This window comes from Danio aesculapii, chromosome 16, assembly GCF_903798145.1.
Source record: "Danio aesculapii chromosome 16, fDanAes4.1, whole genome shotgun sequence".
Classification (NCBI taxonomy): Eukaryota; Metazoa; Chordata; class Actinopteri; order Cypriniformes; family Danionidae; genus Danio; species Danio aesculapii.
Window position 1 is genome coordinate 38129749 of NC_079450.1, and position 72089 is coordinate 38201837.

The 72089-nt window shown below is 36.1% G+C and overlaps 6 protein-coding genes across 9 annotated transcripts in view; 1 reads left to right on the forward strand and 5 right to left on the reverse strand.

Annotated features, from left to right (window-relative positions):
- Positions 1-4119: 4119 nt before the first annotated feature.
- On the reverse strand, positions 4120-12785 carry si:ch211-149k23.9 (germ cell-specific gene 1-like protein). The gene is made up of 6 exons (XM_056475823.1): positions 12513-12785; positions 9964-10152; positions 7302-7349; positions 7003-7155; positions 6185-6296; positions 4120-4562 (listed from the first exon to the last, which is right to left on the reverse strand). The coding sequence occupies exons 1-6, from the start codon at positions 12706-12708 to the stop codon at positions 4190-4192; spliced, it is 1071 nt and encodes a 356-aa protein (XP_056331798.1). The 5' UTR covers positions 12709-12785; the 3' UTR covers positions 4120-4189.
- A 5666-nt stretch (positions 12786-18451) lies between these two features.
- On the reverse strand, positions 18452-23743 carry atg12 (ATG12 autophagy related 12 homolog (S. cerevisiae)). Its single transcript, XM_056475491.1, has 4 exons — positions 23628-23743; positions 22482-22618; positions 20375-20437; positions 18452-18671 (listed from the first exon to the last, which is right to left on the reverse strand). Exons 1-4 carry the CDS (start codon positions 23728-23730, stop codon positions 18612-18614), a joined length of 363 nt encoding a protein of 120 aa, XP_056331466.1. The 5' UTR covers positions 23731-23743; the 3' UTR covers positions 18452-18611.
- A 3736-nt stretch (positions 23744-27479) lies between these two features.
- cdc42ep5 (CDC42 effector protein (Rho GTPase binding) 5) lies at positions 27480-33877 on the forward strand. 3 transcript variants are annotated; one of them, XM_056474789.1, is made up of 3 exons: positions 27480-27628; positions 27785-27852; positions 30887-33877. In XM_056474789.1, exon 3 carries the CDS (start codon positions 30895-30897, stop codon positions 31789-31791), a length of 897 nt encoding a protein of 298 aa, XP_056330764.1. In that variant the 5' UTR covers positions 27480-27628; positions 27785-27852; positions 30887-30894; the 3' UTR covers positions 31792-33877. The 3 variants fall into 3 exon arrangements, with proteins under 3 accessions (XP_056330764.1, XP_056330767.1, XP_056330766.1); XM_056474791.1 differs by having other exon boundaries at positions 27483-27594; XM_056474792.1 differs by lacking the exon at positions 27785-27852 and having other exon boundaries at positions 27482-27594.
- A 1834-nt stretch (positions 33878-35711) lies between these two features.
- On the reverse strand, positions 35712-47040 carry grwd1 (glutamate-rich WD repeat containing 1). Its single transcript, XM_056474788.1, has 7 exons — positions 46785-47040; positions 44066-44183; positions 43799-43961; positions 41778-41988; positions 39999-40141; positions 39720-39911; positions 35712-36338 (listed from the first exon to the last, which is right to left on the reverse strand). The coding sequence occupies exons 1-7, from the start codon at positions 46999-47001 to the stop codon at positions 36030-36032; spliced, it is 1353 nt and encodes a 450-aa protein (XP_056330763.1). The 5' UTR covers positions 47002-47040; the 3' UTR covers positions 35712-36029.
- Positions 47041-48081: 1041 nt separating this feature from the next.
- On the reverse strand, positions 48082-53027 carry zgc:174888 (uncharacterized protein LOC558116 homolog). The gene is made up of 5 exons (XM_056476004.1): positions 52393-53027; positions 52105-52217; positions 51870-51938; positions 49325-49456; positions 48082-49179 (listed from the first exon to the last, which is right to left on the reverse strand). Exons 1-5 carry the CDS (start codon positions 52403-52405, stop codon positions 48826-48828), a joined length of 681 nt encoding a protein of 226 aa, XP_056331979.1. The 5' UTR covers positions 52406-53027; the 3' UTR covers positions 48082-48825.
- A 6642-nt stretch (positions 53028-59669) lies between these two features.
- Positions 59670-72089, reverse strand: part of flcn (folliculin) — a 27279-nt gene continuing 14859 nt past the window's right edge. For both annotated transcript variants that reach the window (XM_056475893.1, XM_056475894.1), the window contains exons 7-12: positions 71312-71475; positions 71102-71215; positions 69358-69481; positions 68733-68858; positions 63427-63529; positions 59670-60371 (exon numbers count right to left, since the gene is read on the reverse strand). In XM_056475893.1, the coding sequence (XP_056331868.1) occupies positions 60164-60371; positions 63427-63529; positions 68733-68858; positions 69358-69481; positions 71102-71215; positions 71312-71475 (839 nt within the window). In that variant the 3' untranslated portion in view covers positions 59670-60163. The remainder of the gene's footprint in view (positions 60372-63426; positions 63530-68732; positions 68859-69357; positions 69482-71101; positions 71216-71311; positions 71476-72089) is intronic.

A 72089-nucleotide genomic window follows, 5' to 3' on the forward strand; every position in this document is an offset into this window, starting at 1 on the left:
TCCAGGTGATTACAGACCATAAGAACCTCCAGTACCTCAAAGAAGCCAAAAGACTCTGTCCTCGTCAGGCCCGATGGTCCCTGTTCTTCTCCCGATTCCAATTCTCAATATCTTACCGACCTGGGTCAAAGAACATCCGAGCGGACGCACTGTCCCGTATTTATGATCAGCCGGAACTCATGGAGACCCCAGCCAGAATCCTCCCAGAACAGATCACAGTCTGTCCCATCACCTGGTCCGCTCCTACAGTCGTCGCCACTCCCGAATCCAGGACTCCGCCGGGCTGTCCCCCCAATCGTCGCTTCATTCCTGAAAACCAACGGGTAGATCTGATCCATTCCACCCATACATCTTTGGGCACAGGACATCCCGGGACCAACAACACCCTCTCGCTGCTATCCCAACGCTTTTGGTGGCCGCACATGGCGAGGGATGTGAGGAGATACGTTCAAGGCTGTAGAGAGTGCGCTATGTCGAAGAGTCCTCGCCATCTACCTGCAGGTAAACTCCATCCCTTGCCCATCCCAAACCGCCCCTGGTCACACCTAGGAGTTGACTTTATGACAGATCTCCCATCATCTGAAGGTAATACCTGCATTTTAGTCATTGTCGATCGATTTTCCAAATTCTGCCGTCTGATTCCCTTGAAGGGTCTGCCCACAGCCCTGGAAACCGCAGAAACCTTATTCAACCATGTCTTCCGATGCTTTGGATTGCCTGAGGACATAGTCTCGGACAGAGGACCCCAGTTCATCTCCAGACTATGGAAAGCCTTCTTCAGACTCCTAGGTGTGACCGTCAGCCTCTCGTCTGGCTATCATCCACAGACCAACGGCCAGACAGAGAGGAAAATCCAAGAAGTGGGGCGGTTCCTCAGAACATTCTGTCACGGTCATCAAAACTCCTGGAGCCAGTTTCTGGGCTGGGCGGAATACGCCCAGAATTCCCTGCGGCAACCTACCACCGGACTTACGCCATTCCAGTGTATTCTGGGCTTCCAACCTCCACTCTTTCCCTGGGATGGCGAACCTTCTGATGTCCCCGCAGTGGATTACTGGTTCCGGGAGAGCGAGAGGGTCTGGGACGATGCTCATCACCATCTCCAGAGGGCAGTTCGCAGAGCCAAGGAGGTCTCCGACAAGAGGAGGATCCCAGGTCCAAGCTATGCGCCGGGGCAGAAAGTTTGGCTCTCCACCAGAGACATCCGCTTGCGACTGCCCTCCCGAAAACTTAGTCCCAGATTTGTTGGTCCCTTCACCATCCTGGAGCAGGTCAACCCCGTCACGTTTAAGTTACAGTTACCACCACAATATAGGATCCACCCCACATTCCACGTGTCACTCCTCAAACCCTTTCACGACCCTCTGATTCCCTCCACAGAGCCTGGCCATGAAGAGGAACCTCCTCCCCCACTGATGTCGGAAGTCGGATCCATCTACAAGATCAAGGACCTTCTACGGTCCCGACGTCGTGGTGGTCAGCTGGAATATCTTGTCGACTGGGAGGGATACGGTCCGGAGGAGAGATCTTGGGTCCCCAGATCAGATATATTAGATCCTGCACTTATGGAAGAGTTCCACTCCAATCACCCCGAGTTTCCAGCACCTCGTGGACGTGGTAGACCACCACGGCGTCGGAGGTATAGGCCCTCAGGAGCGGGCCCTGGGGAGGGGGGTAATGTCACGGATTGGCCAGGCTCTTCCACCAGCATCACGCAAAGATCACCATCACCTGAGTATTAACCACACACAGCTGCACCCAATCACTCATAGTCACTACATAAGCACACACCTCACTTCACTCAGGGTCCGGTCTCGTTCCTACGAAGCGGACTCTGAGTGAAACACCTCCTGGTAATCACTAGCATTTCAACCTCAATACATTGTACTTATCTGCTCTTTGTCTCTCCTAGTTTGTCCAGTGTTCCCGGTGTCCTGTCTGCCTTGTGTTTGTCATCAGTCTGTCTTCCCCGCAAGCCCTCTGGTGTGTGCATTCGGTCTCCCTCTGTATCAGTCATCCAGCCTGCCACCAAGGATCACCCGAACAACCAGAATCCACTCACTTCTCCTCCGTTCTCCTTGTGTGCTCAGTTGTTGTTTAATAAACATCGTTGATAATTCACTCACCTCCTTTGTCCGTCTGCTTCCCATAACAATTACTGTATTAACATCATATATTAACGAAATACTGTCATTTATGTACATTTTCTAAATTTATTTTAAGGTTTCTACAATATTTGGACTGTAAAATACTGATAACTACAGCTGCTGTTTTTTATTACCATGATTTTTAGTTGTAAAGGAACTATGCCAAAAAGAAAATGAATAAATGAATGAATGCATTTTTAGTTGTTGGTTTATTTGTGCAGCATTTTTGATACTTTTTAGATAAGTACCAATTCTCACTACTCATTATAGTGGATTTTTACCTGCCTGTTACTAAGAGGTTGGCTGTTCAATTTTACAAAGTATGCATTCTGCATGATCGTATTCTGTCTCCCTAATTACTACCAAGTAACTTTTAAGCTTAAATTGTTAATAAGCAGTAAATTATGAGTCTATTGAGCTAAAAATATTAGCTAATGGTTTATTAATAGGAAAAATGGTCCTTTAAAGTCTGACAATTCTTTTCTCTATTTAGGATGTGGGTTTCTTAAAACCACACAGTGTCATGAAAATATGTGGCTGTAGAGGTTACAATATATAATTGCTTGACATCTAGCATGTTGGGTTTTTTTGAAAAGGAAATGTCTGGTTCAAATTAATTGATTAATCTGTTATAAGTAAATGTGGCAATATTTCCTTACTTTGTTTGTTGGATGTATCAAATGAGTTCAGAAGTTTAATGTCTGGTAACTGGCCCTAAAATAAAGATATATATATATATATATATATATATATATATATATATATATATATATATATATATATATATATATATATATATATATATATATATATATATATATATATATATATATATATATATATATATATACATATAGTGTGTGCTTTGCCTAAAGAGATGTTAAATTATTTGCATTACAGTCATTCTTTACTCTTTATTGTAAATGTTTTGTATGCTCCGCCAAATGATATGTTAATCAAAACTCTTCTTGGAGTGAGATGTGTTTTGCATACTAATGTAGCACTTTTCAGAAGGAGCTATCTTGGACAAGAAAGATGCAGCAGAAACAATAAAAATAGCATGTGTCTCTCGCTTCTGATTTTCTGTATAACCAAAAATATAGACATGCTTGCAGAGAGAGGAACGCTTATATGAGTTACCCTTTATGAAACATAATGGGGCCTACGGAGCCCTCAAAGCATGTGCATTTAACTGTTCAGTTCTTCTGTGCAGAAAAGGGAAACTACAGACGGTGCAAAAAAAAAGCTGACAGGGAGACAACCCACCTACTTCTCCTGTGATTATAAAAAGGGTCTTTAGTTCTGGGGGACATACAGAGTGCCTGACGTGTCCTCTTGGATAGCATTGTACAACTAATAGGACATATTTGTGCGACCCAGGACCCTAATCAAATTATCCATTTGTACTTAATAAATTACTAATACTTTTGATATTGATCTCCACCTCCTGAGTTTGTGTTGAACTCGCATGGAATTTTAGAGCTATATTAGCTAACTTCAACTTATTATAATTATTTACTATCCCTCATTTTCCCTCTTCAAAATATTATTTGATTTACTATTTTTGGCCCAAACTTGATTCCAACTTTAAAAACATCATAGTATTGGCTGGATTTTTATCAGTGCGGTCAACTTTTTGAACGTTCACTGGATTTTAAAATAACCCTTCATTTGAAATATATTATCGCAGACTTAATAAAAGTCTAATGGGTCAGCTAGCCCTCTGTGTTCTGTTGGTTGACCACATAATACACTTTTTTTTTAAAACGACAGGCCCGGGAGCGGGGTTTAGATAAAGTTGTAGGATTTGTGATGTCACAAATCCAGTGAGAAGTTTTTGGAGTCCCTACCAAGCCTTAAAAGAAAATACCTCCCTGAACTTTAAACTTTGAGTGCTCTAACTTTAAGGATGCTGTTTAGCAAACAGCAACATAACACACTAACTAAAGATAAAAAAGTCAAACCATATTCAAGCACCCCTTGTAGAATGACAGAATTCTCATTTTTGGATGAACTAACACTTCAACTCACATTATCTTCTTTTAGCAAGGAGAGTCAATTCCATTCATGGTCAGCTTCATCTCATCCATTTCCCTCTCGCAGTCTTCACATGAATCTGATCCGCATCCTCCAACCAGTACCAGAGTGGGCACATCCCCCTGCTGCACCAGTCCCATGCTCCCATCTGATGCCCACACAGAGTCGATCATCCCATTGGGACACTGTAAAAGGCCGCTGACGGAGTACAGGCCGCCCCCTGGCACCACCTCATCATAGGATGGAGCGTGGGTTGTGGCGCGGGCCTCCTCTAAACGAAGCCTCTGGCGGTGACGCATCTCAATGATTGTTTTAGTGTAAGAGTTGAGGGTCATGACTGCAGCACCCATGCAGCAACTGAAAGACACCCATGCCAACCTGGAAGAGGAGAGGTGAGTGAAACAACCAGGAAAAAGAAAGGGGATATTAAAAAAGTTAACAGGAGTTTGTTTCCTGAGTCTTATTAATGCAATGGGATAAATGGGATTCTTCTCACAGTTCTGACTGTTTTTGGAAATAAGCTCATTTACAACTCCCATGAAGTTAAACAGTTGAGTTTTACCATGTATAAAACAATTCAGCCGATTTCTGGGTCGAGAACTTTTAGCTTAGCTTAGCATAGATCATTGAATTAGATTAGACCATTAGCATTGTTTTAAAAAAAATTTAATTTTTCCTATTCAGAGTTTGACTCTTCTGTAGGTAACGTTGTGTACTAAGACTGAAGGAAAATGAAAAGTTGCTATTTTCCAGGCTGATATGTCAGGGAACTATACTCTCATTCCAGAGTAAATGCTAATTTTTGGGTGAACTGACCCTTTAAGCACAAACCTCACTAATCATGTTAGTAGCTTAATATGGTACCTATTGAGATATTGATTATTTAATTGTACTTTAGTATGATCTTATTCAACATAATACTACCTAATTCTACATATTCTACCATAAAAGTCTAAAAAGCATTTTAAAACTAAATACCAAAACTAATAATATGCATCAGATTAAGAGTTTGTTTTGGCAAAGTCATGGTTTATTAATATTGAGACTTGTAGTTTAAATTAAAGGGTGATCATAATATTTGATCATTTATGCCTCATTATTTGTAGTAAGAACCCACAATAGCTCAGAGATTGCATATGATTACAACACTGGATTGGTGCTAAAACTTTAAGTAAAGCAAATGTTATTCTCCTAAATCAGAGATGCCCAAACTAGGGCCCGCGGGCCAAAGTTGGCCCTTTGTATCCTTTGATTTGGCACGCCAGAGGTAAAATGATTGGAAAGGGTTGGGTAATGCCTTCAACAGAGATTGCCATTTCTTTTTTAATGCAAACTTTGTTTGTTTTATTGTTGAGCTACAAAAAAAAGCTAACTGAAATTTAATGTTTCTATTAAATGTTGTAAGTGAATCAGATTTTTAAAAAACGTACTTACTGTCACGTAACGAATAGGGCACAGAGCAGAAGACATCAGTGTGCAAATCAAGGCAAAGGCAGTTCAGCATGACTAGTGTATTTAGCATTAAACTTGACTGTTTTATAAATGCATTTTTTTATTGGTTTTATTGTAATAAGTTTGTTAAAATAATACACATTTTCAAAAAAAGTTATTTTGATTTATAAAGATTATGAAATAAATTAGGAAACTACCCATGGCAACTTTAATGTAATACAGGTTGCTATATTTAATTTCAGCCCACAGCTCCAAAACAAGTTTGGATATTGGCCCTTCATGAGAAAAAGTTTGGGCACCCCTGTCCTAAATGATCAAATTTTGTAGCTGTGCTAAGCTAAAAGTGCCTATAATCTAATCTGTAGTTAAATTTGTAGGCTCTGGAGCGGTTCACTGGACCCAAAAGTAATAAAAAAGAAAAAGATTCTACAAAATTAAGAACGATCTAGTTTCATTTCATAATTTTAAGTACAAATGAAGTATTCCTTAATTCAGATCACATTCAAGTCACATTTTATCATACATATATTGTGTAAGCATATACTCACGCAAATGACCAGCCATAGTCCCACGTCTGAGGCCTCCAGTCTTTGGGCCCCACAATCACAGTCAGCTGAAATACGGTGGTGTACATCATATGAGCCACCATCCCTAACAATCCTGAAACATGGAAGCAGATCGTGACGCAAACAGTCTTTAAAAAGTAATTAATTACTAATTGCATCATTTAAATAGTCTAATTACTGTTTCTGAAAAGTAATTTAATTACTCAAAAAGGAATTTAATTACTTGACTGAGTATTAAGTCAAACATCTTTTAGTTAAACATTATCTGTATCATAACAGGAAACATTGACACCATATTTCATGTAATACATTGTATTTGACTAATGTCTTACTCGGTTTACTATTTTAGGCAATCATCTAAATAAATGTAACTTTATTTAGTTAAAAAGATAATTATTCTGCAAAATATATTTGGATAATAATATACAGATATGTTCAATTTATTTACAGTATTTCAGGCAAGTAACTGTAACTGTAATCAAATTACTTAAAAATTAGCAGCAATCCATTACTTTTTTCAGTGGATGAGTAACTGAATTACTGTAACTAGTTACTTGGTAAATAATTACTGTACATATAACACTGATATAATGTAACTGTAATTAATCCTTTACTTTTCAGAGTGGATAGGTAAAATAATTGTACAGTAATATAAACAGTACAGTACACTAGCTAGTTACCTTTATAACTAATTACACCCTACATAGAATGTGATTCCTCTAAATATCAGTAGGACAATTATCCCCAGACTGCATTACCCAAATGTACCACAAGAGAGCACTGTTGCGCCGGTCTCTTACCTGAGAGCACAGTGCACATTGCAGCGAATGCGTTGATTTTGAGCGCATGCATTTCTTTATGGGCACACAACACCTCCACCCACATGAGCAGGAAGCCTATGCCCAACAAACTGATGTACATGAACTCAGCGACCATTGACAACCACAGCACACCTGCAGCAGGAAGAGAGGAGCACAAACATGTACTGTTTACTTATTTGAGTGCATGTAGAGTCAGACTTAAAGGCTCACATACACCTACAAAATATTATATATCATTACTATGATATCGTTATGTAATTTTGCATGGATCATCTTACCATGAGTCTCTCCAGGAGTGAGATCCATGAACCGACGACATCGTTCTCCTGAAATGTAGCAAAATTAAAAAGAGTGAACAATGGAATTAAAATGTCTAAAACAACACAATTACTTTGACAGGGGAATGGTATCCACCTTTTTATAAACTTGCCCATTACATTTAAAATTATGGGTTACATTTTTGGTTCAGGAACTTCCATTCAAAACAGAAACTAATAGTTGAAGACAATATTATTAGCCCACCTATGAAATTTGTATTATTTAAAAAATATTTCCCATGTGATGCTTATCAGAGCAAGGACATTTCACAGCATTTCCCATTGAGTTTTTCTAGAGAAATTTTTATTTCTTTTGATTTTGGATGGATGGATTAAAAACTGCTACGGTCAATATAATTAGAGTTACTAATGGCCCGTTTCCACTGAGTGGTGTGGTATGGTTTGGTATGCTGTTATGGCTGTCAAAAGGTACCAAAAAGCGTACTGTACCGTAGCACTTTTTGGGTATTCATTTGCGCAGCCGAACGCTATCGGTTTACAGAGAAATGTCACTAGAGCGTAGTCAGGAGAATGAAAACAAAGGCACCGCCATTTCTAAATACACAGCTGAGACATTACACCATAATAATATATACATATAGTCACGAGCCATGGTCTACCCGAGCTCAAACAAACTTTACTTTGACATGACAGACATTGACTGAAACTTTCTGTCGTACACCACACCCACCAAAAGGGTACCATTGATACCCTTTTGGCAGTGGAAACACAAGCCTGATAAAGGTGACCCGTACCCACCCGTACCATACGTACTGTACCACTCAGTGGAAACAGGCCAAATTAGACCTGACAGAGGCACAAGAGGAAAACAACACTAAAAAGACAAGGTATAATCAGGTAAATGAGGTGGGAATCAGGTGAAACAAGTAAGTTAACATGGGGAGAAACTGGGTCACGGACACAACAAAAACACAAAGAAGACCACAACAATCCTGACATTATGCCTCCCATTGAAAAGGTGCTTCTTTGTTACTACCAGCAATATTCAGAGGGGGGGACAGCCGAAGAAGAAAGGCAATGGCAAAAAAGTAAAGAGCCCAGGAGAAGACAGAAGAGAGCAGACCAGACAGTGGGAGCAGCCAAAAAGAAAATTGAAGGGACTTGGAGGAACTGGGTGGAAACTGCAGAGTTTCAAGCAGTAGGAGTCAGATGAGACCACATCCTTTCTTAATCCACGGTGGAGCCAACAGAGGAAGGAGGAGACATGACTACAGGGGGCCGAATTACATGGTATTGTAACAGCCCATGGTACATACAAAAGCTGATAATCCATGATGATGAGGTGATGTAGGAGAAACTGGAGACCTGAGGTGGAGCCAATGGCATTGTTAATCTATGTAGAGGGCCCTGAAGAGTGACCAAGGACTGAGGTGGAGCTGGAGGGATAGCAGAGTCTGTTGGAAGGATGAGGTGAAGCCAAAGGAGGGGAATCCCAAGGTGCAGGATTGTCAACACCAGACCATAGGGATGAGAGAGCACAGTGGAGCCAGTGAACTGATGGGTCATGGTTGAGAAGTAGGAGCCAGGAGCCATGGTGTAGCCACTGGGACAACAGGACAAGCTACAGTCCAGTATTCTGAGGCTGTAGGTAGAGATAAGGGATCCTCAAACTGAAACACCAATGTAGACTGGCAGACTAGCGGCAAGCACACAACATGAAGAACCAGGGTTGAGTGGACGAGCTGCCAGACAACATTGGGAAGGAGCAAGGAGAAGGTATGATTTGGGCATTTGAGACTCTCGGGAGGACTTTACTCAGGCATGATAATTTCAGACAGTTTAAATGACAGTGGGAGAAAAGGGAGTAAATATCTCCACAATTTCTTTTAAATCCATTTCACACTGCTCCAGATCTTCAACCAGCTCACCCTCAGCCATCTTGAAATGGGCAGAGGTCACTTGCTTCAGCTTTCTCTCTAGGTATCCCTAGGGTAGGCACTGTGTGATTTCCATGCTATTATAGCAAGGTACCAATTCACAATGTACGGGAAGATTGTGTGCAATGTAAACCCAAATCTCATGATTACAAAATTTAAGGTTCAGTTGTTCAGCAGCAACTTGACTGTTCATACTATGCATATAAAATCTTGAATAATTTGTCCTATACAAATAAAACATTGACTGAACACTAAATATTATGGCAACCTGCTGCTCAGATTTTTTCAATAGTATCTGGATGCAGCCTTTATGATGCAAGCTGAGATAGCATTACTCAGCGATGCAATGTCAGACACAATGCACTCAATGGAGTGAGTGACGTGACTGTGACGGGTAGGGTTAGGGGTGGGGTTAGATAAACACATTAAAAAGCATTGGATGCAGCTCAGATTGCACTGCACCAGGTCTGCATCCAGACCTCTCTCGATTTTTTGGGCGGTTGGCATTGAGGAGGATATGCTAGCACTTTGCTAATTCATATCAGCTAGCAGTTTTTATAGTAGCTAGTGGTCAATCTTAAATTTGATTGTACAGGAAAGAGCAGCATGAACATCCGGCCTATTTCTTTTTGCAGTCAATGGATGAAAAGATGAGAGGTTATGAAAGAAAATGACAAAGGGACAGACTCTTTTATTTTAATTCTCTTGATGAGACATTTTCTTACCATCAGCATGTTTTTCACAAGACTGCCAGAATCCTGTGTGGAAATATCTGAAGGTGTACTTGTCTTCTCCCGTCTCCCAGATGTACTGCACTGCATTGGCTAATTGCCTTTGGCGAATCCTGGCAAGTTCCTCTCTCCGCTTTGGTGATAATGTTGGTAATGGGCCCCGTGGGTCCGGGGTGGGGCTTTCTGAGAAAAAAAAGATAACCAATTAGCACAATAGCCACCTGAATGAGTGGACTGTAGCTTGGGGAGGTTTCATTATTTGTTTGAATTGCTTTGCTTCTCTACGTACACATATTCTAGAATCCTCAAAGATGAGTGCATTAGTGCATTAGTCACGTTTATTTCTGACAATTTCCTTTTCATTGTCTTGTTTTATGAACAAACATTGTTTTATGAATAAATATGAAATATGCACTTAATCACATCATTCAAAATATTAGCTCTTTTTTACTGTTTCTGCAGGCAACCATTTTATAAATCACCACTTATTGAGTCTTTCACTCAATCAATGTGTTCAAAAATTGTTGTAACATTTTAGTTTGGGTAACCAACTTTCACTTTTAACCATTTGGTTATTAGCAGAACATTATCAACATGTTCTCTACTTGGTAGTACTGATTATTGCCTCTGTATTACCATATTTCAGATTCCGTTAGAAAATGAGAGATATGAGTTAAGCTGCGGTCACACTAGAGTTTGACCATGCAAAATTCTGTCGTACAGCACTGCGAAAAGTGGCGGAATTTAACAAGATGATTAGACATTTTGATCCTCGATTGGTCTCACGCAGCCAAGTGATGCAATTTCGCAGGTTAGATTTCACCGAAACTTGACGCACGACCTTGCGTTTCCGGTTTACCGCATTCGCGTGCGTATGAATGGAAGTCTATGGGGAGAAAAGTTTGAAAAGCCCACTCAGGTTGGTCTGTCTGATGTGATTGTTCTATGCACGATTTGATTTGACAGGAATAACAATAATAATAATTCATTACATTTATATAGCGATTTTCTAAACACTCAAAGTGCTTTACATATTTTGGGAGGAATCTCCTCAACCACCCCAGTGTGCAGCATCCACCCTAATGACGCAACAGCAGCCATATTGTGCCAGACACACCACACACCAGCTGATTGGAGGGGAGACAGAATGATGAAGCCAAATATGATATGGGGATGGTTAGGAGGCTATGATGGACAGGCTATGATGAACAGAGGTCATTGAGCAAATTTGGCCAGGATGAAACCCCTACTCTTTTTCGAATTCTGGGATTTTTAACGACCACAGAAAGTCAGGACCTCAGTTTAACGTCTCATCTGAAAGACGCCACTCACTGAGCAGTATAGAGTACCCATCATTAAACTAGGGCGTTAGGACCCACACAGATTGCAGGATGAGTGCCCCCTGCTGGCCTCACTAACACCACTTCCGGCAGCAACCTATCTTTCCCTTGTGGTCTCCCATCCAGCTACTGACCAAGCACAGCCCTGCTTAGCTTCTGTGAGCCACCATGTGAGAGTTGCAGAGAGCTAGCTGCCGGAATAACACAGGACTAATTATTGTACTTAGCCAATAACCTTAAACAAGAGAAATAAACATCTAAAATAGTCATTGCAGGTTGAAGGAAAATAGTGGAGTAAAAAAATGATACAGAACTAAAAATATACTCGAGTAAAGGTATAAAAAATTATTTAACTACTTAGTCAAGTACAATTTCTGCGAACAATTCTAAAATAAAAAAATTATAATTAAAAAATAAAAATAAAAAATTACACAATTACAGTAATTCGAGTATTTGTAAATCATTTACAGCCCTGATTGTTTTTAAGAAATGCTGTAGTGTAAACAAATACATAGAGAGTGTATTTGTTGGACAATTATATGATCCTTAAGTAAGATTAGGCAGTCATTCTACCAGGATGAAACATTAAAGGTGAATGTCTTTGTGATTGACTTTGTGCACAAAGCAATGTTCGGAAGCAGAGTGCAGGCTCCTGCAAGGCACATACAGTACGCCTGAAGTACTGGGTTCAAGTAAATAAATGCAGAGCCAGCCATTGTTTTCTAGTGTCATAGCTTGTGTGTTTCGCTGCTGACTGTAATGTCTGTATGTAATATGCTGTAATGCCTGTCGCTTTTGTTATTAAAGTTGAAAGACTGATGTCACATTGAATTTTTTATTTTTTATTTATTTTTTGTTCCTTTACTGGACTTCCGTCTTGGGACCATTGCTGTTTATAGAGACGATCAGAGTGCTCTTAATTGAAAATATCTTTTCAATCGTAAGGTCTCAGGGGATTGAAATGACCCAAGGGTGAGTGGCAGAATTTTCATCTTTGGGTGAACCAACCCTTTCAATATTCATCCAACTGATATAACTGTTTTAGCAGGCTATACTAGTAAACTGTAGTTTTTTTATCAAGGAGTCATTTGCTCAACCAGTTGGTTCACAAAACTTCTTATTGTTAAGTTAATATTTCGTGGAATGTCACACTTTTGTTGCCAGACTGCTATTTTACACACGTAATATGACATGGGGTCATACCTGTAGTGTAAGGCTCGCTGTCGTTTTGTCCGCAGTTCTTCATCTTGACAGGTGAAAGGCAGAGAGGTTTGACCACCTTGTGCGTTCCCTCACACCAGTAGGACGTACAGAAGGCCAGCACAGATAAAGCGAGGGCGAGGGAGGTCAGGATAAGAGAGAGCAGGGAACGAGAGCGTCTGGACATGTGCTCCAACATGCTAACCAATTAGAAGGCAGAGCTGGCTGTATAAAGGGCAATCCGGGATGATTGAGCAAAATATGTCTTTTGGGATGACAAAGGAATTGAGAAAATGCTATAATGCAGAAATGAGTAAGAGATCACTATGGCAGATGGTAGGATAAATGAAGATGTGGATTTATTAAAGGAGAGGGTCAGATAAGGGAAGAACCTTGATAAGAGAGGGAAGAACAATATAGGTTACATGCTTATACATTTAAACACTGTACTTGGCAGTACAACTTAAAGGGATAAATTTATCATTGTTTACTCACCCTTTACTTATCACAAACCTGCTTGAGTTTCTATCTTCTGTTTAACCCGAAAGAAGATATTTTAAAGAATGTTAAAACAAGGAACCACTGACGTCCATATTATTTGTATTTCCTACTATATGGGTGTCTTTTTTTTTTCCAAAGTATCTAATTTTGTGTTCAACAGAATCTCATAAAGGTTTGGAAACACTACAAGGTGAGTAAATAGAGAGTAATTAAAATTTTTGGTTGAACATAAAAAGTGTAAAGTTTTTTTTCTTTTTAAAATTGTTTTAAAATGTAATTTTTTTTTTAAAAGTTAGATTATAAAACTCCTCACTCTCTTGCACCCTTATTTTTTTATTTATTATATTATTACTTATATTTTTTATATTACGTTATTACATTTTTTTTACTATAACCAATTGTGATACAACACAAAGCATCACCGAACTTCCTTTAACTAAATAATCTTGAAAATTAAACTAATTAATTAAAACTATTTAAACTTAGGTCAAATCGGGCCTATGTTCACAAAATTTCTTTCACTCCAGATAACACCTGTAATTATCTTTTTTTTATATATTAAGAAAACACCACATACAAAACGATATAGCCCTGTGTGAAAACCTGGTTGGTGCCACCCTTGGCAGCAACAATTGAAATCAATCACTTTCAATAACCTGCAATGAGTCCGTTACTGCAATGTGGAGGAATTTTGGCCCACTCATCTTTGCAGAATTATTGTAATTCAACCACATTGGAGGGTTTTTGAGCATTAACCACCTTTTTAAGGTCATGTCACAGCATCATTTTAATTGGATTCGGCTCAGGTCTTTGACTAGGCCACTCCAAAGTCTTTATTTTGTTTTTCCTTAGCCATTAAAAGAAGTGGACTTGCTGGTGCGTTTTGGATCATTGTCCTTCTGCAGAACCTAAGTTTGCTTCATCTTGATATCATTAACAGATGGCCAGACATTCTCTTTCAGGATATTTTGGTACACAGCAGAATTCATGGTTGTATATATTACAGCAAATCTTCTAGGTGCTGAAACAGCAAAATAGTCCAAGACCATTACCACCACCACATTTTACTCTGCAGTGTTACTTTAACACCGCAAATAATGGGACACACACCTTCCAAAAAGTTAAACTTTTGTCTCATCAGTCCACAGTATTTTCCCAAAAGTCTGGGGGGGTAGTCAAGGTGTTTTCTGAAAAAAATTAAATATATTTCTTTTTGTTCTATTTTTTCAGCAGTGGTTGTTGTCTTGGAAATCTGCCATGCAAACTATTTTGCCCACTCTCTTTCTTATGGTGGAGTCATGAACACTCACTTTAACTGAGGCAAGTGAGGCCTGCAGTTCTTTGGATGTTGTGGAGCATAGTTTAGCTCCAAGCCACACCTGCTTAATAACCTTTAGTAGTCTTGAGCACCTTGATTAGTTGCACCAGCTGTGTTTGATTAGGGTTGGAGCAAAACTGTGCAGAGCTGCTGCCCTCCAGCAATCGAGTGTGGAACCTATGTTGTGGGGTCTTTTGTGACATTTTGGATAGTCATTTGGATAGTTCCTGATTAGCATACAGAGATAATGGGTTCAAATCCAGGTTTATGGAGCTATAGATGTAACGTGTTTTGTTTTAACATTGGTTTGATATCCGAATGAACACTTTGTGAATAAATGTGTCTTGTTTTGGTCATAAAAAAGGAACATTATTAAAATACGCTTCGGTATCTCGACACTGTGTTGAAACGTCAGTTTAACCTCAGCCATCCCTATAGTGATAAACCAGAGTTATGTTTAAACCGAGGGGTCAAACGCTTTTTCAAACAGGGCTATGTAGTTTTGTATTATATTTTCCCTTAACAATAAAACTTTAATTTAGAAACTGCATGTGTTTACTTGTGTTGTTTAATACTGAATATTATTTAAATTAGTTTGATGATTTAAAACTTTAAAATATGTCAAACATGCAAAACAATAAGAAATCTGCAGTTTTTCACACCACTGTATGCTGTCTTGATTAGTGTAAAGCGATTTGAGAAAGGAACTTTAAAAGTTGTTATAATACATCGTAATACTTTAAACAAAATGAGATGATCATTTTTTTTTCTTGTATTTTATGCAAATAGGTACTGAATACACCGTGTAACATAACAAAAGTTTAGAAAGTCAAAACTGAATATAACGAAACGCAAATGAAATGGTCCAAGAGTGTACATAGCCTTGAAACATAAAACAGTATACAGTTGAAGTCAGAATTATTAACCCCCTAAATTATTAGCCCCCCGGTATATTTTTTCCCCAATTTCTGTTTAACAGAGAGAAGATTTTTTTCCCAACAAATTTCCAGACATAATAGTTTTAATAACTCATTTCTAATAACTGATTTCTTTAATCTTTACCATGATGACAGTAAATAACATTTCACTTGATATTTTTCAAGACACTTCTATACAGCTTAAAATGACATTTAAAGGCTTAACTAGGTTAAATAGGTCAACTAGGCAGGTTAATTAGGTCAACATTAGGCAAGTTATTGTATAATGATGGTTTGTTCTGTAGACAATCAAAAATATATAGCTTAAAGGGGCTAATAATATTGACCTTAATGGTTTTAAAAAAATTAAAAACTGCTTTTATTCTAGCAAAATAAAACAAATAAGACTTTCTCCAGAAGAAAAAATATTATCAGACATACTGTGAAAATTTCCTTGCTCTGTTAAACATCATTTGGAATACATTTTAAAAAGAAAAAAATAAATAAATCAAAGGGGCGAATAATTCTGACTTCAACTGTATAAATGATTTAATAAAACATATGATACATAAAACACAGATCAATTGCATATGCCTTACAATATGCTTTACTTGCCATATCATTGTAATATTTACTCTTTAAAATGCTGGATTACTTTAATCTAAACTTGGGTAAAATGTGGACAATCCAATCATACTTTTGTGTGTGTATGATCTATTTTTGGGTTCATGAATCCCCAGTGTATTGTAAGCAGTTAAACTGTTCTTCAGACAAATCCTTCATTTTCTGCACATTTTCTTTATGTTTGAACCATTTACAACAGTGACTGCTTTTAAAGACACCCATCCACTTATATGCAACTGTTTATTTTTAATTTAAGTGAAAAATTCTAACGATATAACAACAATTCCATTTTTTTTACTTTTTAATAAAATAATGACACGCAATTCTATATCATTTGCCTTAAAATGATATTGTTTTCATTTAGTGCTGCCCTTCAGAAAAAAGTACAATTTACCACAATCATCCAGTTTTATTGAATAGATTCTTAACACATTGTGTTGTTTAAACTGAAAGTTCATCCAAAAATAAAATTTACTCACTATTTAATTAATTTACTTAATAGGTTCCAATCCTTTGCATTTCACTCTTTTGATGGACATAGAAGATATTTTGAAGAAAGCAGAAAATTCGCAATCATTAACTTCCATAGAAAAAAACCCCAAATACTATAGAAGTCAATGTTTACAGGTTTTTGCTTTCTTTAAAATATCTTCTCTTTTTTTGTTCAACAGAACAAAGAAACTCAAACAGGATTAAAACAAGTAAAGGATGAGTAAATGATGACAGAATTTTAAGTTCAAAAGCTTATTTAGGACAACACTAAATAAAAAAAAGTTAATTATTACTTACAGTTTTTACAAGAGGTTATGTATAACATTGGGGTTCTGCAGTGTTTGTGAAGGTAAATTATAATCACAAATTTATGTAATAATGAATACTGAAGAGAACACAATAGTTTAATATGCTCCTTATGAACATATATAGACCACATATAATGAGTTCAATCAGTTAAACACTTCAATACATATAAATTACATTAAAATAAGTATTTAAATCCAATACAAGTGTCTATATTTTCTTAAATTGAGATGCAAGTACTTGGAAAGCAAATTTACACTTAGATATGAAAAAATGTTGGTCGGAAAAATTTGATCAGTTCCTCCAAAAAGTAGATGTTATTAAGAAATGCATCCTAATAGAAGAATAATTATTGCATTGAAAAACAATAAAACACAAAAAATATATAAATTTTTTGCAAAGCATGCACCATTTAATGCCATGACTTTAAGAGTGCACGATTTTGTGCTCTGGTTTAAGACCTTAAATTGTGGGAGGTAAGAATTAAGACCCATTTAAGACCTTAGACCTCACAGAACTGTAAACACGAGGTATACAAACATGTTTATGTAATGCGACAAAAATGACACCGGACTATTACTGATGTTCCCCAACGCATCATTCAGTACACCACTGAATGGGATTTAAAAAATGAGAAAAGAGAGAGAATTCAAAGGATTACGCTCGAAGTTACGTGATGAAATTATGAGTTAAGCCCTTGCATTAAGTCTAACGTTACTTGTAATCCTCTAATAATCTGTTTTAATCTGTTTGGGCTTTGTAGGTGTGCATGTATTTTTTATAGGTAGTAATATTTTATGTTTATCCTTAATAATAAGAACTGCAATAAGAACTGGAGCTTCATAGAAATTGGAATAAAGCTGACTATATTACTGTAGGTTACAAAAACAAAAGTCCTTTTCAAAGACCTAATAGGAACATCTACAAACTACTGTACATTTAGAAGTTTTGCAGAATCTTTTAACGCATTTTACTGCAAAATGCATTTGTATGCCATATAAACGCCATTAGGTACTAGATGTTTGTTAGTTTTTTTACACATCAAACGATATATATGAATACAAAAGCAATTCTTTTTACAGTTGTACTATAAAGAAGTAAATGTTGTTACATTTTATATAAAAATCAACATTTTTTGCATGAAAAAGCAGATTTTTACCTGACTTTTAATCTTCTTACATCATGTCCTCCTAAATAATTTCCTCCTCCGTCGATCCATTAATTGTCGTATGTTTCTACCTTCTGTGTAGTTGTTAAACACAGAAGGTCGTCGTCTCTTTGCTTCAGAAAGCAGTTTCCCTTCTTATCCTTTTTGTGATTATTTCAGCTTTTCCCCTTTTTTTGGTACAATCCTGCCCAAATCTCCTCCTTTTCCTGCCTTTCCTTGGAAATTAGTGTCAGACTCTACGAAGAGCATCCATAATCCCTCTTCAGTCCATCTGTTAGCGCCGTCTCCATCTTTCTATCCTGTCTTCTTCTACATTCCTCCATCCAACCCTTTTTTAACATCTCTCTGTCCCACCTGTTCTTCACACCGCTCACATGTGACTCGTTCTGTCCTGGGACATATTATTACCAACCCCGCCTGTGCAAAAGTAATCACTGGGAATCTGAGAATCACATACTGTCCTTGTGCCTGTAAATCACTTCAACATGAGCTTAAACACTCAAAACATGCATCACAATCGGCTGCTAAAGGTATTTAGTGTTTTTTATGTTTTCCAGCTATTCCTCCCACCTGATCTCCTCTTTAACAAAGAAAAAAAAACAAGCATGAAATAAACTGTTTTACAATATTATTTACACTTTATTATTTACAAAATATAAGACATCAAAATCAATAAGTTATAAAAACTAATAATTATGCATAAGTGATGTTATTGAGGATGGATGTGTATAAATGAAGGAGAGAGAATAGGAGAGAAAAAAAACAGAGCGGTACATTCATCCCCAGGCCTGGGACTTGCAATAATGGAGAACTAGTTTGCCGTCACTTCCGAAACACTGTAAAACAGAGCACAACAACAACATTAATTTGACAAATCATTAAAATAGTGTGTACAACAAATGACCTGCAAAATGGCTTTAACCGATTAAATCCATCCATCATACAAGTTCTAACACAATTGTTCAATTGCATGGTGTCTTATTAGATCTTACTTGCACTTAAGTCTTTTGAATAGCGTAACAATCTGCAATCAGATCTCCAAAGCACTTGTAGTTCCAACCCAGCCTCATTGAAAATATGTGCCTCAGCCAAATGTAAAATACAATGCTCCACATACATTTTGTTCCACAATTCAAATGACAAATCCACTAGAGGGCGCTCTCTACATTTGAAAAAGTCTGAAATATGTTACTTAGGGTATTTTCTTTTATACCTTTCAGACAGATGTCCTGCTTGTACACATCCACAGGAAGCCAGGACTTGTCTTAGGGATCACTTAATGAACCACTGACCCATACACTTTCCTAAACCAAACCAATAGCAAAAATTTACACTGTGACCAGTTTTTTACCTTGATTTTACATTACTTTTGTGGAACCATGACTTAGCGGAATACAAAGCGAGCTACTGAATGAAATCAAAAATTATGTTAAGTATGTTTTTGCGGTTTCATAAAAATTTAGGCTGAAGCATGTATTTCTAATGAGCCTGCGTCACATAGTTTAGTTCTCTTTAATGGTTCCATTAATGTTACTTTTAATGTACTGTATTTACTGAACATGAACAAACAATGAACAAATAATTTATTTAAGTATTATTAGCTTTTGTTATAGCACTTTACTTGAAGGGGTATTTGTATCATGAAACCTTTATAATCATGGCATGACGCATCATGAACATGAATGATATTTTTATGCATGGTTATGACAACATAAGTCTCATTTGTTCAGTTGTAATATTGTGTCTGTTCACAACTTAACAAAATTTTTTATTTCAATTACTGTGGTGCAAATTTAATTTATTATATACAATTATTTTACAGAGTATTGACACTTTTACTGATGAAATGTAATGACATATTCAGCTTGTTGCACTGAAAAAGACACTGACAGACTGTGGCGTATACGTTGATGTGAAGTCATAGCAAATATCATCTTTCATTTAAAATGGCTTAATTTATTTATTTATTTATTTATTGGGGGGTTTTCACCTTTAATGGATAGGAAAGTGTAGAGTATTGACAGGAAAGTATGGGGAGCAGAGAGAGGGGAAGGATCGGCATAGGACCGTGAAGTTGGAATCGAACTCGGGTCGCCGTGAGCACCAGAGTGCATGTGTCAACGCACTAAGCACTCCACCACTGGCGCCGACGAAATGGCTTAATATTTGTCAAGCATGTGTCATGCCATGATAATAAAAAATGTTATGACAGTCTTATGAACACCCCCTTCAAGTAGTCTTTTCGATCATATTCTGTTTTTTCCTCTGTGTTGCATTCTTATTTCAGTCAGCTCACAATAGAATGTTTTGGTGTGCACCAGGGTTTGGTTGACAATTTATACACTTCAAATGAAGTACATTTACAGAACAATCACACCAGAGATAGTTTGAATTAAACCAAACACACCCTTAAAATTTAACATTTGTCTGCAGTGGCTGCACTACTGTCAAAATAGAGAGGGAAATTATGTCTACTTTCAAATCATTATAAAGCCAGCAAGGGGCAGAGAAACATTTGGAAAAAATGAAAAAAACTTACCTCGAAAAGCACACCGACTTCTTGGTCCGGTGATGGTGCAAATGACTGATTAACATAAATGAACTGATGGAAGAAAAAACAGATGAAGCATTCATTGATGAAAAACTGTCATCATCTCATGGTTCTACTTCTGTTTAATTTTATTCAATATAATTTTAACTGGTTTTAGAAATACAATCATCTGTGATATGCTGTGGTGAGAGCTGTGGAAAAAGATTTCTTTAGAACGATCTGAGAGACTGATAAGGTTATGCAGAAAATGAATATTTTAGTAATTACTGCTAAAAGTAGATCTACAGGCATCTGAACATAAGTTTGCTACCTATGGCTTTTCTATTTTGGTCTTATTTTTGTTAATTAAACTTTACACATTTTTTCCCAAAATAGGCTAATTTTACAAGTGCCACAGAGTTAAGTTTTACCATTTTTAAATCCATTCAGCTGATCTCCAGGTCTGGCAGGAGCCAGCTTAGCATAGATCACTGAATTGGATAAAAAATTTAATCTTGTTCAAAAAAAAACAAAAAAAAAAAGTTTAATAATTTTCCAATTAAAAGCTTGACCCTTCTGTAATTACATTGCGTAATAAGACTGACAGAAATTGAAAAGTTGTTGGGTGATATTATAAAACATTTACCTGTTTACTTAGCTTTGGATTACTTCCAGGCACAGTGAAATATCATTGCGCCTGCTGCAACTATTGCACAACAGTAAAGTTCCTTAATTATTATGCCTAGATAAGAGTATAGTTACTAGCCATATCAGCCTAGAAAATAGCAACTGTTCCTCTTCCATTGGTCTTAATAAATAATACTTATTAGTAAGTGTTGAACTCTAAGGGAGTTGTAAACAAGTAACAAAAAAAAAAATAATAATAAATAAATGTATATATATATATATATATATATATATAAAAAGTAGTTTCTTTAAATGAACAATGACACTGTATGAGATGTCATGTGATATTATTTATCATTTAGAGGTTTTATCTTCCAAATTTTAGGACCTTCGAAGCACACCATAGTTTTAAATATATTGTCTTAAATATAGAAAACCATGGGTTCAGTAGAGTTTCCTAAAATCTTTATATGACTGTATACAATAAAAGGACAAGACGTCCCAATTTATTGCCCCCATCAAAATCTAAATATAAATAAATAAACGATTACATACTCATGAAAATACAAAAAAGAAAAAATTTTCACATACAACTTTTATTATATTTCAAATGCATAACAGCTTCTTTTTGACAAAACATTAAAACCTATTGGTTTGAAAAATAGTAGTAAAGTATAAAGACTGGAAATGAATGTAAATCAGTTTTTTTTTGTGTTTGGCAGCACTGTGATTGTTAAGGCCAGGATACACCAAGCAAAAGGTTGGTCACTGATAAGCATCTGTCAGGCTAGTTTGTTTGGCGTGTTAAAATGCTGACTCTCATTGCCGCGGTATCTTTGATGTATTTCTATAGCTTTGAGGTTTTTAAAGTGTAATTTTACATTTATTCATGTTCAAAATATCCATTTAAATATTTATATATAATTTTTGTTACAATAAATTACATTTTAATAAGCCTATTTACCCTACATCAAAAAAAGTGCACTGCTGGTAAACATTTTTGTACTGAATACACAGAAATCAATTATGTCCATTTGGTGATGTGTTAATCACCAACAAACACAAAACCACTGATCATCTTTGGTACATATATTAGTACTAAAATTGGATTAATTATTATTAGATATTACGATTAATGAGAATATTCCTGTTTTTGCACAAACCAGGCAGACATTTTGGCATTTGTTGTGGTTTATAATTGATTGTTAAATATAAACATAAAAAACGCATGAGAAACCAACGGAACAAATATCATAACAATCATATCTTTACTTAGCTTCAAGTGTATTCTGCAGAAATTATTCTTTCACTTAATCGTTTGAGGGAAGCTTACAAGATTTCAGATTGCATTTTGTTGAAAACATATAGAAGTAACAATCAGTATTATTAAATGTGATGTAAACATGAGAACAAACCAGCTGTCATGCTGTCCATTTAAAAAGAAAGTATTTCTGTGGACGTTCCACTACTTTTTAATGAAACAACATACCAACTGTTCACTGGGCTCCAGCTTGAGGAAGCGTGAGATGAACTGGGCGAGTGACTGTACCGTCCTCCTCCTTTCCACAGACCATTTTTTGGTCTTCATGATAGGCGTATCAGCGACCGCCTTCAAAAGCACATCAACTAAAAGATGAAGAAAAAAATGACAATAAAATCACGTAAAGCAGATTATGTGGACTATATGTATTAAGCTAAAAACTATTACATATTCCATTCATGAAAAGACACATCTCATGGACAGCAATTTTCTAGTGTAAAAGAGAAAATTATTTCCTGTGCACATTTATATTTATCCCATATTGCTTTGTGTTGGAAAGATATACTTACACGTAATAAAGGACTTTTCAAGAATATGTAATTGTAAACAAATGTAAAAACTTTTATTATAACGTTAAACATGTTATTCACATAATTTTCTTTTGATTGTATTAAATTGTGCTTTAAACTAAACAGTTGACATTTAATGTGTAGATTTTACGAAAAATCTTTACTTAACTGGCTTTTTGTTGGTTTCTTATACCATTTGAAATCTCAATATATATATATATATATATATATATATATATATATATATATATATATATATATATATATATATATATATTATTTTATAGAAAACGAAATTCTAAAGCTAATGTAAAATGATGTGATGTCAAATTATTACAGTGATGTTACAGAACGCGCTATTATATGAACGTTACATCTGCACGACAAACGTAATAAAATCATGAACGTTAACTTACTTTACAGTACGATAAAGCCATTGGCTCGCAAAGGGGTTCACAAAGACACAATAAATGGTATTCAATTCACTAATATCTTATCATCTAAGGTTGAATGATTCGGCAAGAATGTTGAACAGCATTGGAGTTCATTAAATTAGCGAATAGCATTAGCATTTTCTCCAATAAACAAAACTACAACACACGCCCTTGTCGTGAGAAGCACACGCCTACAAGGACAGCCATTGGCAGTTAACATACAAACAGAAAACTCATTGGCTGACAGAGCTGTCAATCTTTGAGAAATCGCGGAAGTAGCTCAATGATAGTCCGCTCAAAATAAACACTTAAAATAAAATTATGAACGTTTGTTTTGTCGTATATACATATATATAATTCTAAAAACATACTCTTTTTCTTCTCGTCCGATGACTCAGAGTGATCTGTGACAGCGTGCTGTATCGAAGGTTCATCTTTCTGGTTTTCAGTAGGAGATTCTGCGTTGTCAGACATCCTCAGACTGACACACACACAACAAGCAGCAGCACAACGAACAGAGCAGGCGCACGCTGAGCTCATTTTCAAATTAAAAGTCCTCGATTACGTTCTATTTTTTAAAGGCGAAGAAAAAAGATTCTAAGGATCACACCACTGGATGGCAACGTTTTCAGTGGTTGCATAAGATTACAGCTCATTTTGGATAGCTTAGTGTAGGCCTAACAAGTGATAAATAGACGTCTGTGGTGGTAGGCCTACTATACATCTTCTGTGTTGTATTTTTGTAAGCACAGTGGTTAGTTTGATACACTTCCTGACTTCACGACCCATAAAGGGATAGTTCACACAAAATTTTGTCATAGTTTACTCTATCCCTAAACTTGTTCCAAACCCCTTTCAGTTTTAAAATCTTTTTTTTCTGTAGAACACAACAGAATATAGTTTGAAGAATGTTAGACACTTTAATAGTGTTTTTTTTCTATCTGTGCAATGAGCAGTTACCAAAATTCTTCAAAAAAAAAAAAAAAATTTTTTTTTGTGTGTGTTTAACAGAAAAAGAAAAACTAACAAACCTGGAACCACTTGAGAGTAAATTGGTGTGGGTCTACTATCCCTTTAATATATACCGCTGCACAATGCTAAATATTCAATTCAAGTCAATTCACCTTTATTTGTATAGCGCTTATACAATGTAGATTGTGTCAAAGCAGCTTCACATAAAAGATCATAGTAAATAGGAACAGTGTAGTTCAGTTATCAGAGTTTAAGTTCAGTTCAGTTTAGCTCAGTTCAGTGTGGTTTAATATTCACTACTGAGGGGCCAAACACTGAAGAGCAAATCCATCGATGCGCAGCTCTACAGATCTCGAACCATGCAAGCCAGTGGCGACAGCGGCGAGGGAAAAACATCACCAATTGGCGAAAGTGAAGACTTAAAAAACCTCAAGAGAAACCAGGCTCAGATGGGCATGACCATTTCTCCACTGGCCAAACGTCTTGTGCAGAGCTGCAGTCTAAGCGCCAGAGGCTCGAAGCTGGATCTCAGTGAAGATTCGTCTGTCCCTGGAGGGTCACAGGAATCAGTCTCATGCTCTCTACTCCTCCATGACCACCACAGCACCTGCTTAGGATGCGGCCTGGTCCACGATATGGAAACCTTGGAATCATCTCGTCGCTTGTCGTGGATCGAATCAGTGGCGCTGCATAGTCTGAGGGCCTCAGGATGAGTATCCCCAGGTGGAAATAGAGAATAAAGAGATTAATTAGCGTAGCTGCTGTTCATAGTGTATATAAACGAGATGAAGAAACCTGTGGGGGGCACATTAATGTATCATACCGCTAAGTGATACATTGAGTGTATGCTTTACTAAAAAAAAAGGTCTTTAATCTAGTTTTGAACTGAGAGAGTGTGTCTGAGCCTCGGGCATTATCAGGAAGGCTATTCCAGAGTTTAGGAGCTATAAATGAGAAGGCTCGACCTCCTTTACTCGACTTTGGTATTCTAGGTACTACCAGAAGCCCTAAGTTTTAAGATCTTAAAGAGCGAGTTGGATTGTAGCGAGACAGAAGGTTGGTTAGATAAACAAGAGCTAGATTATTTAAAGCTTTATAAGAAGCAATAATTTATAAAGCTTTATAAGAAGCAATATTTTAAAATCAATACAAAACTTAACAGGCAGCCAGTGTAAGAAGGATAAAATTGGGGTGATATGATCATAATTTCTAGACCTGGCAAGAACTCTGGCAGCTGCATTTTGTACTAGCTGAAGTTTGTTAATAGAGGATGCTGGGTAGCCAGCAAACAGAGCATTACAGTAATCCAGCCTAGAAGTCATAAAAGCATGGACTAGCTTTTCTGCATTTGAAATGGATAGCAAACTTTGTGAATACAAGAACTGCTTTGAAAATATGGGAAGTTTAAAGTGAAGCAAACGTAGACCAATGTTTAAACACTGTTTTGATCTGTTTTCCACATTGTATAGATACAAAAAATTGTGTTTTATTCAATTGTATGTATTGTATTCACCAATCCAGCAAAATCCTCCTTAAATAATGTATGGTATTATGTGTGATCTCATACATTGGCAACACTTCCAGCCATTCATCATTGTATTAGTAGCCCCAGTGATGGTGTGCTTGAGTGTGACGTAAGCTGTGCTGAGAAAGAGGAAGTGATGTGATTCATGGCTCAGCTGCAGCATCCTTGAATTCTCTTCCCAGGCAGGAAATTTAAGCCACCAAGGAAGAAAGACTGTCAGCTGGAGTCTTCAGTTTATATTTCATAGTCTATAAGATCTCGGGTTTTAAAATCATATAAAGCCTACTGTATTATATCTCTAAGGAATTACATTCAATGAAATTAAAGCCTAGTATCTTAGTTAGGAACGCATGTTAAATGATTTTAGTATAATTTATAAAGATTTCTCCTTTTAGTATTTTTCCTGTACAGTGTTGATTGAAGGGTTATATTAAACTTGCTATTTAAAGATAAGCAAATGGGATCTTATCGGAATGTTTATTTATACGTTCAATTGTCATTGCATAGGTTTTGCCCTTCAGAGTTGAAGGCGCAGAGCTCTGGTCATAAAATTAAACATTTAAATATTAATACATAATATTAAGACAGAGTATGTAATTATCATAGATTTTCAACATCGATTCATTCATTTTCTTTTTGCTTCTTGCTATGACGCGATTGTGCTACCCACTGCACCACCGTGCTGCCTGTTTTCAACATTAATCACCTTAAAAATCTCAGTGACAAATTTTCTAAGCTATCAGAATATAACATCTATTCATCACCAAATGTTTTTTTTTTTTTTTTTGGATTTACCATATTATAACAGATGCCAAATATAAAACAAATATTCAATTTGTATATGTCATGCTTTACAGATGAACCAAATTAATGTTTTATAACAATATTAGTATTTAAAGATAAATAATATGGGTGGATGCATCTTCAGTTTACTTGATAATTCAGGCATATGTTGATGAAAGGTTTTATGTATCAAATAAAAAAACTAGCAAAATACAGGGATGTTAATTTGTAAATCTCTCAATAACCATTGCATTACACTCTGTCTTAATCTTCCCTCAAGCTATTTTACATATCAAGATAATATTCATAGACATATATTTAAAGACGCAAATTTTTATAGATAATATATGAAGATCATAATCATAATATTGTGTTTTTTAAATATAAGTAATCTGTATAACTTTTCAGATATTACATTATAATTAACATAAGCAGACATATGCAGATTTTCTGTTATCTGAGGTTTAATAAACGGTTTCAAATGTCATAATTTACAGATGAACTCAAAAAGTCGAACTTGATAAAATTGATGTTGAAAGTAAAGGTGGAGATACAAAACAGAACAGGTTCAGCTTCAGTACGCTCAAAATGTTGACAGACTGGATTCCAAACTGTTTTCATTGTGTTTCATCCATAGCAATAAAGTCAAACACACTGTACAAACAGTTCTACACAATGCCCATAACAATCACTATAACTCTCTGATATTAGAAGTCCTCTCCTCACTTTAAAATAAATCTTGCGTCACCCCAGCTTCAGGCTTACTTTTAACCCTAGTTAAACGTAATAATGATAACAGAAAATGTCGACGATTCTTAAGACGAAAATTGATGTGAAATAATTTTGTTCTCACAGAAGAAAGCAGAGAGGAAAGGCAGACATGCGTCAGTCGCTACTTTCAGCTGGAAGCAAAGCGCTCCCACATAAAAGTCACGTCACTTCCTTGCCCATCCCTAAAGGAAAAAAAAGAAATATCGGAGAGAGCAGCGACGCAAGTCCGTAAAAGACGAAAAGTGAGGATATTTAAAGAAGCTATCTCTTAAAAGAGGAACAAACAGGTACAAACCTATTGACAAGCACACGGTGATCAATGTAAGTCCAGTTCAACCGTTTTGTACGAAATCAATTCGACCCTCGGTTGGGCGCGTAACTTTTTGCTGCAACTCCCACTTCAGAGAGCTCCACTGCTTTAAACTGTACTGGCTGATAAATTTATTCACAAAAAATATACTTTTTGCTCTATTACAGCTTCACCGGACAGAAGGACACGTTCCTGGGGGGAAAAGCAGGTCTTCTGCTTAAAATTAAGACCACTGGTAAGAGTTTAAAGACTGCAGTCACTGTTTAGTTTATCGAGAAAATGCGTCTAATATGTATTTAAAAAGTTTCTTTAAATAATATCTTTCAGCAGAGCAAACCTTTAGTATAGTTGATTTCACACCCGTGGTCAACAGATCTGGTACAGATGCTTGAACTGATCCTCTTTCCAGCTGTTGCAGTTGTTTTTGAATAGGTCACGTAAACGGCGGGGTTATTTATTTTCTTAAAAAAAATAAGAATCTCATATATTCACAAACAGGATATAAACAAGTATTAAAAAGGGGAAACTTACTTATTCTTTCGTGTTTTGTCGAAAATATTGAATATTTTACAGTTAGCTGTATACATGAACCTAAACAAACGTTCGTAGGCTCTACTAAGTATTACACTTCGTCTGTTTGTAAAAATATATTTTGTAAGTATTCAATAAAATGAAGTTTTTTAACGTATTTAACTGTGGGTTCGTTCGTTGTCTGAGATTTTGTGCCCCGACCTCGCGAGAACGCTGGAGGGGAGAAGGCATTTTGCACCCGCTTCACATAACAAGTCCGAGCTTGGCTTTTGGCGTCTGTCAACTGCTCTTTTTAACAAGCTTTACGCAATCCTAGCTCTTTTTTTCCTGCAACGATTTCATACCTGGAAATAATAATAAAAATATATCTCTAAGACGTCGAGATGTTTATCTCATCTCATCTCACCTCACCTCACCCACCGAGTTCCACTGAATAACACTTTAAGATGAGGAAAGAGATTTAGAAACATGTATTGCAAATTTTATGATGAAACCGTTTCTGATAGTATATTTAAAACATTGGCAACAACATATATAACAATTGTGTTCTTATATAATTATATTAAAATGGATTAACACACTCTCATTTTCTGAAATAACAATGATGTAGAGTAGTACTTCACAATGGAAAATAACCAATATTTAATGCGCATTTTGTAATATATAGGTCATTTGGGCCAACTTCAATGTTGGTGTATTGTTTGAGGGTTTCAAAATGAAAGCAAAAGCTGTAACAATAGGATACTGGTGAAACAGAATTGGCAAATGCTCCAATGTGTTTGTTCTCTGGAAAGAACCAATGCTTTCTATTAGCATACTGTTTTAGTACTAAGGTACAGTATGCAGCCAGTGATGTTTCTGTATGAAACAGCCAGTGAGGAGTTATTTTATTAGACAGTATACACTCACTGGTCAATATGCTGCAAAAGGTTTTTGTTCAGTACTGAGTTCTGCATGTTCACAAATCCTCTAGATTTATTGATTATAAAGGAACAGCATGAGATGAACTAGAGTGAGTGATAGTTTTTTAGTTCTTATGAAGGGGTTGTACTTTGTAGGCTATATATAACCCATTTATAATTTGAATATGTTTTGTTTATCACGCTGCTGAGAGGACCAGCAATCACAACACAATTGACAATATAAATTTGGGTAGTGATCTCCTTATATAATGCAAGATTCGTACTTATAGCCATTGATTGATGGGATAAAAATATTGGCAATGCTCAATTCACAGTATTACAATTAGGTTGTTACTTTCTTCTGTTGAATAAAGAATATTTTTTGAAGAAAGCTGAAAACCTGTAACCATTGACTTCCGTAGTTGGAAAAACAAACACTATGGAAGTCAATGATTCCAGTCAATAATTATCAATGATTTCAGCTTTCTTCAGGAAATCTTATTTGGTGTTTAACAGAAGATAGAAGTGCTTAAGTTTGAAGGGTGAACTGTCTCGATTCCGCAGCTCTGCACAGTTTTGCTTCAACCCTAATCCAGGGTTGTATCACAGCTGATCCAACTAATCAAGGTGTTCAAGACTAGTGCTGCTTTCGAAACCACATACTTCCATACTATGCAGTACGCTAAAATCAGTATGCAAGCCGAGTAGTATGTCTGAATTCATAGAATTCGAAATTCAGTATGCGAGAAGTACCCGGATGACCTACTACTTCCGGCGAGATTCTGAAGTGCGCATCCCACACATGCTGTGCTATCCCATGATGCCCTGCGAGAGAATTCATTATTAGGAGTGAAGCGACACAACTGACACAGGTAGATCACCTGACCATAACAAAATGGCGGATGTAATACGTCTGAATTCCATCCATACTGCACAAATTCATACCAAAGAGCTCAGAATGACCAAAAGGCGACACTCAATAAAACGTTCCATCGCAACAGCTGCGCCCAGCAACAGCCCCGGATTCCGCCATTTTGGAGTGAAAGCGCTCGGCTGTCCATTGGATCTTATTGCTGTTGCGATGGCGAGCAGCTGCTTTATTTTTTATTTATTTATTTAAAAGTGCATTAAAGCTGAGATACAACCTGAAAGACGACAATACAACACTTACCATCACAATCATCAGCACTTTTAATAGTTTATTTTGCAGACTTATAATATGCTGTTGTTCTATTGTAACTTTCATTCCAAAATGGCTGTTTCCCAAATCGCACTAGAGTGTCGCCTCTTGGTGATTCTATGCTCTTTGTTTATACTGTATAGAACATACTTTTCTAATGGTTGAGAAGTATGTTTTAATTCAAATGTAGTACCTACATAATAGTAGGCGGTTTCAGACATAGCCTAAGCTAAACTGTTCAGAGCTGCGTCCCTCCAGGAATTGAGTTTGAGACCGTTGCTTTAATGTAATCTAACCATCAACAAACAATACATTCATTACAATATTTTTAATCTTTGTTAACATTAGTTATTGAAAATAACTTATTTGTTTACTCACAGTGTAACTAATTATATCAAGCACAGTTTTGGATTTTGATAAATGTTATAATTAACATTTAACTATGATTAATAAACACTGTACAAGTATTGTTCAGTCTTAATTAATGCTAGAGAATAACTAATGGAACCTTATTGTAAAGCTTGACCAATATATCGCATCAAGCATTCTTACTATTTAATTCAGTAAGTGGTCTAGATGTAGTGTTTAATTATAAACCACATTATTGCATTGGAAATGTTTATTACACTATTTGACTTTGCAATTTCGTTCCTCAGTCGCAACAATGCCTCTTCACAAATCATCCCGAGCCCCTCGTCTGGACCCCACCATGATCTCTGCTCCCCTGGGTGATTTCCGTCACACCATGCACATCGGTCGGGGTGGGGACGCTTTTGGGGACACCTCCTTTCTGTCCAGCCATGGCCCCTCAAGTCCAGAACCCAACACCGCTCAACCAGTCACGGCCACTACTACCATGAACGAGAACCAAGACATTGAGACGAACTATAATGATGAAATGAAATACGTGGAAGATACTGGTCCAAGCGAGCTCCGACATTCCGATTCAGTTTCTTCATTTGACCTCGATTTGGATTTAGGGCCTTCGATTTTGGGAGATGTTCTGGGAGTGATGGACGGACTGACGATGGGTTCTTGCAAAGGAAACGAAGAGGTTTTCATGAGTGGATCGAAAGATGTGATGATGTCGTCAGGAAATGTTGGGAATGAGTTGAACGAGAGGATGAGAATGGAAAGCTTGAGCAGAGAGTTGAGAGACGAGCAGCTGAATGAAGTCAACGGCATGAAATCCAAAGGGCTCAGGCCTAAAGTGCGCTTCAGCGACAAACGCGATGAGATCATCGGTCGACAGGAAGTGATCGAGGGGCTTGAGGTTGAAGGAGAAGAAATGAGCTTGAGGCCAAATAAAGGGATGCAGGAGATTAGCGGGAGGACGGCTTTCGATAAAGACCCGAGACAAGAGGAGATGGTTAACCGAAGAGAGGAAAACTCTCCGAGCCTTTCTTCCTCAGCGAGCTCAGAATATGAAGGAGTCTCACCGCTGGACAGAAGGAGAGAAGATCAACACCTCTCAGATTCTGATTCAGAGGAGGAGGAGGCTGCCAATGGAGAACAGGGATACACGTTTGAGGACGAGCTTGATGATGAGATTGGGCTTTAAGAGGACTTTGCAAACATTTTGAGGATCAAAAAGAAGTGGAGGGATCAAGTGAACTGAAGCATTTTTTTTAAAAAAACCAAATGGAGAGAAAATTACTTCTTTAGGACGATTTGGAACTCTCTTTTATAGCCTTATGAAGTTTACGATTGCGTTTACTCGTTTTCGGATCTATTTTATGAGAATTGGATTTTTTTATTGGATTTTATAACTACAAATTCTGAAAGTCTCCCACGGACGGTGAGATAATATAAAAGAACAACCCAGGAAACAGTCTGACAAGTACATCTCCCAAGGTTTAAGCATAATATTGAACAGCAAATCTTCTGTTTGTCCACTTTATAGATCTGTTATGGGGCACTTCACCTTGTTCAGGTAACTGGAAACCACTTTAATCTCGATGTAGAGGAAATAGCTGGAGTTCATAGAAAACTGAAACCAAAAGGGGTGTTTACACAACATCATTGATTAACGCCAAACACGTCAAAGCCATTTTGTTGCCTTAATGCAAACACAAAATGGATTTTAAAGTGCCGTTGTTGTTCTGTGTAAAACAAGAAGTGATTTTATAACAATTGTGGAATCACTCACAATTTGTTTAGAGTAACCAAAACAAAAACGCTGCACTACAAGACAATGTGCACAGGCGAGTGGTGTTTCTTTAAAAAGTGGCATCGCTACCTACTGACCTGGCATGCATATTACAGTGTTTGTAGTCATTTTTGTGGATTGTCTATATGTGGCCTTGGACCACAAAACCATTCATGAGGGTCATTCATTCATTATCCTTTAGCTTAGTCCCTTTATTCATCAGGGGTCTCCACAGTGGAATGAACCACCAACTTATCCAGCATATGTTTTACACAGCGGATGCCCAACCCATTACTGGGAAATACACTACGGAACATGCAAACTCCAGACAGAAATGCTAGCTGGAGTTTAGCTGCTAGCTGGAGACCCAGCCGGGACTCGAACCAGCAACCTTCATGCTGTGAGGCGACAGTGCTAACCACTGAGCCACTGTGTCGCCCGTCATGAGGGTAAGTTTATTGGCAATCATCTGAAAGCTGAAATAATAAATAAGATTTCCACTGATGTATGGTTTGCTGGAATAGGACAATAACTGGACGAGTAACAACTATTTGAAAATCTGGAATCTGAGAGTTAAAAAAATGGAATTAATGAGAAAATCTGCTTTAAAGATGTCTGTATGGAGTTCTTAGCAATGCATATTTCTAATCAAATATTACATATTGATATAATTATGGTGAGAAATTGACTAGATATCTTTTCGGAAGATTATCTATACTTTAATGCTCTAAATGAATCATTTTAACTCACACAATGTATTTCTGGCTATTCCCACAAACTGAACTGTGTTTGTGGTCCAGGGTCACATATAAATGTATGAAACTTTCCAAAAATGCCAAGTAAAAACTTATACATGTTTACCACACTGTTGGCATGTAAATGTTCCCTTCGAATAACAGCTGATCCATTTCTAAAGCCAAATACCACATGCAACATTATCAATGATTCCTTACATTCTTATGCACAGTGCCTTAAATGAAGATGTTTTCCATCTTCATCTTGCTTATTTTCATTGAAAAGTGGCCTTTCTTTTTGTGTAAGGATGCAAGGTTGCTGAATGCATTCAAAAATGCTGGAATTTTCTCATGGGAAGGTTTATTACATAAGCATACATATCTTGAAGAAATGAGAGCAATCGGATTGCGTTGTTGAAGATGTATTCGTTTAGAAATGGTTAAAATGAAATATAAACTATAGTTACACACTACAAAATAGTCTTAAAAGCTAAACAAGTGTAAAATGCATAGTTTATAAACTGTGAATGAATAATGATGATAATAATTATAGATCTTGACCACTTTATAAAGGGAAACAGAGAAAGCTTTTATTAGGCTGGATTCATTTTCAAAAGCAGTTTGTGTTTATCTTGCTTTCACATTTGTTTGATTTCAATTTGTATAATAGACAATCAGTCATTATTGTACGCCCGAAACCACTCAGTTTAAATGATGTAGACTGGGGCTAGACCAAAATATGTAATAAAATTTTTATGAAACTATTTGTGACATGTTGTATTCTTTGAATGTGCATTTCTGTAAGCATACTGTTTTATTAATACATCTTATTTTAAAATCAGGTAAATAAATGAATACCTGCTGTATTTTACCCACACTGGATCAGAGTGAGAGAATTTTCAAGACAGTTGGATAAAAATAGTTTAAATTCTCAAGACCTTTCAAGTTAATTATTCTACATTACACTACATTTATTTTTCTTATAATATTATTATTATTTCTATAAGTGTCAAATACTTGACCCAAGTTATTTGTCTTGCATCGTTGGCTGTAGATCAAAGTGTAAAAGCGAACAATAGCTGGAAGTGAAGTTGAGTAATAACAAAAATGTCAAAAATGGCCAAAAACGTAAACAGGCCCTTTCATCACACTTACACTGGAGGGCATCCTTCCATATCCAAACCATTTCCTCTCTCCAGCTAGAGCCACTGGAACCATGAGGTAGCAGTTTTCTCAGCCCTAATGGACATTTCAGAGCACTTAATGGGTGCATTATAAAACCTCAATTGTAAATAACATTTTGTGATATTTAATATTTGCACGTAACATGATTTTATGTAGTATATCTTCTTCAGTCATTCAAAGCAGTTTGAGGTTGTTGTACGTGTTGAAAAATGTCTTTTTGTTTTGCAACTCCTCCAGGCTGTATTTAGCGGCTTTAGACAGACTAAAATATTTCTCTGTCATGTCAACTGCTTGAAAGAGACCAACGGATAGATAATGTTACACTTTTCTGGACAAATCTTTTGTTCTCAATGAGCATGTATAGTTGAAACTGATAGTTTTAGTTTTTTAAAAAAACATCAAAATCCGATGTCATTTATCATATTATACGAGTAGGCACGGGCCGGTATATGATTCTGATAGTATGATAATGTTAAACAAAAATATCATGGTTTCACGGTATTGTGATTACTGCTCTAAAATATATTCTTTTTAAATGTCTGGGTAAAAAAACAAAGACTTTTCCCCCTTTAAACACAATATATTTTATTTTGAGAAATATTTTAAATATTTGGGAACAGTAAACATGTCAGGCTAAATAGTTTGAATGAATCTTTGACTTCTGCTCTCTTCATTAGTTTCAAAAACAATGATTCTTCACAATTTAAAACACCGTAGGTGTTTTAGACCCCCCTTAGACCCCCTGCTTATTTTACCCTAATTTCTGTTTACAGAGATTTTTTCAGCACATTTCTAAACATAATAGTTTTAATAACTCATTTCTAATAACTGATTTATTTTATCTTTGCCACGATGACAGTAAATAATATTTGACTAGATATTTTTCTTTACAGCTTAAAGTGACATTTAAAGGCTTAACTAGGTTAATTAAGTTAGGGTAGGTTAGGGTAATTAGGCAAGTTATTGTAAAACGATGGTTTGTTCTGTAGACTATTGAAAAAATATATAGCTTAAAGGGGCTAATAATTTTGACCTTAAAATGGTTTTAAAAAATTTAAAACTGCTTTTATTGTAGCCGAAATAAAACAAATAAGACTTCCTCCAGAAGAAAAAATATTATCAGACATACTGTGAAAATTTACTTGCTCTGTTAAACATCATTTGGGAAATATTTAAAAAGAAAAAAAAATTTATATATATATATATTGTTTTTTTTTTTTGTTTTTTTTTTACAAAATTCTGTGCAGAAACAGTAAAAAAAAAAAAGGTTTGCAGGTTCTGTCTGGTGCTTTGAGACCTCAAATACAACTGTATCAAGTATGATACAAAGCATAAGCACCCATATGGATCTATTTTCTTTCATAGTTTAACTGAGAATCATTAAATCAGGATACTCAATTTAAAAAGGTCTCATTTCATAAATATGTTGGTTTTATCATTTATAAACAAAGCCAATACAAAACCGCCAGACTTGTGGATGATTCAGAATGCTCTTTTAACAGGCACCATTTAGTAATTAAGCATGCAATGACATCATTACAGCCTCAAGGAGTGGAAGAAATTTGGTTTCGAGGAGAAATGAACAAATGCATATGAGTCACGCATACCTAAATATTCCGCTCATCCATCTATATACACTTAAAATGGCACACCTGCACACTCTTTCTGCCTGAAAAAAACAACAGGCCAATCTCTCTCTCTCTCTCTCTCTCATTTATCAACAAACACACTCTACACAGAAATAGTTCTGAAGATGTTGAATCCCGACAGCGCAGTGGAAATGAGGACTCCGGGAATCTGCGGGTGCCAATGGAGCTCCTTCACTTCTTTCTGGCCCTGGTGAAGGAACAGTAGCTGTGGCGGCAGCTGTTTTACACCCTCTGCCTGTCCTCCCATGTCACATGACTCCACCGACAAATCCCATTGGCTGATGACATCATCAGCTCCAGAGGCGGCAAACACACTGGAGTCAACAGGGCTCCACTGCACTGATGTTACTGGTGCACTGTGCTGCTTAAAACTGGCCACCGGACGTCCAGACTGAGAAAAATCAACATAACAGTGACCCGTTAATAAATGCAGAAATAATGGCACATACCAATGAATGTTCCAGTTCAAATAATTAGGTTGCGTTTCTTTTTTTTTTACATTTGAAATTGTTAAATATCTTCTGTACCATTTTAGGTGGCATCACTATTTGCAATGAATACTGTTCTTTCTGCAACAAAATACTATTAAATAAATACATTAGGCAGCACAAATGTTTTCAAGATATATGATAATAAACAAAAGCTTCCCGAGTAACACATTAGCATATTATTGCACTATAGGAATATATGCCATTTGAAAATACTATAAAAAATAGTGTTGTTTTAAATTGTTATAATTTAATAATAATGTATTACTGCTTTACTGTATTATTAAATACAGTTCAGGGAGGCAGACTTAAAAAAATAAAAAAAATTAATAAATATAAATTAAAAAATTGCAAATATCTTTATCCCAAATTTTATTCCACTGATGGCATGGATTTTCTGATGGATGGAGTAACACACATCCTTTCTTATATCTTTGTGGCTATTAATAAAGTTGAATCTTTTAGGGGCCTAGACTATATGGTGACCTTAGTGTCATCCTGCTTCAAAGTGAAACTGGAATAAACATGTGTCATTGCTTTTTCTGTATGTCAAATGATTGGTTTCCTCAGGATCTACCCAGCCAGGTCAGAACTCTTGAGTAGACTGGACTCTTGAAGAATTGGAAACAACTGTTCATATTGTTATTTGCAATGTGTTCATTATATATATAGTGATATTTGTCATTTTAAGTGTTAAATCTTTTAAAGTTAATTCCTTTGTATGTAAGCTGCCAGTTTGGATGTAGATTATACCAGTTTTTAACCAGTTTTGATAAAGTCGGCTGAGAGTACACTCTGCTTTGGGTAAGAGACAGATTGTACTTTGAGAGTGCGTGTGTGCTTATTCGATTGTGGATCTTTTCACAGGTCTGGGGTCAGCTCTGAACAACCTAGTGGTTGTCTGACGTTTGCATGCTTGAGATATTGAGATATCATTTAGGGGTTCGTTCTTTGTACCTCGCCTAAATGATCCAAGATGATTTGACTTTTTAAGCAGGGGGTCTTTTTAAGTGACTTTTGGATTTTTTAAGCTTGATAACTGATCTCTTGGTAATTTGGTTCTTCAAACAAGTTCGCGAATCAGATTCAAATGTCTGGATGAACTGATCTGAGAACGCTGCGTGTGTTGTGAAGGACGGATCTACCGATCCTCGTAATCATGATCAGCAAAGCAATGATTGGCCAACTGCACAGCAGCGTAATGACATCATCTGATTAATATTCAATTATCCATGTGAGCAAAATACACAATAACTGTCCACATTAGTTGTGGGCTGCAGGCTTTACACTTTCATGTGTCAAGAACATTTATCAATTTATTTAGTTGTACATTTAGAGCGGATTAATCGTAATAACTGGCTGTTTAAATTAATTTTGCATCAAAAAAAGCATTTTGATATTGGTGAAGGTGTCTGAAACTTTTGCGAAGCATCAAATCATAGGCTACTATCGGTCTCATCATATGAATGACTGCATAAATTATTATTCCTTTTAAAAAACAAACAAAAAAAACAACAGTTGATTGTGCATGTTCTCTATTATCATAGACAAATAGTGCTAAAGCTGGATTGGTACCTTAAAATAGTACGCGTTTGTATCTAAATGGTCCATTTTGATAAATGTTCTCTTTGAAGCCCTTGGGAAGAACCACCCCATGACAGTTTTTGTACTTTTATTTTGGAGTTTAACCATTTTTAAACTATTTTACTATTTTCCCAAGTGTATATAGGTTACTACTGTAAAGGCCGTCACACACCGGATGCGCCACGACACGGCGTGCACATGACAGTTGAAAGTGTCGCACACCAGACGCACACATTCGCATGCTATTTTAAACAAAACGATTCAGATGGCACTCTGTGGCGTGGCAGAAAAATGAACAGCGTCCTGAGTCACGGCTGGGCCTTGCAGACTTGCAGCGCCGGTTTGTGTACCATGATAGCACCCTATGTTTAGAATTCTGAAATGCATGGCGCTGCGTGGTGCGCCGCCGAGGAGCACTTCTGGTGTGTGTGACCCCCTTAAGAAAATATCAGCATTCAGTACATACTTTCAGTTTTACCTCTGCTTGAAACGAGCCGATCTAATCCTGTTTATGTGAAATGAGCATGCTTCCGAGCAGGTTTGAGCTACCAGAACTGTTGCTATGACAACAACTCCGGGATGAGTATTGAAGAACGAATTGATCCTGGATCGTGTCAAATTGTCAATAACCAAATCCAGCTAATTGAGTAATCCAGGTACGAAGAACGGACCCCAGAATTGTATGTGTAACCCCACCGGTTCTACACCACCCAGCCTACTCTCAGCAGGGATCGAACCGGTGACTTTCTGTATGGGAGTCAGTTGCTCTACCAAGGAGGCTAAAGGTTTACCTGCACAGCACTTCACTTTCAGGTTAGAACACCTATATGTGTGACGCAGTAAATGACGATATATAAGAGTATAATCATTGATGTTTTATGATTGTAAACAGATTTAATCTGATGCCGGCTCTTCTTCATCAGACTGGTCATTTTTGGGTTCAAACTGTAAAATATTCCTACACCACAATAATTTTAAAATTAAAATACTTATTTAATACAACTATATATACTAAAAATGCTTTTTTGTTTAAATACTTACTTGATATGCTCTGAAATAACTAATATCTTAAAGGTTTTTGTGGGACTACCTAACTGTTTTATGTTCAATTCACTTTAATTTGTAAAAGCTAATAAGTTAACTTAATTCCTTCATGTTGCCCCAACACAAATCATTTGTGTGGAAGCCAGCATTTTTACAGTGTAAGCACATTTTTAACATCCCGGCTTTACAGCATTTTTGCCAGTTCTGTTGTTTGCAAGTAAGCAAATGTCAGATGTCTTGAAACAACATACTTTACAAACAAATTACACAAAGACAGCCTCTTTATGTGTTCCCTAACTCGCTTCTTTCACTTAAAGGAAAAATTAATCTGAAAATGAGAATTCTGTCCTCATTTACCCACCAAGGTCATCTTCTAAACTAGTCTGAGTTTCTTCTGTTGAACACAAAAGGAGATGTTTTGAAGAATGTTGGAAACTTAACAATTAAGAAAGAAAAACAAACAGCATGGGACAGCACAAGTTTCCAACATTCTTCAACAGGTGTGTTCAACAGCACAAGGGGAAAAAACCCTCAAGTTCGGAACAACTCAAGGGTGAGTAAATGAGGACAGAGTTTAAATTGAAGCGAACTATTCCTTTAAACTGGAAAACAAAACAAAAACAACAAGATATTTGTTTCCCGTCGCTTGTGCTCACCTGAAACTGCCTTAAATCCCAGACTTTGAGGAGGCCATCGTCTCCTCCGGACAATATAAACGGTTCAGTCCGGTTCCAGCTGATTACATTGACATCTGAAGAATGAGCCTCATTGGCTGAAAGCATGGAATTGGGGGGTGCTCTGATGTCCCATATGCGAATGGACTGATCCACTGAACATGATGCAAAGACCTGGAGAGACAGTGAAGCATTAATTTATCCATGACATCCACTTCTTCAATTCAAAAAATGAATATGGTTCTCTTTAGAATGGCACACCGTGGCTTCAGTAGGAGACCACTGCAGGTCCTCAACAGATTTGCTGTGTGAGCTGAAAGGCCGCTGGTCTATTTTCCATGTACCGCCCTCCTGTGGCTCCCAGACATGAATGTTCTTCTTACAGTCGCCGCTCACCATGCGTCCTGAGGTAAGCAAACATGAAATGACTCAGTAAGTCAGATTCTAAAGCAGCAGTCCTAATAATCTAGACACCTTATTACCCATTCATAAATGTCATTCTTCTGTTAAACACAAAACAAGATATTCCGAAGAACGTTGGGAAAAAGAAGCCATTGAAATCCACTATTGGAAGTTACTTGCCGTTTTTTCCAAACATTCTACAGTATATCATCTTTTGTGTTAAACAGAAAAAAATAAGCTCAAACAGGTTTGGAACCAGTCGAACAATAAACAAAACAATGATTTTGCCCAAAAGGTTCTCTAAGATGCTTTAGGGCAGTGGTTCTTAAACTTTTTTCACCAAGTACCACCTCAGAAAAAAAATGTCTCTCCAAGTACCACCATAATGACCAGTGTTGAAATACAGAAGCGTAGTAGGCCTAATTAAGCAGCTACAGCACTGCACTGTTCAAAAATCAGGCAAATTAATTACTATTATTAAGAATATGTATTATTATCAGCTACTTTACTTAACATTAAAAATAGCTTGAACATGAACTGCTTGCAGACAAAAAAAAAAAAACCCAACAAAACTTCACCGTTTTAATTAAAATGCGTGTTCAAAAGTTAATTAAAAATGGCACTGTTATTAAAAAGTTAAAAGAAAAGTGATGTACTTGTAAAGTATTAATGTATAGTAGCTTATTCCTCAAAACCTGGAAATGTTTCACTATATTCTACCTCTGAGCTTCAAGCATGGCAAAGTTGCTTGAGTCTACGCTCTGTATCTCGCACCATTTGAATCACGTCCAAATTAAATTAGCTTAAATCTGAGGTAACAAACTAAACAAGTCAGGCTGCTTTACAAAACAAATAAGTTTATATATCGAAAAGACGCATTATTTTACACAACTACGAGCACACATTTTAACACATTTGTAATAATTATTTTACCAATGATGTAGCATGGGGAAATCCCTGCAGTAACTGAAATGCCAACACAACAGGACTGGTCTGCAGAAGGGCTTCTCTAGCATGCATCTGTGCTCCACAAAAAGTGTGTTCAATTTAATCTTTTATTATTTAGCAATACCACTAGCAGGAAGCCCTCGTACCACAGTACCACAGTATGAGAACCACAGCTTTAGGGTCAATCATTTTCCTGTGCATCCATGTAAAAGAGCTTTGACTCAATCCAAGTTGTATAAAGTACTATAGAAGAAAAAGTGAAAAAGTAAAACTTGTGTGGCAACAAAAATGCATAGTAAGGTGCAAACTAGTCCTGAAAGATTTTGATTGATCAAAATAAAGGTGAGAATTGAAAAAAAAAAACAACAACAACAAAAATATGTTCCACTAAGCCTATAGCATCCACACAGCTACAGTTGAAAGAAATTGTCTTTGGGACAATTGTTTTATGTTCAATCCACTTAATTTAGTTAAAGCTAAGTTTACTTAATTCCTTCATGTGGTCCTTGCACAAATCGATTGTGTGGAACCCAGCATTTTTTACAATGTAACCCAATGAAGCCTTTTCATTTTATGTACACAACATGGACAAAGAAATTAAACGTCATCATTTTTTGACCAATGACTTCATCTTTCTAAAAATGTTTATGTCAAAACTGAAAACTATTTTCCACAATCCACGTAACTCACCTGGCACCTTGGGTGACCAATCAACGGCAAATCCTTCTGACATATGACCAGCAAAACTAAAAAGGGGCGTGGCTTCCTTCTCCTGCTTGATGAAGGCCGACATCGCAGTTGAATTATGCACTGCTTCAAGTTGTAGTCGAAGGTCAAAAATCTCCACCTGGCCTTTCTCCGACCACACCGCTGCTAATGTCTGTTCCCCTCGCTGGGTGACCTGTTCAAGTATCAACGGATGATGTTTAAGTAAACTACATAGGACAAAGCTACCGACTTGGCTAACATTTGATTCTGAAATTTAAAAAAGGTCTTGACTATTTACTCATAGCATATTCCATTGCTAAGCAACACTTTCCAGTGACCAGCATTAACAAATCCCAGTCTATAACCTAGCTCTGATAAAAGATTTATTGATTAAAAAATAAAAGTCATTGGCTGTCTGAGGTAACTAGCCTAACATTATAACTGAAATGTGTTTAATACACATTTCATGACCGCTTTGTTCCCTAGTTGTTCACATCTTTATTTGAAATAAAAACTTGAGTAACATTTCGGTCAGCATTTCACTCGTATATCTGCTCACAGATAAATCTTCTGATAGACGCAGCTTTCAAACGCTCCAGTGACAGAAGACTTTTGACTAGGACCACACAATTAATCAAAATTAAACTGATAAAAAGCCGCGACTGTCAGACACATCTAGGCAGGGAAGCAGAGAATGGTATAAACAGAGGTCGGAGCCAGCTCCAAATTGACTGGTCAGCTCTGAGCGAGTGGGACTTGAGCTCAAAGTGCGCTGCACACACCTCCTGGAGTTTAAAATTATTTGATGGCTTGTACACAACACGGAGTCCAACCTTTCGTGTTTTATGAATTTATGAACACCTACCTAGGCCTGTCATAATAATCGATATATCGACTTATCATACAACACTTGGAGATGACCTCAATCTTTACCGTTGAAAAATATAACTGAAATGATGGTTAGATCTAGCTAAAATGAATTGCATCTCATGTTTAACCACTATAGAGACATGCACCAGAGTCAGCGGTAGATTTCAGAAGCAGTAGCTTAGGTGAGACTGTTCTCAGTGGGTTTATGAGCACTGAATACTCCTGACTCACCGGGACTCTTCATTTTAAGTGAATTGAAGATCATATTCAGTTTACTATTAAATACTTTTAACAAAAATTTTGTAATGAATAATTTGGTGGTTCATTCCGCTGTGCGACCTCTGAACTGAGACTAAGCCGAAGGAAATTGAATGAATAAATTAAAAGTCGTGCTATGCACAATCAAATCGAGTTTCAGACTAGCGTTTATGAATATTAACCTGCAAATATTATTTTTTTTGTTCCCAGTAAATTTACAAACAACGTAAGACCCATTTTACAATGACATTTACGTTCTACCTCACCTGTCAAAGTATATAATAGGACATTTACCTATTAGGCCATTTAATAGTCTATTTAATAGGACATTTATCTTTTTAACATCGAATTATAAAACTTAAATGACCTTAAGAATGTCAAGTGTTTATTTGCATTATTATGCTGTTAAATAATCAGTGGCATAAAATGACAATATTAATCGCAACAATTTCTGTGACAATATATCGCACAACAAAAAATTATTATCGCGAGAGACTTTAAGACAGGATTGTCCAAACTTGGTCCTGGAGGGCCGGTGTCCTGCAAACTTTAGTTCCAACCCCATCAAACACAACTGGGCTAGCTAATCAAACTCCTACTAGGTTTTCTAGAAACATTCATGCAGGTGTGTTGAGGCAAGTTGGAGCTAAAATCTGCAGGACCGAGTTTGGACACCCCTGCCTTAAGACTTGCTGATGATTGCAGTACCAGCTTTATCTAGGAACTGGACACACAAATCACCTTAGACTAATTAATCTACTTTTGAGTGGACTGTTAATTTCTGACATACTGCTAAAACCTTAGAAAATATGTACATTATTACAAAACTATAATGAACCGAAACATGAGTAAATTATAAAAGCACCCAGACTTACTCTGACTCTGTTGATGCCTCCATAATGTGGCATCATGGCCAGCTCCAACTGTGGTTTCTTATCTTCGTCTTCTTCATCTTCATCACTTTCTTCATCACTGCTTTCGTCTTCATCTCTTTTTTTCTCAGTTCCCTGAAGGTTGTACATGCGCATGACAATAAGCCTGAATAGAGATTGAGAAAACGTTATTATCTCTGGGTCCTGGATGGGGAAGCCAAACATCAAAATCTTATATTGAAAATAATAAAAGTGGTGCTGTGAGTTGACCTGTTACTCAGTGCAGTGTCTGCCTGTGTTCCAGCACACAGCACCATAGAGAGAGGAAACTGCTCTCTCCCGTCTCCTTCTCCATCACGCACTACATCAAAACTCAAACATGGAGCACCTGCAGAAGACAGACAAGTTCACCTATTATATGGGAGCTTCACAAGAAAACAAAATCAACACACATTGTTATGAAGTTGTTGTGTTCAGAAGTTAAAGTTGATTCTCATGAAACTTACTTTTGCATGACTTTGTTTTACTGCATTTTATGCAGCTTTTAGTATAAAAATAAATGACTACTATACTACTAATAAAAATTGTTTATCTGTAAGGTTTTACTGTACGATACTTGGGATTGGAGAGGATTATCATCAATGGACATAATAAATGTATTACTTTATAATAGAGCTGCCCGATATTGGAAAAAACTGACACTGATATTTGTTTTTTTGTGATATACATTGTGATATGAATATAGTTTCACATAAGATGATCTAAATGACTTCACTTGAAATGAATTCATACATCTGCATAAAACAAAATTAACAATTTGCAAGCATAGATGAATAAAAGAGAAAATAGATTTTAAAAATGTTTTGTGGTTTTCTGTGGAGTCTAACATAAATTCGCCATTAATCAAACATATTGTCTAATTGTATAAACAATTAAATACAATTTAATCATTGTTAAACTGAACTTCTTGGTTTAAGTTTGCTTGATATCTTAGTCACAGTTCCTTACAACATATCCAAATAAAGATTTTTCACTCTAGGGTGCTACACAAACATGTTCTGAAAGGTGGTTCCTGGTCATTATAACCACAACTCAACATTGCAAATCCTGCGATGTGACTATTGCAGATGTGCACATTGCGATATCGATGCTAAAATGATATATTGTGCAGCCCTACTTCATAATAGAGCAATTGCAGCGTTATGGATGTGACATTTGCAGTAAAAACTCAAAACATAAAAACATAATATACAGAGAAAGTACATGTTAACATGTTGAAACATCTGTTTATATTTTCCAAAGCAACTAATCACAGACTTATGGGATCAATCTGTAATCTTTTTTATACTTTAAATTAGGAAAATAAATGCGTCATAAGGATGTGACTAAAAAAAGTCTGTGAGTTTACAGTAGACAACACTTTGTAGAAATTCTGTGAATTAAACTGCACAATCCAAAAGAAATAATGCTGATCAAAATAATAAGTGTTGGCTCTATAGAAAAAAACATGATTGATTTAATTTTATTTGACATTTTTGCATTCATGAGGGAAAAAAGCTTCATTTTGGATGTGATGTCTATCCGTTCCGGATGTGAAATTGCCACTTGTGTGACTTTGGTAAATCAAATATTATCAGGGTTCATACGGTCATGAAAAACCTATAAAAGTCATGGAATTTTAACATGGCATTTTCCAGACCTGGAAAAGTTTTGGAAAAACAGAAAAACCCACAAATGTTTGGAAAAGTCATGGAAAACAAATATCTTTATCCTTGAATAGAGGTTTTAGTTGCCTTGACTTCTATTCTGTCCTTGGCCAATCACATACTCTCACAGTAGTGTGGTGTAAGCATTATCGAAATTAATTTTACATAGATAGAAATACAAATTGAAACTAAATAGATTGCTGCGTGTCTTACGATATGCTATAATAAATTTGAGCACGCATTGTTTTTCTTTTACCACGGATATGTAAACTTGAAAATCTTGAAAAAATCATGGAAAAGTCATAAAATTTTAGTAGTAAAAATGTGTATGAACCCTGTATAATTGTTTGAGAAAATTGATAGAGACATTTTTGATTATTTTTACAGTCCTGTAAAATACAAGCTTACACACACACACACACACACACACACACACACAAAATTTAGAAAGGGTTTCAATATTTTGATAAAAAAAAAAAAAATCATGGCAAGGGTGTAAAACAAAATTAATAATAGTATCAACAACAATAATAACAAGTCAGAAGTGTGAAAATTCTTTTTTATTATGTTTATTATTATGGTTAGAGTTGAGAGATCAGTGATATATGAACAGCGTTAAGTTTTGTTATTAAAATTTACCAACTATATTTCACCTTTAACATAGCTAACATTACTAAAATAAATGACAAACGTACATAAAATAGTTAATTATCAAAACCTTTCAACTGTACCTCACAATTCTAAGGAGAAACAGTGTGAGATATAATTATTAATACAGTGGTAATAACAACAACAGGTAAATGGTCCTGAAAACAGTCCTTCAAAATAAACAAATTTACAATAATAATAACAATAATAATAATAATAATAATAATAATAATATCAATAACAATATTAATACAAATTGTGAAAACAATTTAACAATACAAAATGCTGTAATGCATCTATCAACACAATTTTCTGTACACATCCTTTGGAATGACATGATCAGACTTTTTTTTTAATCTAAGATTTTTTTTTAAGTACTATGGCAGCAGTACCATATTGTAATAGTATGTGTATGTAATAAAAATATCGTGGTTAAAATAATAATTAACGTTACTTAAGTATTTCAAATAATAAACAAACATGTTTTGCCATCCTACTTTTTCTTTTTATTTATTTATTTATTTATTTTTGTGGAATTATGCAATATACAACCCTCATGCAAACATTAACAACCCTGCACATAAATACATCGTGCATGTTTATATTTGGTGGAAACCTATAAGGCAGAGACTGACCGGTCTGGCATTCGTGATACATGCGGTAAGCGGAGTGGTCCATCTCGAGCTCTTCTCCCGGTTGAAGCGGCTGCAGACCGGGCACAAACACTTTCTCCTGCCCGTCCCCGTTCTGTTCTTCTCCTTCCATGTCATCCTCGTCGCTTCCACTCGCCTCCATGTCCTCAAACTCATCCTCCTCCTCCTGTGGCAACGTGTGTTCGTCGGACGCGGACATTTTGAGAGAACGGCGGATTTCCGCTTCACGCCACGTGGTTTAAAGCGCTCGTTTGACGGTGAGTCCTGTACAGACTTGGAAAGATCCCAAGCCACTGAGTTTGCGGGAAATGTTGCCCTAGAATCTTTTCCAGCAATCACCTTTCGCACTTATATTGTCTTGAGCATGTAAGCTTGTAAAAATCTGTGCGTGGAGTATTTGCAGGCCTGACTTGATAATATGTATTGACTACAAATGAAATAAGAATAATATTTGTACATTATCATTATTAGATTTTATTATATTATGGCATTTATTAATTAATTTATGGCATTTATTAAAATAAAAAGTTTTATTACATCTATTACATCTTTTAATGTAATTTAATGCCATTTAATAATACATAAAAAGTATGTAAAAAGTATATGTTAACTAAAATCTGTAAATAAATTGTGTGTGTTTGTGTGTGTGTGTGTGTGTGTGTGTGTGTGTGTGTGTGTGTGTGTGTGTGTGTGTGTGTGTGTGTGTGTGTGTGTGTGTGTGTGTGTGGTTTAAGCTGTTACAGAGGCTTGGTCTGCTAGTTTTCATGTGGTTTGACTAAATTGTGCTAATACATAACACATGTACATTTGTACATAACAAGCCCTGCAAATTTAGGAACAAAAGTAATGTGTTTTCAACAATAAAATTTCATTTATTGTTTGCTGACTGGACAATTGTCTTACAAAAAAGTAACCCGTTTAGCCATGGTGTTTGTAAATTGACTGCAATTTACTGCATTTTATTCTACAAATGATAATAATACCACCAAAAATATGGTTACACTTTTGGTATAGGCTAATAAAAAAAGATTAGGGTTGTGTTTTATGCATGTTTTTGTGATGTCCCAGCTGTAGCTGTAGGCTATACTGTGGCAAGACTGCAAAATTGTGTGAACAAAAGGTCTCTGTGGCGTCTTGTTGTTTGTACCATCATCTGCAAGTCCCTCCATCCATCTGCCACTAGAGAAAGTCCTCATACACAATCCACTCTGACAAACAAAAGTGCATAGTCTGGATCAAAAACAACTGTGATCAATATTCAGCTCATGCACACACTGCGTTCACTTTTAAGAATTTATTTATGTATAAAAATCTACAGGTAAAAACAGACAACACATGTACATCAACAACAGACGGATTGTTAAATTCGTTTGAGTAAAACGGGTTTGTAGTAGTAACCTTCTCTACAGGGATACTTGTAAACATGACTTTTGTAACCTTTTTCTTTTCATTTCACAAAGCAGCCTGCAAAAGCTGACATTGGTGCTGTGGTTCCTATGCTACAGTTTTACAGTTTCATATGGCTTGAATTTACTGTAGTATATAAGTTTTGTTGTTTCCTCTTAAACACTGAGCGATAAGCGGATACTTTTGGCTTCATGTATAGTTCGCTTTTTCACTACATTCATTGTTAAAACATTCAGTCGACAGGTTTTACCTGAAATATTACGAATGACACATAATTCACAATTCAGAAACACTTGGAAATGATAGATACAATCAGTGCAGACGTGATGCAGAAAAAAAAAACACACGAGCGTGAAAAGTACAGGTAAAATTGACCATCATATTGGACATGTCTGTTTGCAAATCCTCCCTTTTCCACAGAGATGGATCCATAACCGCATCCAAAAGTTGAGACACTGTATCCAGAATTCTCATGCAAGTGCTAAGCCTTTTTAGCAGTGTAAAGTGAATTAGCTTCCAAACTGAATCGAGAAGACATACACATCAGCTGTCCTTTCAAAGTGAAGCCTCCTTCTGGATAAATTTTGTGGCACATTTAAAACTGATTTCTCGACTTTCACCAGATCAGTCTTAATGTTATCCACAGAACAGATACAGTCCAGTGAGAGAAACTTGGAGAACGTGACTCTGCATAGGCGTTGGTCGGATCGTGGTGAATTTTACTAGTCTTTCCTTCTTTCAGAGGCCGCTGCTCATCCACCGTTTCGTGATTCTCCACTTTCTCTTCCTCCTCTAACGCCGGATTTACTTGAACAGCTTCACTTGGTGTGGGGAAGATACAGGGATGCTCTCCGAAAGCACAATCCAAATTGAGCCATCGTGTGAAGAGGGATGAGGTTGAGAAGAGAAGACCTTCAGGTGATGACTCAACAGATGGGAAAGCAGAGAGATCTGGACGTTCCAGGATTTTCTGTTTACAAAAGATTACAAGTAACATTGAGTACAAGATTTCTCAATAATGAAAAGTTTATTGCTACAGCATATGGAAATCTGCTATGGTTATGGGAGGATAAAAGCGGAATACAAATGTGCATAGAATTTATATATGACAGTACCTCTTTTGCTATGTTGTCCAATGTGTGTGTCAGCTCGCTGATGAACGCGTATTTGAGGTGAACTCTGTTGAGGTGCTGGAGGAGCTGAAGCCAGGAATGTGACAGGATTGCAGCAGCACTGAACACACAACACTACACTCACACACAGACAGACACATAAACTCAAAATTAGGGCTCTGTATTTGATAAAGTTTATAAAAACAGTCGGCGCCGTGTTGGCGCAGTAGGTAGTGCTGTCGCCTCACAGCAAGAAGTTCGCTGGTTCGAGCCTCGGCTGGGTCAGTTGGCGTTTCTGTGTGGAGTTTGCATGTTCTCCCTACGTTTGCGTGGGTTTCCTCCGGGTACAGCGGTTTCCCTCAGTTCAAAGACATGCGGTACAGGTAAATTGGGTAGGCTAAATTGACCGTAGTGTATGAGTGTGAATGAGTGTGTTTGGATGTTTCCCAGAGATGGGTTGCAGCTGGAAGGGCATCCGCTGCGTAAAACATATGCTGGATAAGTTGGTGGTTCATTCCGCTGGGGCGACCCCAGATTAATAAACGGACTAAGCCAAAAAGAAAATGAATGAATGAATAAAAACAGTCAAGGTGAGAAAAATGGGTCAGTGACAAATACAGGAGATTATTCAGTCATTCATCTTCCTTCGGCTTAGTCTCTTTATTCATCAGCGGTCGCCACAGCGGAATATACCGCCAACTTATACAGCATATGTTTTACACAGCAGATGCCCTTTCAGCTGCAACCCAGTACTGAAAAACATTCATGCACACTCATTCACATACACACACTACAGCCAATTTATTTTATTCAATTCACCTATACCGCATGTCTTTGGACTGTGGGGGAAACCACGCAAACACGGGGAGAACATGCAAACTCAGAAATGCCAACTGGCCCAGTCGGGGATCAAACCAGTGACCTTCTTGCTGTGAGGCGAAAGTGCAAACCACTGAGCACCTGTGTCGCCCCTACAAGAGATTACAACTTTAAAAACATCCTTGTTGAAGAAATTGTATTATGCATCTGTGAAAATATTTGTAAAATTTCTATAAATTATTTTACTTTAATGACTCAAAATAACAAAGAAAATTAAATGTGGGGTTACAATTTATTGCATAATACTTATATTCTTGTCATTTTGTCACCCTTCCTGCTCATCATCAGAACACAAATGAAGATATTTTGAATCAAATTGCAGAGATATGTCCACACCTTCAACTCCAGTGCTTTAACACTAGAACCGCCATGGGGTCAATTTTACCCAACACTGTTATTCAAATGTACATAACAGATCTTCAACAAAACATTCAAGCCTCTCAGTCATTGACTTTTACTAAAATTGCCTTATTTACAATTCCCAGATATTAAAAAATGTTTAGATAAAAATAGATGAAACAGTGGTACATTTACACCTAAAAGCACCAGCGTGGGTCAAATTTACCCACTATAAAAAATGCTTGTATTTATGCACTGCTTATGTTTGAAATTACTCACCAGTGACTTTTACTTTCAATTTCACTCACTGAACTATTGGTTATAATAAATGAATAAAAGTCACAATGACTAAAAGAAGGCGATTTGTAGTGTAAATGCAATGAATGATGGAAAGTCTGGAGAAATAAGTTATGCATTAGAGATTGATGGCTCAAATTTAGATATTTTAACCTACTAAAAATAATCTTGTTATCCTGAAATAATAATTTCATGAGTCTAGACACTTTTTGTTAACAGTGGTGAAAAACAGTGAAATAGAATGTTTGATTTTTTTAGCATTATCTAAACAAAATTGCTGCTGGACAAAATTTATCCGCTCTGTCTTTTAGGTATACAGCGACCTCCGGCCGTTTTAGTGTTAAAACATCCATAATTAAATCAAAAGATAAATCTACAAGAGTGACTTAATCCAGGTCTTCAGAAGAGACACAATCTTATATTCAATCACATACAGTTTCTATTTTATACACATTTAACTATAGATCGGTAAACAATGTTTACAGCGTTCAGATAGCTGTGCTTGCTTGATGCATGAGAACCAATGAGGTTCATTGTGGCACAGCATGTTTCATCCTCGCAAGAACAAGTGGTTATTTTTGAGCTTTTGCTAGTGTTTGTTTATCTCGGTTTATAATTGGATAATTATATTTGTTCATACTACAATAAGCATGTCTCTTCAGAAGATATTAATTAGGCATTTTGTTGTGAATAAACTTTCAACGAAGAGAGATAAATCTTTAATAGACATATTTGACCGCAAATAGGCCTGTGTTCATTTGTGTGCTGAGTTAAGAATTTGAATTTTACTACGAGCAAATTTTTAAATGCTTTTCTTTTCTGTAATTTGGATTAACATGCTTACACGGAATAATCCTCATTGACAACTGTTTTTGACCCTAGGCCCCAATAATTCAGAAATCTAAATACGTTTGTAAATTTTGCATGCAACTGAAGTGCATTTGTATTACACGTTTGACAAACATAGAAAAAGATCATGCAAATAAAACGTGCATCATCACGTCACTGGCCCGTGTTGAACTGTCATTCTTACCGGCTCATTGCACAGCGCGCTGTCGTTGAAATAGTGAGACACGGCGTAGTTCTTCGGGAACACTTCTGGCTGCAGAATATATATTAAAACGTCAAATTGCACATCCTTTAACTAAGCCAAAGCTCAAACCTCCGATGCATGTGCTTCTCATCGATTATCAAAACGACAGAGCAATAATAAGGTCAGTAAATCTTTCTAGCAAGCAAATAGGCATTATTAAAAATGCGAAACTTACAAATCCGGTCGTTCTTTCAATGTTTACGGAGTCCTGCAGATTTCCGATCGTCGTCTTCATAAAATCATCGCACCCACTTCCTTGAACAGTCAATATTGATAGAAGTAGCAGCACTGAAAGGCAAAGGTAAACAACGTGTGCACCACAGCGTTAAAAGCCCCAATATTATCAAACCAGACAATCATTTAATACAGTAAATATCGCAAACACCATACGCAGAGCCTGATAAAATATAAATTTTAACGTGCACATCATTTAATCGTCAATAAAGCACGCGAATCGCGTTACCTGTTGGTGACATGCTTCTACCGGCCAATGTGGGCCATATTCCCCATGTTCTTTAGAACCGAGTCCTACTGCACGACAGATTGCTGCACCAAAGTTATGGAAGAAACTCAATCTCAGTGGCTTTCCCAGCCGTCTCTTTCAATAAATCCTAACCCACGTCTCCTTTTTCTCCAACTGCTGCACTTTCTTCCCTGTTCCTCATTGACAGTTACTCTCCTTTCAGTCCCACTGGCTCAATCCCAGACAGACATTTGGAAATTCCCAATCTTCAGATGGGGAAAAAAAGATTTCTAATGGATACCAAGCTATTCCTCTGTTTCCTATGGGATTTTAGTTTCCTGTTTCTTTTACTCCTCGTGCTTTCCTTCTTCCTTTCCAGTCACCTTGCTTGGAGGCTTTGGTTTCTAGCTGGCAGGCTTGAGAGCAGAACATTTGATCCGTCCTGAAGGAGCAGAGACAGTGTGGAAGCTGTTTGCACTCTGAAAGTGAAAGTCCTGGCAGTTCAGTCTCTCTCCTCGCTCTCTTTAACGCTCTCCACCCCTTTACCTCATTTAACAGCATGCACTCCCCCTCTTTCTCTCCTCTCTTTATCAGTACTCAATGCACGGCCTTCCCGGGTTCAGTCTTAGTCATGCAGTCTGTTTTTAATTTCCCTCCTCCCCGCTCAAGCATTCACGTCTGTTGCTCCTTCGACCCCTCATCAGGGGGAAGTGATGAGTAGGCATATTGGCTTTTATGCTTGCAATAAAAAGCCATGTTTATGTAATCCATTCTTTTTCAGATTACTCATTGTCAGACATGTGATGCCTATATAAGATTAATTCAAGTATGTTGTCATTTATGTAGACAAAGCCATCAGTTTGTGGTTCAAATACAGCAGTCACATGAGAGATTGAATCAAAGAAACATTGTTCTTGTTGCATAATGTGTGCGTTTGTGTGTGTGGCTTGCAATAAAAGTGTTGGTAACACTTACAATTTCAATTTGTAGCATTAGTTAAAGGGATTGTTCACCTAAAAATAAAACAGTTACCTCACATTTACTCTCGCCCAGGTAGTTGCAAACCTTTGTAAGTTTCTGTCATTATTCTTTTTCTGTTGAACACAAAAGAAGATATTTTGAAGAATGTTGGAAACCAGAGGCAATATAGGCCAGCAATGTATAGGAAATGCACAGGAAAGACAAATTAAAGGTACAGTTTACTTAAAATTACAATTCTGTTGTCATTTACTCATCCTTTATTTGTTCCAAACCTGTCTAAGTTTCTTTTTTTGAACACAAATATATGTATTTCATTCATGTAGCCAGCCTACTAAATGGGGTGGTTCTTTTTTCTCAAAAAGTGCAGCTATTTGCAGTTATTCTCCTCAATTTCTATTAAATTATGCTTAATTAAGTGTTTTAAATTAAAACACTTTTGCTGCAACTAAAATATTTCCAAAATTTTCTCAAAGTGCTTATCATACAATTTTACCACAGTGTTTATTTAGAAATGTGCAATTAAACAGTTTTTTGTGCATTTAAAAGTTATTACAGTTTTATAAATAATGTTACGAGATTAGAATGTTGAATAGTTTTGAAAGTATGAAAAAATACTTATTTTTAAAATACAAAATTATTATCATGCATCATAAAAAACTATTAGGAATCTGTTAAACGTAAAAAAAAAACCCTAAAAACATTAAAAACTGTGACCTGTAGGTAAATAACAAACTGGTCAGCTCATTTTTTCAGTCAGATTTTGTAAATTTGAATAATTAAAAATTAAATTAGTCTAAAGACTTCTTCGATCGGTTAATTTCACAATTTCCGATGGCATACTGCACTGTAAAACCCAACAGTCAACTTTATCAAATGAAATAAGTGTAGTTAACTCAAAATTTACTGAAAGTTAATTCTACTCATTTGAAAAGAGTTTTGAACTCAGTGTTGAAGGTAATGAGTTAATTAAATACCTAATTACTTCAACTTAAATGGAGTAAGTTCACAGTACTCATATAGATTAGTTCATATAGAAAAGTACAAACTCAAATGGTTTGTTGCAATGGGTTGCCTCAAACGGTTCGAGTTGCCTTAATGTATTGGGTTTTACAGTACTCAGTTAGTTTGAGATCTCTTTATTTATTGTTTTTTGCTGTGCTCAAATTGCTTCATTTACTCAAATGGATTAAGTTCACAGTGCTCATTAGGATTAGTTTTTGAACCTAAATAATTTGTGGCAATCGGTTTCTTCAAATGGGTTGAGTTACTTTAACTTATTGGGTTTTACAGTGTGTCAAAAATTGGACTAATGAGCTCATATAAGGGCCAAATTCTGGACTTTGTCTGTGAGGGGCGGGGGTTGGTGGTATTGGAGGTCTTTCGAACCACCTGAACCCCCCTGGCTGCCTACAGTATATTTTAAAGAAAGCTAAAAACTTGTAACCACTGACTTTCTTCCTACCAGAAGGAGAATCTCATAAAGGTTTAAAACCACTTGAAGGTGCATAAATGTGAGGACATTTTCATTTTTGGGTCATTTTTGTCCCTTTAACTTTTGGTTTCCAACATTCTTCAAAATATCTTATTTTGTGTTCAACAGAAGAAAAAGTCTCTATAGGTTTAAAACAAGTGGTGGGTAAGAAAATGTGACAGACAGGCAACCTTAAAATTGAAATTCTGTTTAACTATCATTAATATGAAAGAACAATAGTTCATTCAAGTCAATAACACTCTTAACTGATGATAATTTCTACACTGTAAAAAAAAATCCTGGGTGCCTAACATTTTTAAACTGAATCAAAATAATCGTATGAGTCCATTGAACTTAGTTTATGTTAAATTAACTTTAAACTGCTTGCATAATTTATAAAATTAAGTTAGAACATGATTAACTCAGTTTAATAAGTTACAATGAACTAAAACCACACGCTGTCATGACTTATTGTTCATGGATTATTTTACAGTGTATATTCACTAATATGTTTTTAAAGATTCAAAGTTCCATCTGAATGAACTTTTTCTCATTGCATTATTGTAGCGTTATCAAGCTGTTATTTCAAAGTTGGAGTATCTATAAAGAGTTACATGGTAACAACATAAATCTTACAATAAATCTTCACAAATGCCTTTATCTATGTGCGTCATAATATCCTAGTAATAATACTCTGTCATCGATCAGCGTCTGCAGACAGGAGTGTACGTAAATCTTGAAATCCTCAGAGGGACATCAACACCCACACATTGCCACATTTGGCTGAATTCCTTCTTTGCGTTTAACCTGCGCTGATGACTTGTTACACATTTTTAATCCCCCTAAAATTATATGATCCAAATAACTTGATGTATATAAAAGTCTCTCAGGGCCACCATGAGAGTGAAAACATGCAAACTTCCACTTGTAATTTGATTTGAATGATATTGGAAAAGAGTTTAATGATTTAAATAATTATTTAAAATGACAATCATATTCATGTGTCTTTAAATAAATCATGCTTTAAATTTGCCTCTCTTTAAAAACAAAGTGTTAAACTTTGTTGTTTTGATTCAACATTGATATTCAGAATGATATCTGCTATTACCGGTGAATGGATTAAATCTTAATAACATTGACTGAACTGGCTTTGAAAAACTTGTTGTTTGACAAACCTTGTTGATCTTTAAGGCATTGAAGGTTATCAGAAGTACTGACATGCAGAATATTAGCAGTCCAGAATGCAGCACAGATTAGATGTTTTTTCCAACCCTATTTGGGTTGACAGGAGATAAGCAGCGCAGAGCAACTTTTTTAATCACAGAAAAGATCTGCCAATTACAGATTATTAGCTACATATACAGTAGAATCAGAATTATTAGCCCCCCTAAATTATTAGCCCCTGTTTATTTTTTCCCTTAATTTCGGTTTAAGGGAGAGAACATTTATTCAACACATTTCTAAACATAACAGTTTCAATAACTCAATTCTAATTGTCTAATAATCTTTGCCATGATGACAGTAAATAATATTTGACTAGATATTTTTCAACACTTTTATACAGCTTAAAGTGACATTTAAAGGCTAAACTAGGTTAATTAGGTTAACTAGGCAGGTTAGGGTAATTAGGCAAGTTATTGTATTACGATGGTTTGTTCTGTAGACTATCGAAAAAAAAGCCTAAAGGGGCTAATAATTTTGACCCTAAAATGGTTAATAAAAAATTAAAAGCTGCTGTAATCCTAGCCGAAATAAAACAAACAAGACTTTCTCCAGAAGAAAAAATATCATCAGACATACTGTGAAAATTTCCTTGTTCTGTTAAACATCATTTGGAAAATATTTTAAAAAGAAAAAAATTCAAAGGGGGCTAATTATTCTGACTTCAACTGTATGTCCACACATGTATATAATGAGTAATTACCCTAGTAAAACCTGATACCTGAGCCTTTCAGTGGTCCACATACCACACTGAAACACTAGAGCGTCCTTACATAAGAGGTGGTGGGATGGTTGGGGTACATGTTAGCACAGTATTTACTGCATCGCTTAAAGGGATAGTTCATCATTTACACTCCAAAAATGCTTTTCTTACTTTTAGTTTTTATCCTGATTTAGTCAAATAGTGATACAAAAATTCCAAAAGCATTTTCTTGACAAGCAAAAAACATTGTCTTGTTTTCATAAATCAACATAAGTCAAGCAGAATCTGCCAGTGGGGTAAGCAAAATAAACTTATTTCAAAGAAAAAGACATATTAATCCAAAATAAAACAAAAAGTGCTCAGAGGTAGCTTAATTAATGTGTTGGTGCTCTTTGGGTAAGGGGTATATCAGAATAAACAGCAAAGATCAATCCAGGACACTCGAAAAATGTGGCAAAAAATAATAAAAAGCCTTTATTGGATAATAAACTGTTACCTTTCTGTTTATTACATGTAAAACTTATAGTAGCTCGTTTTTGGAAAAATACAGAAAGCCCACATTTTGGACAATGGTTGCGGGAATTGTCTTATTGTTTGACTTTAGAAAAATTAATTTACCTGTATATAGTCAAGACAAAACCTGAAAAGTTTTTTCAAAGTTTTCAAAAAGTAGGTTTCTTGAAGGAAGCTGATCCAAATCTTTTCTCTGTATAACTTGTATTACCTGCTATTGATATACTGTGGTTGTTATGTGACTTACCTTTATATTGTATGTGTAAGAACATGGATTTACTTATATGTTTTGTATATTTTTATTATATATTTTTTTGTTTTTTCCCTATTTTTATTGTTTAATTTTTAATTTATTATTATTTTATATGTTTGGTTTTGATTTCTGTTGTATATAGATTTATGTTAAAAGCTACTAAAATCAATAAAGACAGTGTTAAAACAGCCTTTATGGACATGGCTATTTCTTAAAACTGCGATTATGTGTTTCAGCAAACACTTGCCTTTATCAGGGTAAGGTTGGATTCATGAGGTTACTATTACCCTGATGAAGGGAAGTGTTTGCCGAAATGCATAATCGCAGTTTTAAGGAATAGCCATGTCCATTAAAGCTTTTTAACATTTTTTTCCACATTTTTCCAAGTACCTTGGATTGATTTTTGCAGAAAACCATATTATTTTGCTTAACCTACTGGCAGATTATTTTGAAAGTCACCCATGACTTGTTTCAAACCTCTTAAAGTTTTTTTTTGGTACTTCTGAACAGAAAAGAATGTATTTTTGAAGAAAGCTGAAAGCCTGTAACCATTGACTTTCATGGTAGAAAAAAGTAACAATTTCTATACCAATGGATAACGGTTTCCAGCTTTCCCTAAAATATCTTTTTTTGTGTTTTATTGGAAATAAGATTCGACATTCATACAGGTTTGAAAAAAGTGGAGGGTGAGCAAATAATGACAGAATTTAGTTTGGGTGCACTGTCTCTTTAAGATCTTATAGCACAATGGAAGAAGCTGTAAAACTGTAATAGCTCCAGAGTGATTGTTAAATAATTCAGAAACCTTCTCGTGGCAGCGCTTGAAGATCCAGTTTGGCCCAAAAAAGAAAGTTCTGTCATGAGTTCATGATTTATTCACCCATATGTTCTTCCAAACCTTTTTTTCCATTGGAATATAGTAGAAAATGTTTTTAAACATGTTTTGCAAAAGTTTTCATTCACATAATGGAACAATTAGGATTGACATTGAGTATTGAAGTGTTTACTTTCTGAAAATACTAAAAATGATGGGTATCTTTCACAAATGAACTCTTCATTTCAGAAATCTATCTATCTATTTATATATCTATCTGTCCGTCCGTCCGTCCATCTATCCGTCTATCTATCTATCTATCTATCTATCTATCTATCTATCTATCTATCTATCTATCTATCTATCTATCTATCTATCTATCTATCTATCTATCTATCTATCTATCTATCTATCTATCTATCTATCTGTCTGTCTGTCTGTCTATCTATCTATCTATCTGTCCGTCCGTCCGTCCATCTATCTATCCGTCCGTCTATCTATCTATCCATCCATCCATCTGTCTATCCACCCATCTATCCGTCCGTCTATCCACCCATCTATCTATCCGTCCGTCCGTCCGTCCGTCTGTCTATCTATCCATCCATCCATCCATCTATCTATCTAGCTATCCATCCATCCATCCATCCATCCATCCATCCGTCTGTCTATCCACCCATCTGTCCGTCCGTCTATCCACCCGTCTATCTATCTATCCACCCGTCTATCTATCTATCTATCTATCTATCTATCTATCTATCTATCTATCTGTCTGTCTGTCTGTCTGTCTGTCTGTCTATCTATCTATCTATCTATCTATCCATCTATCTAGCTATCTATCTATCCGTCCGTCTATCCATCCATCCATCCATCCGTCTATCTATCTATCTATCTATCTATCTATCTATCTATCTATCTATCTATCTATCTATCTATCTATCTATCTATCTATCTATCTATCTATCTATCTATCTATCTATCTATCTATCTATCTATTGTCCATCTATCTATCTATCCATCCATCCATGTCCGTCTGTCTATCCATCTATCCATCTATCTATCTATCCGTCCGTCCGTCCGTCCGACCCACCTATCTCTCTGTCTGTCGTCCATCCGAGAAAAATGAGCATTTTTCTCAGCCTTCATTATTTTTGTTTAGTTATTTCACTGTAAAGGCAATGCAAAGAACCATTTTTTTGCCATAAATGTGGATTTACAAAACATACACACAGGAGCTTCTGAAAAATTTCAGATGGCATTTAGAGGTTTTTGCATCTGAAGTCTTCATATAATTAATATAGAAATAAATCTGAGTCCTTACAACTTAATTAGCACACAGTCTTTATTTAACATGTGTGAGTCCAAAATAAAAGCCGTTTGTTTAAAATAAGTTAGCAAATAAAGATAAATAACATCGCTTCTAAAATACAAATTCTCAGATGCACTCAAACATGAGATAATGTGAATTACAAAACCCCAAACAGTATCATGTCAACTGATACTCTGCCCGATTCCCATAAAGGCAATGGACCGTGCGCTTTATTAGACGCAAAGTGAAGAAGACAGAAAAAGGACATGTCTAGTCATGACGGTAAAACAACATTCCATTAAAATGCACATGTCGAAGTGAAAACGTTTGAGGCTTCAATCACATTGATAGCTTTAACTTTCTCTTTGTAGCATGCAAGAAAAACACATTCTCAGGCCTGGCCCCCATTTCCAGTAACTGACACACACACACACAACCGCACACATACACACACATTCCTTTCATCTAACTCTAGCAATGAGTCCATTGTCCCCCGTTTTCAGTCTCTCTCACTGGCTCAAAGTCCTCTCTCCACCTCTGACTGCTGTCATCAGATGGCTCTTGTAGAGTTTGCTCAATCCTGTCATCCAGAACTTAAGAAGACGCACATTGTCCTCTTCTCCGGGCCCCGTGGCCCCCAGCAGGGCCAAAACTTTTTGGGTGTCCTCTTTACCTCTGCCGTCCACTTTGGAGAACTTAAACAGCACTTTTACTTTGCTGTAGAAGAGAGAACAAGTGGAGCGGGTGGTGAGAGGAAGCGCAGATGGTGAACAGAGGAACAAACAGACAACAGGAAAACAGGACAAAGAGGAGATTGGGAAGTAGTAATTAAGGCAGAGAGGAAAAGGAGCATTACGGGAAAAAGGAGACCAGCCAAAACATTTAGGTTATACAATGGCACATTCCAAAGACATTTTATTTTTATAGATTTGGGATTCATTTATACTATCTTTAATACTCAATTTTTGAATGAATTAATAGAATAATCAATCAATTAGCACAAGCTATTTTTAATTATTAATTTAGTTAAATTATTTATTTCAATGAAAGTTTGTTTTTTTATGTCCTATCATAAAATCTTGGGAAAAAAGATCATGGTTTCCACAAAAATATTAACCAATAATATACACTACCTATCACAATTTAGGGTGTCAGTAGGATTTTTAAATGTTTTAAAATAAGCTTACCCTGCTGCACTTATTAATCAAACATACAGTACAAATTATAAAATAGTGAAATGTTATTCCATATTCACCTTATTCTTTGTGTACGAGTGGGCGCAGCCATTTCAATCATTTTGGCCCGAGACTTCCGGTCTTATTCACTTCCATTCATTTTTAGACAATTAAAAGGGCTCGTTCTGCTGCTTGATGTTGCAAACTGATATTTTCTCATTATATTATTCTGCTTTGTCTCTATAATCATGCAAAAACACCGTTTTCTGCAGTTTATTATTCCTAGTCATTTCTCCCATAGGCAGTTGAATCAGAAGTTCTAAAATAATCAAAAAAAACGAGCGCACTTCCGCATTGAAGAATAAGGTCAATAAAATAACTGTTCAAAAGTAGGTATTTAATTGAATCATTTATTCCAGTCATTTTAAAGATGAATTTTCAGCTTCATTACTACTGTCTTTAGAGTTATATAATCCTTCAGATCACGCTAATATTAATTATTATTAATGTTGTTGTTATTATTATTAATACTATTATTATTAATGGTATTAATAAAAGCAGTAATGACTGGAGTAATAATTTAAATTGAAACTACATGCAATTAGACAGCAGTTATTTAAAATTGTAATAAATATTTCACAATTTAACATTTATTTTTTTTACATTTTATAAATGCTGCCTTGATGAACAGAATAATTTTCCTTTAAAAACATTTAAAAAAAACTGGTATATAGAATACCGGTCAAAAGTTTTTTTTTCATGTTTTTTATTTTTTTTTATTATTCTGTTCATCAAGGCAGCATTTATTAAATTACCATTTATTTATTAAATTACCATTAATAATAATAATAATTTATATTAGAGTGATTTCTGAAGGATCATGTGACTGAAGACTGGAGTAAAGAAGCTGAAAATTCATCATTAAAAATCACTGGAATAAATGATTAAATTAAATGATAAACTACTTTTGAACAGTGCTTTTATAGTGCAAGAATTTTACAATTTGTACTGTATTTTTTGATAAATGCAGCCTTGTTGAGCAGGAGAAGCTTATTTTAAAATATTTAAAATTCCTACAGACCCCAAACCTTTTACTGGTAGTGTATGTTAGTGACATAAACAACATAATATTTTCAACTGTGACAATAAGAATGTTTTCTTGATCAATAATATTAGAATAATTTCTGAAGAATCATGTGACACTGAAGACTGGAGTAATACTGATGGAAATTCATACACTACAATACACACACGCACACACACACACACACACACAAAAAAAAAAATCACAGCTTAAATATCTAAAATATAAATCATGAATGTTAACAACAGTGTTTCCACTCATGGAACAGCTGATTCAAGGACTTTTTAAAGCACCATTAACTTTAAATCAAGCACTATTGCAATTCTACCCCCAGCATATGTAGTGCCATTAAAGTCCTAACGGTACTTAACATTTCACTACACTTAATAATTACATTAAAAATGTCAGCGTAATGATTTTTGAATGTGTCATTTTCAAATAAATTAGACTGTTTTAAGCAGTCATGTTCATAGAACTTTAATAAAAGCTGTTAAATTCAAAACTGGTAATATTCAAATGTGGTTTCTCAAATAACAGTTATCAAATGTGCATTATTTCTCATAGTTCTTGTACATAGTTCTTTTTTTTACATTTTGTTTTTGACAGCAACATGACAATTACTGAAACAACACCAAAAACAAATGTCATTTCAAATATAATTCAAGCACTTTCAAGGACCGATGTTTGTTTTTAAGTATTTCCAGGCCTTGAATGCATATGTCTGAAATTTAAGTACTTTCAAGAAGCGAGGAAACACTGTAAGAAGGACTAACAATGAACAACTGTATTTACTGTATATTCAATAACATTAACAAAGATGAATGCTGTAATAAATGCATTGTTCATTGTTTATGTTAGTAAACACAATAAATAGCATTAACTAATGAAACCTTATTATGTGTTACCTAAACAATTAATTCATAATATTAATATTTTAATTAAAGCACATTTAATTTTTCTTTTTGATATTTGGTGCCACACAGAGTTCACACAGCTTCTCCTAACGCAGCAAATTCAGTTTTTACTGTTGATATTTGGCACCAGTTTATCAGGATGTGATGATTTTGCATTGAGTTTCTCACTTTTATTATTACCACAGACATTATTTCTAAGTCTATAAACATTAACCCAGTGCTTCTGTGCTAATTTGACCTTTTGTAACAGAAATAAAAATATTGTGTAGCTTAAAACACAAGGCTCAAGCTGTTTCAAAACAGCACGAGAATTGTTGTCTCTGGGTCAAACGGAGATCTAAATGATCATACGTGTCAGAGGTTTAATAAACAGAGAATCGCTTCATTTTGAAATAAGATTCAGCGGAGACTGATCTTTTAAACATTTATCATGCTCTATTATTAGATAAAGGAAAATTAAACACAAAAACCCCTGAGCAAGTACTTTGGATCTATTAATGGATATTTAGTTTGCAGTCTGTAAAGCGTTAGTCGAATGAGTGTAGACTCTAAACAGACATGAAACTGTGTGTATAATGAAAAGTGAAATGCAAATTTACTTCATCCACTCCTCTTTCAGACAGAGTAGGCAGAGCGAGACCACCTCCACGGACAGATTCTCATTAGAAAGAGCCACTTCGAGCTTATTCAGAAGAGTTGGACCTGAGACAAAAAAGACACACAATAAGAAAGACGCATTAAAGCCCCATTCACACAAAAAAGAAAGTGACAAGCAACCGTTGATTTCAATGGCGGCTTTGAGCAACAGTGACCATTGGCGATTAAATGTGGTGCGTCTAGAAATTCGAGAAAGTGAAGAATCCTTCATGCAAATCTAGAGCAACTTTTGTGAGCCAATAGGAGCATCAATAGAGCTGATGTGATCCTCTCTCAGCTCCGGTACCAGGGTTGTTGCAAGAAGGGATACAGCTGACTGTATTTCAGTAATAATTTACAGAATTATTCATATTATTTATTTAACTACCCATTAAATTGTACTTTATTAACGTCTACCCCTACCCCGACCCTAAACCCAACTCTCACAGTAATGTAAAAACATGTATTATACACAATATTAAATCATATTATTAATTAAATTAGCCATTAAATTGTATTTTACTAAATCTACCCCTACCCTAACCCCAAATCCAACCATCACAGTAATGTAATTTCCAGAAGAAACACTGTCTGCGCCGAGCACGCAGTATTCTTAAGGACACCTCTCACCCTGCTCACAGACTGTTTCTCTCCTGCCTTCCGGCAGGCGCTTCAGGCTCCCCCAGACAAAAACCAGCAGACTGAGGAACAGCTTTTCCCCAGAGCTGTCTCCCTTTTGAACTCTGCCCCTCACTGACTCGTTTGCCCCCCCAATACACCCCCACACTCCTCTAACTTATACTCCTCACAATCACTGCACTATTTAACATTTGCACATTTAAAGTTTGCACATATTCATTGCACTGATTCACTTATCTGAACTGGACATACCCACTGCACATGGACATTTGTAATTATGTTTATCTATCTACCACTCCTGATTATTAATAGCATCCTGTACATATATTCATTTATTGTAAATCTGTTCATAGCTAATACAACCTGTATATAATGTGCATAGTACATCCATCTGTAAATATCACCATAGTTTTTCTATAACTGCACTTTATAACTTATACCTGTATCCTGCACTTGCTGCTATTGCACTGCTGGTTAGACCTAAACTGCATTTCGTTGCCTTGTACTTGTACATGTGTAATTACAATAAAGTTGAATCTAATCTAATCTAAATTATTGTTGTACAGTGTCACAAAAATGATGCTATATTGATGTGTGTCTCCACAGCTGTATCCCATCAAGACTTATCTCTCTTCAATTATTCATGCCAGCAATCTTTAATAGCTGCCTATTACCCTTGTGGGCGTTCCCACCATGATGTTGCTTAGGTGATGTTTATGAATGATATTCACTGAAAGCGAATTAATATTCTTGCCACTAAAAAAAAGACACTAAATATGAATGGAATTAGTACATAAAATGCTTAATTCCAAAGATAAAAAATAAAAGTGTTCTCTGTCACTGCAGCTTTTTATCTGTTATTCAAAAAGGTAATGATTCACACTCATTAAGTAATTGTTTCGTACTGTTTTTCTTTTTACATTCTTCGGGTGATTTAAAGACACGTTTCGGCACAATGCCTTCCTCAGTGTGTCTTTTTATCTGTTGAAAATGATGGTCATTGTAGGCAGAGAACACAATGACTGGTGTAAGAGCTGAGAGAGGATCACGTGAGCTTTACTGGTGCTCCTATTGGCTGTCGCTCATGAAAGCGGTTTTATTTGCATAAAGTTGAGGGTTTCTCAAATTTGTCGAATTGCTGGACACTCCAATGCTCATTTTCACTTGTGTAGCCAGAGACCGCTAGAAGTTGCTTACTCTATTTTAGATTTATAAAAATTAGGGGCTTCATTCTCTGTGTTGTGTGAAGTTCCACAAACCTGAGGCACAGAGCTGCAATGGCAAACAAGAGCACTAGTTTCTTTCTTGATTACCTCTGTAAAATAAGTCTTTTAATGAAATGAAATTAGTGTTTTGCCTCCAAAATGTTTATATTCAGTGGCAAGAAAACTCATTCGCTGTCAATGAATATCATCATAAACATTACATAAGCAACATCAAGGTTGAAACTAGGCATGGGATGATAACCGGTTACAACTGCGGTTTTAGTCAAGGTTTTAAAACTGCAAATATGTTCTGTTATATAGTATATGGTGTATGTACATTTTTTTTACATGCTTTTTACAACTATTTTATTTAGTTTTTTAGGGCAACAGTATATCCAGCAGAAAGCGACCCTCCACATCAAAAGCTACTGGTCAGCCCATGATTCAGCAAACATTTGAAAAACAAATCGCTTATGCACCAACTCCCAGAAATAAAGGTACGCAAGCTGTCACTGGGGTGGTACCTTTTCAAAAGGTACACATTTGTACCTAGAGTCCATATTGGTACCTCAAAGGTATATACTATTACCTAAAAAATTTAAGAGGAACACTTTTGTACTTTACTAATTTGTACCTTTAAGGTACCAATATAGACCCTTTAAGTACAAATGTGTATCTTACCACCCTAGTGACAGCTCGCGTACCTTATAGCATATAGACCTGAAAAGTGCAGGGGCTTATTTTATATCCAAAGAAAAAAAAGATATCCAAAGACGCCTTTTCAAGTTTGTGTTTAAATTTAGCAGAGACTATTTAGGCTGATTTGTTTACTAATCCAAAATATTGTTAATGTTTCTTAAAAATAATATATTGTGTTCAATAGGGAAATTTCTTTTAGTTTTTTACCCAGACATTTAAAAGAACATGTTTTAGAGCAGTAATCACAATACTGTAATACTGTGATGTTTTTTCCAAGGTTATGATGCCATCAGAATATTATACCGGCCCATGCCTAGTTGGAATGCCCATTCCCAACTTCATTCACCACCCTTGGTGAAATGCAGCTACAAAGTCACTGGTAATGACAATGGGACTTAAAGGGAGCCCTTGGTGTCAAGACTTGTATGCCTAGATATAATGTAAAAGAAAAAAAAAAACATTTTTACGTTGTTCTAAAAACCCTCATTTACTTCAGACCGAGTGAAACTGTCACTGAAGTGAAAGTTCAGCTCATTCACGGAGCTGGCGATCAGACAGTTTCACTGCAGTCAGTAATATCAGCGTTTAACATGAACAAATACACAGTGACTTCCGCGACAGATGTTGACAAGCGTCTGTATCTTTATTGTCTTCTGTTTCTTATCTCTGCTTTTTTTCAATGTATATTAAACTCGATTTTCTGAGGCATTTAATGTTTTAATGTTGGGGGAAAAAAATTAACGGTAGTGAAAATCAACATCCCTTGGATTGAAAATGGGGTATATGCACACAGAATTTTAATTTCAGCCAGCCAGCCTAAGCACTTCAGGTGAACTATCTTTTTGTTATAAAATTGCCACGCTTAAGGTCTGATTTCTTTAAAAATCAGTGATCTTCACTGCCTGATAGATATACAATATAAAGTGGGTCTCAGACCAGACAAAAAACACTGCATGAAATTTCATTTCCCCCCACCATGTCTCCATTTTCAATGGAGTTTCTGCACTAGCCAGATGCTACTGATGGCACTAGCACTTACGCAGTCTTTCGTCTCATTTTACACTTACACATCTAAATAAATGCTTAAGTCTGTTTAACTGATTGTATTTTAATTACATTACAACATCGATGCTGTAAAAGGAACCTCATGAAGCTGAAAATAGTCACATTAAGCTTTCATAAGAAATTTATTATTGGCTGAAAAACATTAGCTGTGCTTATACTCCATTAGAAGCAAAAGCTGCACAATGTAGCATCGTATCATAATTTAGTATCCCCATTGGTGCAGCATTCAGAAAGGGTGCTCGCTGCAGGGCCACTTGGGTGGAGCTCACCTCCAATGAGGGGGGCCTTAAGCTCCTCCTCCTATAAGCTGCTTTAATGCATACTGGATCTGCAGTAAGTACCACTTGTGCATACTGTATACAAAGGAAACAGATGTAGCGAAAGAGGTGGAGTACCCAGATTGTGGATAAAAAAATAAGTAAATATGCCATATTCCACAAAGAGGCAGCATTCATATTATATATAAGTCATACAAGTTTTGGTAAACAGGATTCCCTTTATGAACGGTCTCTGAGGGTCCGTTTACAGGATAATACTTTCAGCCAAAAACAGGCCACTTTTTATGCATTTTGCCTGTTCCTTTACATGGCAGATGTGTTTTTGAAACTGATATCGCATAAAACTGAAAGTGGAAGTCTTTGAAAGCACCACCACTGTCTGTCTATGTAAACACAAAAGCGAAAGTCTATGAAAGCGATGACATGATGTGCATGCATAGTAGGTGTTTAGAGAGCTGCAGATTAAAGGCTAGCACAAACAAACACTCTACAATGGCGGAGAACATGGTAGTGTTGTTGCACAAGTGTTTGCTAACAATCCATCAGCAAAGAGTGGATTTACTTCACATTACAACCAAAAGCTGAGACGCATCATACACTCACTGCAAACTCTACATTCACATTAACGCTACATACTGTTTACTAACAAGGTGACAGCGCCAAATACTGGCCAGGTATTTGTAATACAGTGTTTTTGCTGATTTCTAAATGCAGATGGTGTATACGTGAAACTTTATTTAAACACAAGGGAAAAACTTTAGCAGTTTTGTTAAGAGTATAAATCTAAGTGAAGTTTATATATGAACTAATTTCGAGAGGATCACGTGCTTATGATCGCTTGCGGTTGGTCTCGCATTATCCAATTTATGATTCACCAATCAGACGATTCCTAAGACACTATAAATACTACAAGTTCCATATAAAGCCATCTTTGTTTTGAAGAATCCCCCCTTCCACCCATACTTCTCCTCCTTTCCTAGATGGGCGGCACGGTGGCCCAGTGGTTAGTACTGTTGCCTCACAGCAAGAACGTCACTGGTTCTTGTCCTTACCAAGCCAGACAATGTTTCTGTGCAGAGTTTACACATTCTCCCCGTGCTCATGTGGGTCCCATTGACATTCTCCTAGTAAATAGTTATCTCTTAAGAGCAATCACTATCTGTTCATTAGCTATTACAGCAGGGGAATTCTCTAAATCTACCTGAGCTCAAACTCCCCTCTCGCCTTGCAAACGAGAGGGAGCCCCAGGCTCGAGGATCTTATGAGGTCAGGGCTCTCTCCCGGGACAGCATGCCAAATATGCTTTATAATCAATCATCAGCTAAGTGTGACCTCTTGAAAGACTAATAGCAACACAACTGATGTTTGTGTTCATGCGTTTACCTTTATCTGTTGGTTGTGTGTTGGCACTGCTAATGTGAAACTGGTAAAGTGACAGAATGTCATCGTCTGAAACAGGATTTACACAACCGCGCTCTGCGTTCAGTACATCCACCAGCACAGAAAACTCTGGAAGACAGATCGAGACAGAGAAAGACAGAGGTTAAACCTTCAGGAGGCTCTATCAGTGTGTTGAACTTCAAATGAACCTGACAATGAGTTATGAAGCAGATTCACTATGTTTAGATAGAAAACAGTCGCACACAAGTTGGGAAATGGGATTTAAATCAAACTCTGACAAAGAACACCCTAAAACACTTAGTTTGAGGCCTCTGTTGCATATATGTATGTTTGTCTTGATTGAAATCATGTTAGGTAAACAACATGTTCCCCTCGAGATGCTGGATGAAGATTAAGAGAGCGGGACTGAAGTGAGTGTTAATGTTTGCGTAAGTTTGACCCTCAACTACTGCAATGCCTCAGGGATGGCATGAGAATACAATGGGTTAATGGGGTCAGACCTCTTGGGGCTTTTTAAACTTGTATTTTTCAACTACTTGTGGAAAACAGAAAATGTGTGTACAAAAGAGGGTTTTGCAATGAAAGGTTTTTAAAAAACAGAAGATACCTGAGGAGCTGACGTGGGCTGGGATTGGTACGTCTGGACTAAGGCCAAGGAAGTTGCACCGATATGCTTCCTCATAGTGAGGACTGTACTGAACTGCTCTCACACAGCCAACTGGAAGCAAAGCCTGGGAAATGGTTGCAAATAAGGATCAGAAGAGATTTAGCAAGATTTTCAGCTTCTACTTCAATAATGCTTTCCAGCTGAAGGTTTGGGCACAGCTACTTTTTCTTTATTATTGATATTTTTCTCATTTTGGAATAAAAGTATCATATCATATCAGATATAATACATTTCTTAATACTGAATAATTCAATTATTGAATGAACAAAAAAATTACTAACAGAAAAAATCTACTAAAATGTAATTGAGTGTAGCAATAGTTTATATACCAAAAATACTTCTAAGGCATATTTAGAACAGGGATCTTTTAATAACACACAGTATAAGACATTTATATAATCATATAAGATATTTAATGATCACAGTGCAGCCCTGAAATTGTCATTCATTATCATTTGAAGTCTTAATACTTTTTCACAATCTATTAAAACTTTTGTAAATAATAAATGAAAAGACAATAACACTGAGTAAGAAAATTTCTCCCATATTTTAGCATTGTATTTTTATAGACATTATATACATTAAATAGACACTTTCAGTTATATTTAATATGTTTTTAATGTATATAAGTTCTATTTAAATCATATCTGGTCTCATTTATCCATTATATTTTATTATACATCATTTTTAAAATTATTTAGTTTCTTTTATAACATTTTGATATAAAGGTAATACATTTTTGGATCTGTAAACAAAGTATAAATTCATTTAAAAAAACATATTTAAATATACATATTTTCTCTAAAATTTACAATACTAAAGATCCTATACTTAATAATAATGTTTGCTGTTTATTATGGGTTTTTGAAAATTACCTTTCATGTAGTGTGCAACACAGGGTGCAGATTTAACTGAGGGTTAAATCTGAAAACGCACCTTGTTTAAAAATACAGATTTTTAATAAAAGATTTGACTCAGAGTTATTTAAATGATTCATCGTTCATCTGGATTTTGCTATGGCCACCATCAGCTGTACCTACGCACACGTGGCGTCGTCAGTTTTCTAAATGGTTGCCACTGTGTGGATTAATATTGAATGTGTGTCGTTGCTATAACTTGGTGTTGGTTAAGAATAGAGAAATATGCTGGTGTTTAACTGCATTGTATGTGCTCTACTATGACTTTTTAACCGTGCTGGGCATTTCTCTCTGTCTCACGCTGAACATAGTCAACCAATCACAACAGACTGGGTCATCGGACCAATCAGCACAGATTAGCATCACACAAAGGAGGGGTTTGGAACAAATGAATCGCTGAACGACTCATATGGGAGTCGTTGGGATAATTAGGTATAATTAAATGCATATTATAAGACAATGAAAGTGTTTTTTGACCTTGCATATATATCTGCCTGTTGTTGAAGACCACCAAAAACAAAATATGACATTTTCTAATGAACAATAGTGGCTCTTTAAAATGAGCAGAAACAACACAATTTAATTTAATTCAACCTAATTGTTTTATGTTCAATCCACTTACGTTTGTAAAAACTAATAAGTTAACTTAATTCCTTCATGTTGTCCTAACACGAATCGATTGTGTGGATCACAGCATTTATTACAATGTAAGAAGCCAATTCAGTGATGTGTGATGGAAATCTTCTATGCATAAGTTTTGAGCTGACCTTCAGCACATTGAAAGCTGACTGGATAAGACCAGGGTCTGCACCTCTCCATATGACCTGGTTTCCCATGAGCACATGCCATGTCAACTGCCGGAAATCTGCAGTCCCCAAGACCTGCCAGTTGATCAAATGATCAAATGTGATGGTCACATTTATAATCTACTTGGTAAACACAATTTGTTAATAGTAATGTTGTATACTTTTCTTCACCTGTCTTAAATGTCTTAGTGATTTGAATTTCGGCCCAATGAGGTCCTCTTGTGTTCCGTCATCAAACTGAAAGTCTTTAGCCTGAACACTCTCTGATTGGCAGGACTGAGGGTTAGATCCGCCCCCTTCAGCACCGTCCCAGCCACTCATCTCTTCCTCCTGCTCTGTTGAAGAATTATACAAAGTGTGAATTTTCTTTTTGCCAAACTTAGTGAAAAACTTGACAATATACTTGTCTTATATTAGGGGTTCCCAAACTATTCAGCAACCCCCAAAATAACAATGCCAGTGACTCGCAACCCCCAATATCCTCTAAAGTGGTTATAAATATAGAAACCTTGCATGCATCGGCACACACACACACCAGCCCAAGTTTATTCTTTTTGAGAATTTTGGAGAACGCCACTCAGAGATCCTCCTCCATGTTTAGTCAAGGCCTGTATTTATTTTTTTATGTACGTTAGTGCTGTAAAGATGACTGGAAGTTTAAGCTTGTGCCATAAAATCTGATATGCATTTTGTTGTGTCTTTAATATAACGCAATCTCGCCAGCGGTCGCAATACAATGGAAAATAAAAATTGACACGCTGATGGCTTTTTATTTGCATGTTGTTTTACTTGAATGTAACTATTAACTACTATTTTTATTTTCTGTAAGGGATTAGATATTTGGAAATCACCAAGCAACCCCCCTTCATTGACCCCCACTTTGGGATACATGATGTTGAACTGCTTATTCTCTAAAAGTGTGACTTTTCTATTTATGGTCAAACTAAAA

Excerpts from the sequence above, each read along its gene's own strand:
- si:ch211-149k23.9 (XM_056475823.1), bottom strand. The coding sequence starts at position 12,708 with ATGTTGGAGCACATGTCCAGACGCTCTCGTTCCCTGCTCTCTCTTATC. Across the intron at positions 7,156-7,301 it reads CACTCCTGGAGAGACTCATG|GTGTGCTGTGGTTGTCAATG; the intron begins GTAAGATGATCC and ends TTCCTGCTGCAG. Across the intron at positions 6,297-7,002 it reads AATGTGCACTGTGCTCTCAG|GATTGTTAGGGATGGTGGCT; the intron begins GTAAGAGACCGG and ends TCCATGTTTCAG.
- atg12 (XM_056475491.1), bottom strand. The coding sequence starts at position 23,730 with ATGTCTGACAACGCAGAATCTCCTACTGAAAACCAGAAAGATGAACCT. Across the intron at positions 20,438-22,481 it reads TGGAGCCCAGTGAACAGTTG|TTCATTTATGTTAATCAGTC; the intron begins GTATGTTGTTTC and ends TTCTTCCATCAG. Across the intron at positions 18,672-20,374 it reads AAGTCGGTGTGCTTTTCGAG|TGTTTCGGAAGTGACGGCAA; the intron begins GTAAGTTTTTTT and ends TCTGTTTTACAG.
- cdc42ep5 (XM_056474789.1), top strand. The coding sequence starts at position 30,895 with ATGCCTCTTCACAAATCATCCCGAGCCCCTCGTCTGGACCCCACCATG.
- grwd1 (XM_056474788.1), bottom strand. The coding sequence starts at position 47,001 with ATGTCCGCGTCCGACGAACACACGTTGCCACAGGAGGAGGAGGATGAG. Across the intron at positions 39,912-39,998 it reads GGTCTCCTACTGAAGCCACG|GTCTTTGCATCATGTTCAGT; the intron begins GTGTGCCATTCT and ends CTGTCTCTCCAG. Across the intron at positions 36,339-39,719 it reads GGGATTTAAGGCAGTTTCAG|TCTGGACGTCCGGTGGCCAG; the intron begins GTGAGCACAAGC and ends GATTTTTCTCAG.
- zgc:174888 (XM_056476004.1), bottom strand. Across the intron at positions 51,939-52,104 it reads TTGAAAGAACGACCGGATTT|CCAGAAGTGTTCCCGAAGAA; the intron begins GTAAGTTTCGCA and ends TATATTCTGCAG. Across the intron at positions 49,457-51,869 it reads GCGCGCTGTGCAATGAGCCG|TGTTGTGTGTTCAGTGCTGC; the intron begins GTAAGAATGACA and ends GTGTGAGTGTAG.